Consider the following 72,089-nt stretch of genomic DNA (forward strand, 5'->3'; position numbering starts at 1 on the left):
AAATAGGATTAGGTAGACAGGTCAGGTATCTTCAATGCATCGGTGCAGACTCGATGGGCCGAAGGGCCTCTTCTGCACTGTATTACTCTGTGATTCTGTGATCCTGGATCCTCTGACAATTCTCATCACTATCCGCAACTCCACCAACCTTTGTGTCGTCCGCAAACTTACTCATCAGACCAGCTACATTTTCCTCCAAATCATTTATATATACGACAAACAGCAAAAGTCCCAGCACTGATCCCTGCAGAACACCACTAGTCACAGCCCTCCATTCAGAAAAGCATCCTTCCACTGCTACCCTCTGTCTTCTTTGACCAAGAAGTGCAAAGAAAAAGGGCAGTAATAGTAGGGGATTTTAACTTCCCCAATATGAACTGGAATAGTTTTAGTGTGAAAGGAATTGAGGGAGCAGAATTCTCGAGGTGCATTCAGGAGAACTTTTTTGACCAGTACGTAGCAAGCCCAACAAGAGAGGGTGCAGTTTTAGACTTAGTTTTACGAAATGAAGATGGGCAGGTGGAAGGAGTGGCAGTGGGAGAATATTTTGGTGGTAGTGATCATAAATAGTCAGTTTTAACATAATTATGGAAAAGGACAGAGATAGAACAGTAGTTAGAGTTCTCAATTGGGGCATGGCCAATTTTACTAAACTGAGGAGTGATTTAGCAAAGGTGGACTGGAAACAGCTACTTGAAGGTAAATCAGAGTCAGAATAGTAGGAGCCATTCAAAGGGGAGATTCAAGGGGCTCAGAGTAAACATGTTCCTACAAAGAAAAAGGGTGAGACGGCCAAATTGAGAGCCCCATGGATGTCAAGGAGCCTACAGGGGAAGATAAGGCAGAAAAGGAAAACTTATGTCCGACACCGAGCACTCAATACTGCAGAAAGTCGAGAGGAGTATAGAAAGTGGAGGGGTGAAATCAAAAAGGAAATTAGGAAAGCAAAGAGAGAGCATGAAAGAATATTGGCAAGCAAAATTAAGGTGAACCCAAAGATGTTTTATCAATACTTTAATAATAAGAGGATAACTAAGGAGAGAGTAGGGCCCATAAAAGACCAAATTAGGAGCAGAAGTAGGCCAAAGATAAAGAGATAAACAATCAGAGGTGGGAATAAATCCCAAAACATTAGTGATTAGCTTTATCATTATATTTATTGCAGTGGCTCGGTTGGTAGCACTCTCTGAGTCAGAAGGTTGTGGGTCTAAATGTCATGCTGGGGCTTGAATTTTAAGAGCCTGCCACCACTCTCGGTGGCGGACTCAAAAATTGCGACCCGCACACGGGTGCCGCATGCTACACATGCGCCGCAATTTCCCACATGGAATTTAAATAGCCAGGGTGGCCCGCCGCCCCCCACAATCACGTGGAGGGGTGGGCTATCCGTCGCTGGCAATGGCGTCAGCTGCCTGTGCGCAAGCGCTGGCTCCCTTTTTAATAACCCTGCCGGCATATTTAAATTTTTAAAGATACATCCCTCCCGAATTTTATCAAATAAAATTATAACGCCCCTTTCCCACCCTCAATAACAATTACATTAACTATTTGCCTTCCCCCACCCCCAAAAAACACACCTTTGAATTCTGACCTTCCCCCCCCAGACTGTACAAAGTTGAAAGTTCGCCCTTTCCCACCATCCCATACACTGATGATGCTTCTTTGAACCCGTCCCCATCCCCTGTCCCCCGCCCCGTCCCCTCAGCAGTTAAAATGTTAGCTCCTCCCCACCCCCATCAGTGTCACGCATGCCATCCCCAGACGGGGCATTGAAGGTGCAGGAGTGCCAGCTGCCACGCCGAAGATCACAGTGGGCCAGGAAGATTGTGGGTAAGTTCATTTAAATTTATTCATCTTATGAATTTAAATATTGTAATTGAGGTCCCATCGCCCAGCAGCAGGGGGCGCTCCATGGAGCCTCACTGCATCTGGGAGGATCAGGTCAGGCCCTCCCAGCATCAGCCTCCATGATGGGCCTCTGCTAGAATCATCTTGGGGACCCACCCCCACCCCGCCCTTGAGCCCGACATCGGGGGCTTTGTAAAATCCAGCCCTAGGACTTGAAGACAAACCAGTGCAGTACTTAAGGAGTGCTGCACTGTCAGAGGTGCTGTTTTTTGATAGGATGTCAACCAAGGCCCCATCTGCTCTCTCAGCTGGATGTAAAATATCCCATGGCCTCAAACAACACCACCAAAACAGATTATCTGTTCATGACCACATTGCTGTTTGTGAGACTTTTCCGAGCACATATTGGTTGACGTGTTTTCTACATTACAACAGTGACTACACTTCAAAAGTACTTCATTGACTGTAAGGTGCTTTGGATGTCCTGTGGTTTTGAAAGGCACTAAAAAAATGAAAATCTTTACATATACAATGAAAGCTAAGGCACTTGCTAAGCTCATATTAGGATATTGAAGGGTAAAAGAAAATGACATTTGAACAGCTGGGGACAGGATTTGACACATGTGTGCTTGTATATGCTGTGGCACCTGCAATGCACATCTCCTGTGATGGATTCTCTCTGCAAGAATAAGCTCCTTTCAGGGCTGTGTTTCATGTTCTTCACATGATAGCCCTGAAGGAGAGAAGACAAGGTTAAGTTATAGTTATGGAACTGTAGAAATATTGAAATTATAATGTTTGATCATGTACTGAAATCAACTGAAGATGTCTTTGTCTTGTAGGAGATATAGGTCTGAGAGATTATTGCAGTCAGCCTGCTTCAATGAATCACCAATGTTGTCATCTTCAATGCTGAGGGAGGCAGAGATTCTACTTATTTCAAGAGCCTCTTCCTCCGCTGTGTTACATTTTGTGACCTGGGGCGGTCCACCTTACCCTCTCCCTGGCATTCGTGCTCTTTTCTCCTACAAAGGTGGCACAACAGACTTATGTGTGGCTGTGCAGCATGTGTGCAACAGATGCATGCAGTCCATGTGGTGAGGGTGACAATGAAGCGACTGCATCATGAGTGTCGCTGCCATGCATTTGAGGAGCATGTTGACAGTGTCATTTCAGAACGTGTGCTGAGAATCAGGAGAGCTGAATGAGGTGGCATCAGATTACAGGAGGATTAAGATGATGGGAAGTGGTGGAGAGAGGTAGCCGAAGGTGAGGATGTGAATGAAGTGAGGTTGAAAGTTTGTGCATGTAAACGGAACAATAAATGCTGATGAAAGAGAAGTGGGAGTGAGGAGTTCTGTGAATGAATTGACCAGACAGAGTGAGAGGGGGTGCACTGCAGGATGTTGGTGCCTCCTTATGTTTGCTGTCCTTTCCTGACCTGGTTAGGTCATGGAAGTATTTGAGGCATTGTATCCAGGGCCAGTTGGTGACATTCCTGCTACTAACCTTCTGAGCCACCTCCAGCCATGCCTTCTTTGTGATGGCAGCAGGTTTTTTCTTTTTACTGTTGCTGGGAAAGCAGACCTACCTCCTGTCCCTTACTGCAACTGGTAAAGTATCCCATGAAGTGTCCATGAACCTAGGGCCAGCTTTCACTCTCCTTGCAGCTGCCTCTATTTTCCGCTTGTATTGCAAAATCTTCTCAGCCCTAAACGTCCTAATACATTTTGTCAATGAACTGGGCCTTTAAGTCGTCGAGGGAAAAAGGCATTATGCGGCTCTGTGTTACGCCACTTCACACCAAGTAGAGTCGTGAAGCCCATGACAAAAGTGATGTGATAATGAGGGATGGTTAGCAATATCAATCGAGCCTATTCGTCCCACTATATTGCACATTGATCGCCCGCTATTGTTGAGCCACCCACTCCGTTCTTGTGATGAAAAATATTTGAACAATTGTGTAACTGTTGAGAAAACTTAAAGATTAATTACTGTTCATAACTGTTGGATTAAACCAGAAGCAAACCAAGGCTCCAAAAACAGGAAGCGACCAGATCAAAAACATCAAATCAGTGTGCAAATGCTGTAAAGTAATGCTTTAATAGTGCTCTGTCTGTCTAAGAAAGGACTGTATTGGAAGATTTATGTCAAAATTCCCATTCATTTGGAGCTTCTATTTTATACTTCTGTGTTGAACATTTTTGGATTGATAGACATAAGGGATACGTATAATTTCCTTGAGCATCAACTCAATTATCAACAGAAGCACAGGGTAGATATTTTGTCTTTAGTTCTATTTATTGTAGCAACAGTAAGTATAATACCACTTGAAATGCATTTTTTATCTCTAGTCTTCTAATTTAATCCATTTGTAAACATGGCTTTAAAACGATGTGTGTTTTGCTAAGCTGGCATTTGACTTTCTCCTTGTTCCCTTAATGCAGAGTTGGGCTTCGGATTTCTCACTTCTTGAACATTACCTATTCGTCTGCAGTGTTGTGCCAGGAGGATCATCCCACAACCTTTCTTTGGGAGTTGCTGGGATGGAAGATAAACTGTAATTTTCTCAATTAGCCCTTGAATGCTAGTATTACACAATATTGGAGAATAAGGCTGCAAAACTCAGCTCTGTAGTGCCGCTGGAATAAGCACTATGGAAACCAAAGGCCCTCAAAATGGTGGGCATAGCCTTTCCGGCTACTTCCGGCATGGCCTAGATTGCACCCCATTATTGGAAGGGCGCTAGCACAGGCATACCATGCATGTGCCAGAAGCATTAACAGGGAAGATTGTGGCATCAAACTGCCTCTCAGGCTGATTTAACGCACATTCTACCAAGTTTGGAATCAAAGTTTGGCAGACTAAATGGTAACTGAGCAATGGGCTGCCTTTAAACAAGAGATAGTTTGGGCACAGTCAGAGTATATTCCCACGAAGGGGAAAGGTAGAGCAAACAAATCCAGAGATCTCTGAATGACAAAAGGGATAGAGATTAAGATGAAGAAAAAAAAAGTGTGCTTATGACAGATGTCAGGTGGATAATTTAAACAAGAACGAGGCTGAATATAGAAGGTTCAGAGGGGAAGTGAAAAAGCAAATTATAGAAACAAGGAGAGAGTATGCAAAGAGACTGGCAGCTCATATAAAAGGAAATCTAAAAATCCTCTATAGGAGTATTTATAGTAAAAGGAGGAGTGGGCCAATTAAGGATTAAAAAAAAGGGGATTTACGCATGGAGGCAGACAACTGGCTGAGGTATTAAATGAATACTTAGCATCTGTCTTTACCAAGGAAGAAGATGCTGTGCACTTCATGGTGAAAGAGGAGGTAATTCAGACACTTGAATGGTTTAAAATTGAGAAGGAAGAGGCATTGGATAGGCTAGCTGTACTTAAAATTGATAAGGCATCAGGACCAGATGAGATGCATCCAAGGATACTGAGGGAAGTGAGAGAGGAAATTGTGGAGCACTGGCCATAATTTTCCAGTTTCCTTTGATTCAGGGGTGGTGCCAGAGGACTGGAGAACTGCAATTGTTACACTCTTGTTCAAAAAAGGGTGTAAAGATAAGCCCAGCATATACAGGCCAGTCAGTTGAACTTTGAAGGTGAGGAAGGTTCTAGAAATGACAATTCGGGACAAAGTGAATAATCACTTGAGCAACTGTGGGTTAATTAGGGAAAGCCAGCACGGATTTGTGAAGGGCAAAGCATGTTGAACTAACTTGCTGGAGTTTTTTGATGAGGTAATAGAGAAAGTTGATCAGGGCAATGCTGTTGATGTTGTAGTATATATGGACTTCCAAAAAGCATCTGCTAAAGTGCCACACAACAGACTTGTAAGTAAAGCTATAGTTCATGGAACGAAAGGGACAGCAGCAACATGGATACGAAATTGGCTGAGTGACAGGAAACAGAGGAAAGTGGTTAATGGAAGTTTTTCGGACTGGAGGAAGGTTTGTAGTGGAGTTCCCCAAGGGTCGGTGTTAGGACCCTTGCTAATCCTGATACATATTAATGGCCTAGACCTTGGTGTGGAGGGCACAATTTCAAAATTTGTGGGTGATACGAAACTTGGAAACCTTGTGAACTGTGGGGAGGATAGTGTAGAACTTCAAAAGGACTTTGCCAGGTTGGTGGAATGGATGAACCAGATAAAATTTAATGCAAAGAAGTGTGAAGTGATTCATATGGGTTGGAGGAACATGGAGAGATAATATAAAATAAAGGGTGCAATTCTAAAGGGAGTGCAGGAGCAGAGGGACCTGCATGTATATGTGCAAAACTGAAGGGGGCAGGACAGGTTGAGAGAGCAGTTAATAAAGTATACAGCATCCTAGGCTTCATTAATAGGGGCAAAGAGTACAAAAGCTAGTAAGTTATGCTAAACTTGTATAGAACACTGGTTCGGCCTCAACCGGAGTGCTGGCCGGGATTTTACATTGAGTGGGAGCTCCCGCCCACCGGCCAAAAATTCAGGGTCGAGCCCGCTTCCACCAAGCCTGGGGAGCCACACCAAGGACTTCCACCTCCTTGAGGCAGGAAGTCCCTCCTAATGGAGCTGCTGGCCAATCAGGGGGCCGACAGCTCTTAGTCCCAACAGCACCACGGGGAGTGGTGGCCACTGCTAGGACTACACCCAGTCATCACAAGCAAGGTTGAAGGACAGCCCCAGAACCAAGGTTAGTTTTTGGGGCATCGCCGGGGTCAATCGGCCAGGCCCCAGCATGGCAAGGGGGATCGGTTGGGTAAGGGGGAGTGTTGTGTAGTGGGGATGGTTGGGGCTTCAGGGAAGGCCTTCCATGGAACACAGGGTGCCCGATCAGGAGAGTCCCCCACCAGCCCACAAGAAGGCTGCCAGGTTTTACCCGACGGTGCTCTTGGGTCCTTTGCGCCCAACTGCTGCGGGTAAAATACCAGCGGCAGCGGGAGGAGGCCCTTAAGCGGCAGTAAATTGGCCACTTAAGGGCCTTGATTGGCCTGGTGTGGGCGGGCCGTTTCGCACTGCCACCCCATGTAAAATTGCAGAGGGGGCAGGAAGGCATGGGAAGAGCCCCATTCCCCAACCCCCACCTCCCACTTAATTTTACTCTCCCCCGCCACCAGCCCACTCGTTGGGGGACTGTAAAATTCCAGCCATTGTGTCCAGTTCTGGATACCACACCTTAGGAAAGATGTGAAGGAATTAGAGAGAGTGCAGAAAATGTTCATGAGAATAGTTCCAGGGATTAGGAACTTCAGTTACGTGGATAGATTAGAGATGTTACTGTTTTCTTTGGAGAAGAGAAGGTTGAGAGGAAATTTGATAGAAGTATTCAAAATCATGAGGAGACTAGACAGGGTAGATCGGAAAAATCTGTTCCCATTGGTGGAGGGATCAAGAACAAGAGGGCACAGAATTAAGGTAATTGGCAAAAGAAGCAATGGCGACATGAGGAAAAAAGTTTTCACGCAGCGAGTTGTTAGGATCTGAAATAAACTGTCTGAGAGTGTGCTGGAGGTAGGTTCAATCAAGACATTCAAGATGAAATTGGATTGGGATCGGAAAAGGAAAAATGTGCAGAGCTACAGGGCGACGGCCAGGGAGTAACACTAGGTAAATTGTTCTTTCAGAGAGCCAACACAGACACAACAGGCTGAATGACCTCATTCTGTGCTGTAACAATTCTGTGATTCTGTGATACAGAGATCCGCAGGAACCAAATGTAAAAAGGGAAAAGCACAGAAAGCGCAAAGGGTTCCACTCCATTAATGTGCAGTTTGTGTGCAACCATGCCCAGCCCATTATGTCAGCAAATGCCCGATATCCTGGCAGCAGCCATGACTTATCCTGAGGCAGTCTGCCACTCCCACCATCTTCAGGCCACCACGAAGAATCAGAGGCTAGCTGCTTAGGGATACACATGGCTCATGACTCCCCTCCACTACCCAACCCTATGAGGACAATGTGTCTACAATGTGAGCCACACTGCCCCCAGGAACATCGTGAAGCACACCATCAACATTCTCAAGCACCCGCTGCCTGCATCACTTGGTGGGAGCCCTACAATACTTGCCATAGTATGTCTCCAAATTTGTGGTGGTCTGCAGTGTCCTCCATAACCTTACTATTATGAGGGCACAGCCCTTGCCACCAGGCATGCAGAGGCCACCTCAGGAGGAGGAGGTGCAGAGTAGGAGGAAGAAGAGGAGGAGGAGTAAGGGAAAGACAGGAGAAAGAGGCAGACGAGGAGGCAGGAAGGATACATGTGGAATACCTTTGCTCCAGATGGGCTGTCCGTGAGCATCTACTGAGACTCCAGTTCATTTAGGATGTAATCTCATCACCAACATTGCTCCACAGCTCCCCACCTTTCAATCTATCTGCTGTGTTGCATCAGTGCCCTTTGAAAAAAAATGTTCAGCATTACCTCACCACCACCTCTTTCAACCACAGTCTCTAAATTATCAGAGTGCTTGTCCAACATCTACTACTGGATGAGCAGAAATGTCCTCCAATTAAATATTGGGAAGACTGAAGCCATTGTTTTCAATCCCTGCCACAAACTTCATTCCCGTGTCACCATCTCCATCTCTCTGCCTGGCAAATGTATGAGACTGAACCAGAATACATAACTTTTGTTTTGGCATCGGCTCAATTTTCAACAGAAGCATGAAGTTTTTCTTTTCTTCTTTAGTTCTGTTTATTAATTCCAATACACTGTATGAAATGCATTTTCCTTTTTAATCTCCAGTTTTTAAATTTAATTAACACAGAAACAAACCTTTCAATCGATGTGAACTCTTCTACGCTGGCTTTTGACTTTTTTCCAAAGAGATGTGACAAAACTAGTTCCCTGTTCCCTTAACAAGAACAACCACTGTCATTTATATAAGGTCTTTAACATAGTAAAACAACTCAAGGTGCTTCACAGGAACGTTACCAAACAAAATTAGAACCAAACCGCATAAGGAAATATTAGAAATAATTAAACATTGCCTATTCTTCTGCAGGAGAATCATCCCAATGTCTGGCCGAGATTTTATTTGGGCGATGGGGTCTTGACATCTGGCAAAAGCGCCATCAAGAACTCCTTGTCACCTCTTCTGTGGGAGGCCCACCAAATCAAGTGCCAATTAGGCATTTAACTGGACTGCGGCGGGCCTTCCATGGGATCAAGGACCCCAGCGACGAAAGCCCCGCCCTCTGAGAGCCAATCAGAGGCTGGCAGCTCTTTAACTGAGAAGCTCTGTAACTGAGACTGCTGCTGGTGGAGCACCCACCTGAGGCCCAGGTGTGGCAATGTACCTAGACCACAGGTAGGTCAGGACAGGAGGGGTCTCTTGTGTTAAGAGTCATGAGGGAGGGGTATGTAGCTATGAAGAGAGGTTGAGTAGATTAGGATTATTTTCATTAGAAAGACGGAGGTTGAGGGGGGACCTGATTGAGGTGTACAAAATCATGAGAGGTATAGACAGGGTGGATAGCAATTGGCTTTTTCCCAGAGTGGGGGATTCAATTACTAGAGGACACGAGTTCAAAGTGAAAGGGGAAAAGTTTAGGGGGGATATGTGTGGAAAGTTCTTTACGCAGAGGGTGGTGGGTGCCTGGAATGCGTTGCCAGCGGAGGTGGTAGATGCGGGCATGATGGCGTCTTTTAAGATGTATCTAGACAGATACATGAATGGGCAGGAAAAAAAGAGATACAGACCCTTAGAAAATAGGCGACATGTTTAGATAGAGGATCTGGATCGGCGCAGGCTTGGAGGGCCGAAGGGCCTGTCCCTGTGCTGTAATTTTCTTTGTTCTTTGTTCTTTGTCGGATGGTCATTAGCAAGGGCAGGGTGGTGGCTCTCTTCCCAATACCTGATCCTTTGTTCAGGCACTAAGCTCTTAAATGCTTGAATGTTGAAGAATAAAACTTACAATCACAATTTATCTTGCTAGCAGAAACCTGGAAGATAGTTGAAAATGTAAGCCCAGAAATCTGACTGTGCAAGACTGGTTTGCCCCGTGACAGCCAGTGCTGGGAAATAATTACAACTGAGGAAGGCCATTTAGCCCATCTAATTCATTCAATTAAAATTATCCTAAAGGACCCACAGTATGTAGCTGTTTCTAAAATGAATCTAGGGATTTTGAATTCAGTACTTCTCTCGGAAGAGTTTCCTGATATCAGTCCTAAAATTATATTTTACTAGTTTGCACCTGTGTCCTGTAGTCTACTCCTGCAATTTGATTTCAAGTATTAATCCAGATGTAAGACCACTCCAGGCGCTGCTCCACACACCACTGACCACCTCCAGGCGCTTACCCATTGAATCTCGAGATAAGAAAGCCAAAGAAAAAAAAAGCCAATTTTCATCTAAAAATGCAGTTAGTCTGCATTCCTCAATTTGATAAATACTTTAGGGTAGATTAGTGCTGGTGTGTCAAGAAGATTCTGTAACAGCTAATCCCTTACAGAGGAGAAAGCTAAAGAGAGATATGACAGAGGTGCTCAACGTCCTTAAGGAATTTGGTAAAAGTAACTAAGGAGAAACTTCATCCACGGCAGAAAAGGTCAGTAATCAGAAAACACAGATTTAAGGCCACAGAGCCAGTGGTGAAATGGGAAAGAAATCTTTAAATGTTAAGTTGTTAATATTTTCTGAAAGGGTGCTAGAAGCAAATATTATAATAACTTGCAAAAAGGTATGTGGTAAATACTTAAAATGGAAAAATATTCAAGGCTATGGGGAAAGAGCAGGGCATGCGACAAACTGGAATTCTTGCAAAGAGTAAGCACAATGAGCTGATAAACCACATTTTGTGCTGTATATTTCTCTGATTCTATGAAACCTGTTTTCAAGATTAGTTTTGATTTTTTTTTCTGTTGGCTGTTTATGGAGGGGTGGGGGTGGTGGTGGTGGGGGTGGGGGGGTGGTTGGTGTTTGGACCGTGAAGATAATGTATATTTTTTTGAGCACAGCTGAGTTTAGATACCTTCTCACCAGCACCAGGTTTTCAAGCCTGGCAATAGTACAACATTAGGGTGCTTTAACCTACCCTACTAGCAGAAAAGGTTAAAGGAGATTTTAAACGTGTTCAAAATTATGAAGGCTTTCGATCGAGTAAATAAGGTGAAACTGCTTTCACTGACAGCTTTAGGTTAATTGGCAAAAGAACCAGAGGGGAGATGAAGAAAATAGATTTAATTAGTGAGTGATTATGATCTGGAATGCACCGCCTGAAATGGTGTGGAAGCAGATTCAATAGTAACATTTAAAAAAGGAACTGGATATATGCAGTCCCTACCGCAGATAACATTCAAGTTTGTGCAAAGGCAATTTGCCCACAATGAACGCGAAACCCTATCTGAAATTTGGCTGGAAGATACAGCAAATTGCGGGCTGGTGGCAAACACAGAGATAGTTGAAGTAAAAGTGGCTGGGCTGGGTGAAAAGGTGGGGAAAGAAGGAAGGCTTCAATGCTGACACAGCCCTCCACCCATGGACCCCAGTAATGGACAGCTCCCCCTACTCATTACAATGTGTGTGGCTTTAAAAATTCTTTGTGGCGCTGATAGTCTAGCTGAGCCCAAGGGGAGGAGGCAAACAGTTTTGGTAACTTGAAGCCAATTACCTCCTGCCTCGAGCTGCAGGTTCGGAAGGTGGGCATTGGGACCACTGTGCTGTCCCTTTCCTTCTCCTCTCACTCCTCCCTCTCCTCTCATTGGAATCCCTAGTACCTAAGATTTTGAAGAGTTAAGGATCTAGGATCTGTAAATTAGTTTAAAATTGGTTCAGCGCTGCACCCTCTGCAGGAGATCTGGGACCTGTGTGAGCTGGGCAAATCATAACGTGTCTCCTCAACTAATGAGATTGCAGAATACGTACTGAGGCGCTGAGACTATACCAGAACGTGTAAATAGAATATTTAGATCAGCGTAAAGTCGGGTACAAAAAATGAAATAAAGAGAAGGGAAGAAAGATGGGATGAAGAGAGAGATAAAAGAGAAAAAGAGGAAGTCATAAAATTAAATTTTTAGGTTTTTTTTACGTCTTTAACAATGATGGAAATCTGCTGGAATGAGACTCCACAGTTATAAAGGTAAATTTTCAGTGCTAGATTGATTGTTTGGCAGTAATTAAGACTTATCACACCACTAAAAATTTACCTACACTTGAATGGACAGTCGTTAACTTTAGCTGCAATATTTAGTCAGCACCTAATGTATAAGTGCTGCAACATCATGCCCTTCATGTGTTTTAATGTGTTTTAAAATCTCTGGGAGAGGTACCTGTTCAGCAAAGCTTGTCGAGCAGCAGCGAAACTCAGACTGTAACTTCCTGATTTCTGCATTTAATCATGCATGTGCAGATGCCAGAAGCTTTTTTTTAGAGATATAGCACTGAAACAGGCCCTTCAGCCCACCGAGTCTGTGCCGACCATCAACCACCCATATATACTAATCCTACACTAATCCCATATTCCTACCACATCCCCACCTGTCCCTATATTTCCCTACCACCTACCTATACTAGGGGCAATTTATAATTGCCAATTTACCTACCAACCTGCAAGTCTTTTGGCTTGTGGGAGGAAACCGGAGCACCCGGAGAAAACCCACGCAGACACAGGGAGAACTTGCAAACTCCACACAGGCAGTACCCAGAATTGAACCCGGGTTGCTGGAGCTGTGAGGCTGCGGTGCTAACCACTGCGCCACTGTGCCGCCCACGAGTTGTATATGCCTGCCCAAGATGGAGACCATGGAATATTTGAAATGAACACAACTGTTCTTACTACCAACACAGACATCAAGCAGTTTTTAAATTAATTTTAATTAAAATTCTTTCATGGGTTGTGGGTGTTGCTGGCTTGGCCAGCATTTGTTGCCCATCTCTAATGCCCTTGAAAAGGTGGCAGTGAAATGCCTTCTTGAACCGCTGCTGTCCATGTGGGGTAGGTACACCCACAGTGCTGTTTGGAAGGGAGTTCCAGGATTTTGATCCCGCAACAATGAAGGAACGGCGATATAGTTCCAAGTCAGGATTGTGTGTGGCTTGGAGGGAAACTTGCAGGTGGTGGTGTTCCCATGTGTCTACTGCCCTTGTCCTTCGAGGTGGAGTTTGGAAGGTACTGTCAAAGGAGCTTTGGGGAGTCGTTGCAATGTATCTTGCATATGGTACACGCTGCTGCCACTGTGCGTCAGTGGTGGAGGGAGTGAATGTTTAAGTTGGTGGATGGGGTGCTGATCAAGCGGGCTACTTTGTCCCGTATGGTGTCAAGCTTCTTGAGTGTTGTTGGAGCCGCCCTCATCCAGACAAGTGGAGAGTATTCCATCACACTCCTGACTCGTGCTTTGTAGATGGTGGACAGGCTTTGGGAGTCAGGAGGTGAGTTACTCACCTCAGAATTCCCAGCCTCTGTGCTGCTCTTGTAGTTTTACTTAGGTTATGCTTTGTCTGAACTAATTCATGATTATTATTGCTCCATATTAATGGCGAAGACCTGTAGTGTCACCATTATTCCTATTGCAAAACTCATGCCAATGTATCCACGAAAAATATCTGTTTTACAACGCCAATTAGTCCAGATCAATAACACCCAACTAGCAGTACTCATGCCCAAGGAGGCAGATAATATCCCGAAATCTCGAATTAGTTCCCACAAAGCATAACCTAAGGAAAACTGGTTGGTCCCGGAGCTTGTAGTAACAACAGCGTGTTAGTTCAAACATTCAGTAGTGTCCATCTTGGGCAGGTATGTACAACAGCATACCTGTCCAGATACCAAAATCTTAGACAGTTAATGAGACCAACCCTGTAGAAGCATGAATTATAATCTTCCTTCACAACCTATAATTTGTATTTTTATCATGCATTGTATATGTTTTAAGCTAATATTCCCATTAATTTTGTTAAAAAAACCTATGAAATGTGAAATTCTGTTTAATAATTATCATAACAATAAAGTGCAATTAATTCTAAAGGTTTTGAAATGATTTCACATACATTGCTTAACTCAAATATTTAATTCTTAATTTTGCTTAAATTTTTTTCAGCATGCCTCCCAAAACCTTTTGCCAAATCATAATGATTTTTGTGGTGGCACTTTTTCTCATTATGTTCATTTACATGGGAATTATTACATCATGGAGTTTAATTCCTGTCATGAAAAATAAAAACTACATTGCCAGCGTGTCCTTAAACCTCATACCACCGGAAAAACTAACCTTTCTGTCTCCCTATGGAGGAAGCTGGTAAGCCTTGGTGCATATTTATTATTTTGAAATTAAAACCATTTTAGAAAATGTTTCAATATATTCTTAATTCTGTCCTTGAAATAGCAAATCAACTTTGTTTTGTAAAAGTAAAATGCTGTGGATGCTGGAAATCTGAAATAAAAACAGAAAGTGCTGGAAATACGCAGCAGGTCTGGCATCATTTGTGGAGAGAGAAACAGAGTTAACGGCCGGTTCAAAAGCAGCAGGGCGCACGCACGGGATTTGCCCCATGGAGCCACCGCGATATTTCACACGGCAGTTCATTTACTTATCCAGGGCGGACCATCCGCCCCGCTGACGTGCAGGGGACGGGCGCTCCGTCCCTGGCAACGGCGTCCGGAACCACTGCACAAGGGCTGGCGCCATTTTTAAAGGGCTTCAAGCCGTTACATGGAATTTAAATTTTTAAGGAAACAGGCAATAAAAATGTAATGTGCAAAAATTAATAAATTACTCAAGTCCCTCTCCCACCCACCCACCCCCCCCATGACTAAAGACTTTACTGATTGCCCTACCCCGACCAAAAAACTTACTTTCCGATCCCAAACTTTCCCTCTGACCTTTATTCACTTTGACCTTCAACCCCTTCCCACCATCTCCTCAACCAATAGCAAGAGTTTTCCCTGCTCCCCCCCACCTCCCACCCTGAAACCTTCACTCCTTCCTCCTCCCCACCAGTGTTCTGCCTCAGATCTCCTAACAGAGATCTGAAGGCGTGGGAGTAAAGACCTGCTCGGGTCTGGAAACAAAAACCCAACCCGGACTCAACAGAACCATATCAGACCCGTTCCCGACCCGACCCGAGCCCGACCTGACCATAATGCACTCACTGTACTTACCACTTTTGGATGGATAGCTGCAGCATGAGAGCAATGATGTCATAGAGACGCTCAACCACTCACTGCGCAGACTCAGAGTCTGTGGAATAATGTGGAGTCATGTTTTTGCCCGGCCTGACTCGGACGCGGCCCAACCCGACCAGAGACCAAAAGCCAGACCCAGAAGAGCGAACTGACCCAACCCGAACCCAACACATGTTGTCGGGTTTGGGTCGGGTAGCAGGCCTTCACGCGGGAGTTCCGGTAACCAGCCGGAATATCGGAGCCGGACAGCTATCGCTACAAGGTAGGTCTTTATTCATGTAATTTAAATAAATTAAAGTATTTTAATTGTGTTCCTGTTGCCAAGCAATGGGAGGGGCCAGCATGAGGCCTCGCCGCCGCTGGTAATACAGGGGCGGGACCTTCCCGTCGTCGAGGCCCGTGGTGGGCCTCTCCTGGAGTTATTTTCTGAGTCCCCCCCACCACGACCCCTGACGTCGGGGAGCTGGTAAAATCCAGCCCAACGTTTCAGGTCTGTGACCTCTCATTAGAACTGATGAAAGGTCACAAACTTAAAACGTTAATTTTGTTTTGCGTCCAACTGTTTAGACTTTTCTTTATTTAAAGCAGAAAATTGTCAGCAACAAGTCTATTGCTGAATGGCACTTTTAAAATTGGTGGAGGTGCCCCCAACTCTGCTGACCTTCCTTGTGCCTTTGAGAAATTTGCTTCTGGAAATCCCATTCATTTTCCATGAGTGTTTTATAACTAAGCAGAGTATCCTCCAAGCTGCCAGGGCCAATGGCACTGCCCATCTACTAGCAAGCAATCCATGAACATTATTCAACTGCAGATCAAAGCCTTTCTCAGTACCAGCCCTATCTTTGCCTTCTCAGGGAATACTGTTTATCTGCCTCAAATGGCCATCATGCTAAGTTGCAGAATGGCTAGACTTGTCTTCGGGTAGCAATGCTGTGCAATACCATTCGCGACAATGTTGAAGGTAGGTAGCGTGAGGGATAGCAAGGAAAGTGTGTTAGGAAGAGAGTTCAAGAGTGTAGGTACATTGTGGGCTGTTGGATCCATGGCCAATGGTGAATCAGGGATAGTGGAGGGAACTTGTGCCTGGAGTCGGAGGAGGTAGGGGAGGTCCTAAATGAATACTTTGCTTCAGTATTCACTAGTGAGAGGGACCTGATCGTTTGTGAGGACAGCGTGAAACAGGCTGATATGCTCTAACAGGTTGATGTTAAGAGGGAGGATGTGCTGGAAATTTTGAAAGACATGAGGACAGATAAGTCCCCGGGGCCAGACGGGATATACCCAAGGATATTACGGGAAGCGAGGGAAGAGATTGCCGCACCTTTGGCGATGATCTTTGCGTCCTCACTGTCCACTGGAGTAGTACCAGTGGATTGGAGGGTGGCAAATGTTATTCCCTTGTTCAAGAAAGGGAATAGGGATAACCCTGGGAATTATCGACCAGTCAGTCTTACGTCGGTAGTGGGCAAATTATTGGAGAGGATTCTGAGAGACAGGATTTATGATGATTTGGAAAAGCATTGTTTTATTTGAGACAGTCAGCATGGCTTTGTGAGGGGCAGGTCATGCCTCACAAGCCTTATTGAATTCTTTGAAGATGTGACAAAACACGTTGATGAAGGAAGAGCAGTGGATGTGGTGTATATGGATTTTAGCAAGGCGTTTGATAAGGTTCCCCATGGTAGGCTCATTCAGAAAGCAAGGAGGCATGGGATACAGGGAAAGTTGGCTGTCTGGATACAGAATTGGCTGGCCCATAGAAGACAGAGGGTGGTAGTAGATGGAAAGTATTCAGCATGGAGCTCGGTGACCAGTGGTGTTCCACAGGGATCTGTTCTGGGACCTCTGCTCTTTGTGATTTTTATAAATGACTTGGATGAGGAAGTGGAAGGCTGGGTTAGCAAGTTTGCCGATGACACGAAGGTTGCTGGAGTTGTGGATAGTGTGGAAGGCTGTTGTAGGTTGCAACGGGACATTGACAGGATGCAGAGCTGGGCTGAGAAGTGGCAGATGGAGTTCAACCTGGAAAAGTGTGAAGTGATTCATTTTGGAAGGTCGAATTTGAATGCAGAATACAGGCTTAAAGACAGTATTCTTGGTAGTGTGGAGGAACAGAGGGATCTTGGGGTCCATGTCCATAGATCGCTCAAAGTTGCCACCCAAGTTGATAGGGTTGTTAAGAAAGTGGATGGTGTGTTGGCTTTCATTAACAGGGGGATTGAGTTTAAGAGCCGCGAGGTTATGCTGCAACTCTATAAAACCCTGGTTAGACCACACTTGGAATATTGTGTTCAGTTCTGGTCGCCTCATTATAGGAAGGATGTGGAAGCTTTAGAGAGGGTGCAGAGGAGATTTACCAGGATGCTGCCTGGACTGGAAGGCATGTCTTACGAAGAAAGGTTGAGGGAGCTAGGGCTTTTCTCATTGGAGCGAAGAAGGATGAGAGGTGACTTGATAGAGGTGTCCAAGATGATGAGAGGCATAGATAGAGTGGACAGCCAGAGACTTTTTCCCAGGGCGGAAAGGGCTATCACCAGGGGGCATAATTTTAAGGTGATTGGAGGAAGGTTTCGGGGAGATGTCAGAGGTAGGTTCTTTACACAGAGAGTGGTGGGTGCGTGGAATGCACTGCCAGCGGTGGTAGTAGAAGCAGATACATTAGGGACATTTAAGCGACTCTTGGATAGGTGCATGGATGATAGTAGTATGAAGGGTATGTAGGTAGTTTGATCCTAGAGTAGGTTAAAGGTTCGGCACAACATCGTGGGCCGAAGGGCCTGTACTGTGCTGTACTGTTCTATGTTCTATGTTCTATGAAAGCGCCAGGAGATAAGTATCACTCAGAAATCAAACAAACAATTAATAAGTAGATTGTTTTAGAACAGGATCAAAAGCCTAGAAGGATAAAGATAAACATAAATATCAACACATGATGGAACATGATGGCTCATTGACTGCAGGAGCCACAAGGTCACTGTGAAATTTATTTAATTGAGGCAACTGACCACATTGGGATATGGCTGACAAGATAAGCCCTCTTGATGCAGCTATCAATGTTTCAGCCAATTAGGTACTTAGTGGTTGAGAGAGTTCCCTACAATTGCATAGAATGCAGTTCCCTCTCAATCTGAACTCCATGGGTGCGGTCTTCACCACACAGCGCATTTCTCCAGAACCTCCTCAGCTCTGTTCATGGCAGTCCTGATGGTGTGGATTTACCAGTCTTCCCTTTTTTCAAGTCCTTCATTGATAACCTGTGCACTGGTCTGGTTAGTCGGCTACTTCAAATAACAGAAACAGCTCCTGTATTCAGTCTTCACCTTCTTCTGCTTGCCGGCACGCCACTCCTGCCTGATGTGCCTGGTCTGGGGAGGACTCTGTCTGCTTTTATCTGCTTCTAACCAGTGTCAGTTTCCCCGTAAACCTGAAGTTATTTTTCCAGCTTCTGTTTCAGTTTTGGTTTCCATTTCTGTTTCGGTTCTAGTTTCCCTCTCAGTTAGGGTCTGAAAAAAAACAAGCTTTGTAATCACAGATTCCATCACATATCTGACTTCCTAGTTACTGAGAAAAGCCCTTGGAAACAACTTTTTTGGTTAATCACATGCTATTTTTAAATGAAATGTCCCAGCTCTAAGGAAGAAACTTGATGAAGGTTACTAAACTAAAAATCAGTTCAAGTAAAATGAAAAAATGATTAGGAAAGAAATACTGATAAATTTAATGTAGCACAGACCAAGAAAATTAGAGAAGAAATACAGACAAAATAGAAGTTCTAATCATGAAGTTTTTTATTTTTAGTTTAGGATATCTTAAATAAAGTATGTATTAATAATATGAAAAAAAGCTACTCCTGTCATCTCCTCACCATTTTAATGTATTATTAAGTGATTATTTAGCTTCATGCTACATGAGCTGAAAGAGTTGAAATTTGTCATTTTTATAATAACCATCATCTTCATTAATTCTTTAAAGTATACAACAGTTAACATCTGCACATCAGATATTGATGTGTGTTCATGCCTACATGGAAAGCACAAGTCAGCACAGAGAAATGTGACAGATTCTCTCTCAGCATAATCAGAGTCAAATTTAAAGTGGCCAGTCAGATCTTATGAATAGATTCGTTAAAAGTACAGAGGTTTTCTTAAAGATTTGAGATGTAACAGGAAGCCAGTGTATTACACAGCACACTGTATTGGCCAAGACAAGTCAATGGGCTCGAGATTGGTTAGCCCCATTTTTTGGATGAGGGCATCGCAATTTGTGACCTGTCTGCGCTTGTTCAGGTCAAAGTGGATAATATGCAAAATTCATGTACCCACTTCATCTACATGAATTTGGTGCAAACCGGTACACTTGTAGTGTTGTCGTAGGTTCCTGAATGTTGTTGGTGAGCTCTGCACTCAGCAAGAGGCCTTGGCAGCGTTGCCTGCAGAACACGTGGTACAGACAGCCCCCTCTTCTTCAAGGCAAGCTTTATTTTAAAGGAAAGCTGTCCAAAAAGTTTTCTACAATGTAAATTCTTGCTAAGTGGGGCAGACAGAATGATCCATAATGACGGATGCAATGCTGAAGGCACTAGTGGTAGAGGTGGGCAGGAGGAGAGATGCCGTTGTCCACAAGGAGGGGCCAGGAGACTGTCTAGAACCACCCTTAGAAGTATGGGAGCAGGTGGCAGACGGTCAACTCCCAGTGTCTGGACTCGAGGACCTAGCAGCAGTGCCACAAGTTGTCTAATAACCTCACACAGATGGTCAATATCGAATACTGTGTGCAGTTTTGGTCTCCTTATTTAAGGAAGTGAGTGCCTGGAACTTGCTGCCAGGGGAGGTGGTGGAAGCAGATACGATAGCGATGTTTAAGAGACATCTTGACAAATAAATGAATAGGAAGGAAATAGAGGGATATGGGCCCCGGAAGTGCAGAAGGTGTTAGTTTAGGCAGGCATCAAGATCGGCGCAGGCTTGGAGGGCAGAATGGCCTGTTCCTGTGCTGTACTGTTCTTTGTTCTTTCTTTGAAGGATTGTTGTAGGCGGTTCAGAGGAGGTTTATTAGACTGATACCTGGAATGAGCGGGTTGCCTTATGAGGACTTGGCTTGTTTTCACTGGAGTTTAGATGAGTGAGGGGAGACTTGATTGAAGTATGTAAGATCCTGAACGGTCTTGACAGGGTGAATGTTGAGGGGATGTTTCCTCATGTAGGTGAGTCCAGAACTAGGGTGCACTGTTTGAAAATTAGAGGTTGCCCTTTTAGGATGGAGATGAAGAGATTTTTTTCTCTCAGAGGGTTATGCCATTTTGAAATTCTCTGCCTCAGAAGGTGGTGGATGCAGCATCATTGAATATTTTTAAGGTGGAGGCAGATAAATTCTTGTTAGGCAAGGGAATCAAAGATTATCGGGAATAGATGGAAGTGTGGAATTTGAGACAGAAACAGATCAGCCATGATCTTAATAAATGGCGGAGCAGGCTTGATGGGCTGAATGGCCAACTTCTGCCCCTAATTCGTGTGGTTGTATGGTATGCTCTGCCACATAGCCTCCTATCATTGCCAAGGAGCATGGAGGTGTCTGGTTCCACCTTGACAAAGGTGTCACAAAGCTTACCCTCTCCGCAGCCTCTGCTCGACCTTCTTGTCATGCTGCTGACCCAGAGCCACTGCCAGTGCTGCTCCCATGCCTGTTTCAGATTTTGTGTGGACAGGTCAGCTGCTCCTCTGCCATCCCTGTGAGGATGAGGCAATATGTTCTGGCAATGCAGGAACTCATCAAAACAGCACTCCAGATTACTTCCAGACACACTTTGCAATAGAAATATTTCAAAAAATTACCTTACCTGCAATCAGGGTGCTTGGCCCTTTAAATAATACTACTGCAGGGTCCATCTTTGCATCCTTTCTCATGACTGAACAACGCAGCTAGTGCCTGTGTAATCATTGCCTAAATTTGGGATCCTGGCGCCACATCAGCCGGTTGAGCCATGTGACAACAGGATAGCATCAAATCAATGTCTTCCGATGTACACAGAGAATGCAGCTGCATGGACCCATGTCCACCAACAATGTCACAGAGGCCATGCAGGAAGTAGCCAGTGGTGCATTATGTCCCCAGTGAATGGAGGTAGGCATTCGTGTAGCTGCTACGCAACTGAATTTCAAACCCAATGTGTTTGCCTAAACATTGTTGTTGCTGCTATTTGAATTTATAGTCTATGCTCCAATTACAAAGGTAACCAAAAAAACCTCCGACTTGTATTTGCTTTGTTCAGTATTTGTGTGTCTCAACCTCACACGTGCCAAGGGCCTAGGGACAGAATAGAGTAGCAAAGAAAGCTATGTGAAGGAACCCAGAATTCCAAAGATTCACAACCCTTTGAGTGAAGAAGTTACTTCTCATCCCAGTCCTAAATGGCTGATCCCTTATTTTGAGAATGTGATCCCCTAGTTCCAGACACCCCAGACAAGGGAAACATTCTCCCCACATCTACCCTGTCAAACCCTTTAAGAATTTTATAAGTTCAGTTGGACTTCTCAATAATTATTATTGAACAGTTAAAATATTTCCAGATTGGGTTCGCAAGGGTTGTAGCAATGATTGAGTGGACCTGTCTTTTGAATTAATGTAATGATACATACATTGAATAGAATTATAATGAATAGATAAATGAATGTTCTTTTCTTTCATTTGTCACTTTGGTCAATGTCAATATCAAATCCTCTACAGGTTGAATGGCAAAAATAATTGCAGCTGTAACATCGGCAGACAATTGCCGTTAGCAAATTATTACGATCAGAAAGATATTTTATTCGTCAAGAAAAGGAGAAGACTACAGTATGAACAACACAGAAAGAGGTATTTAATTTTGAAAATGTTGTTGTTTTAACAATTAATAATTCTAACAAGGCTTGTGTGGAGCAAAAAAAAAGCAAACACCAGTTTGACTGATCAGCCTGTTACTGTGCTGTTGATTCTATGGGCTGGACTTTATGGCCACCCCGCCCCGTCCCTGTGGCAGGGTCGAAGGCAAGGGGGCCCATAGAATCACAATTGGTGGTGGGGGGGGCGGGGGTGGCGGAGGACCTGCCACCAACCTGTCGCCTTTTCCCTGGGGTGGGATAGGCTGCTGAAGGCCTTCCCGCCCAGAGGCCAATTGAGACCTATAAGTGGCCTATTAATGGCCACTCAAGGGCATCTTACCTCCATCGCTGGGATATCTCCAGTCCAGAAATTTGAAAGCCAAATTTGAGCAAAGATCCAGTGCTCACTGAGGTAAACAAATGGCAGGCAGGGGATGGCCTGTGGTAATTTTAAACTAGAAGTTAACTCATAGTTAGGATTAAAGTGCACCCACTATTACAGTCAGGGGAATTTAAACAATGGAAGAGAGAAGATAGAGGGCGAAAAGGGAAAGGGTGGCAATGGGTGGCCATGGATAGTGTTGCACAGCAAAAGACCTCCCAAGGGAGCTGCCAGCCCAGAAGCCATCTCAACAGAGGTCTATTTTCCAAGGGATGGGTCTGAAAATAAAACAAACATATCTCTCTAAGAGACAAGGCGAGGATTTAAAAAAAAAATTGAAGATGAGCACAAAGGTCTATTCTTTCAAAAGAGTTTGATGGATGAATGCTTCTCCACCTTGGAAGGAAGCTCAGGATTTATTTTTGATGGGTCTTGCTGTAATGTTTCAGCTGCTGCAATAACATGTTGATGTCAATGCAATTTTAACTGGAGCTTCAGGTTGACCAGCAGACATAGATTCAAGTTTATTGTAGATACAGACAAAAGCAGAGTGCATGTACAAAGTGGTACTGTTATAATTAACTATTTCTACACAGGAATGAATCACCCTTGAAAAATATAATCATAGCCCAACCCAATTCCCCTCTGAGCTATCCTATCCATGGAGTCGAAGTAATGCCACTACAGTCAATTGTCATCCCAGGTTAGAATTTCAATTTAATTTTTCAGTAAACAACAGACGTTATTCATTTTTATTTTTTCATTTCATATAAAACATTATCTCTTTCTTCAGGTTTAGGTGTGTTTGCGTACCAAAGACAGGAATATATGGTATGTAAAATCTTACAATCCCATTTTCCTCCAAGTTATTCCTCTCCTAAAGGCACTGACTCCTGGGTTACAGTCCCACAACTACCTGTAGCCCTCCTGTGCCATGTTCAAAGTGCCAGTCTGTACTTGTGAGTCCAGATGTGATTGCAAACAGGGTTTTGATTTGATTGTCAGCTTGGCTCAATAGCAGTTCTCTTACCTCAATGTCAGAAGGTGTGGGTTCCAGCCCTATTCTGGATCTTGAGCCCATAATCAAGGCTAACAGTGCAGTTCAGTTCAGTGCTGACAGAGTGCTGGTTTGTCAGAGGCACTGCCTTTTGGATGAGATGAGATTCCATTCATGTTAAAGATTAAGTCATTTTTGTACCACAAAATTGAATTAATCATATCAATAAAAATAAAGTGTGGCAATTTAGCATTAAAAATCTTTCTGGTCTATATTCAATAATCTATAGTCACTTCAACAGTATTCACATTTGTATTGCTGTGTGACAAGGTCAAATGATACTTTATATTCCCTTGCCTAAAATTGCTTTTTATTCATTGAAAAATATCAGCAAGGTAACAATGCTCTGTCACATATACATATTGACAATATTAATGTCACGCTTTTGTCTGACATTCCTTTAGCAGATTCTTGAAGCATTCATCTCCCTCCTCTTATCCCATCAGTTACATTGATCACTCTTCTTTCTCTCTCCTTCTTTGTTTCTCTCTTTCTCCCCTCCTTCACTTCTGGCTTTCTCATTTCAAATTGACAGAATTGGCAAAGGAAGATTAAAACCAAATCACCCTATGTGACAGAATCAATATCCAACGCCTGAATCAGGTGACATGACACCCCAATTATACCCTTTTGTTTAATTAGAAGTTGAACTGGGACAAAGGAAAATTAAAAGATCACAATGAAATACAGTTGTCAATCAATGAAGGGATCTGTCTGCCTGAGAGATTTTGCTGGCTGTTAAGACCAGATGAGAAAGAGGTCTAGGGTTCCCTTTAATCCTTCACTTGGTCTTACTGCAACAGGATTTTATTTTTAAACACACTGTTTTAGCTCCCTCTTGGTGAATCCTTATTCACTGCTTTCCAATTATAAGGCAAAGAAATGAGCACAAACAGGCTTTCTTGGGTTTAAAGGTGAAATTTTATTAAACTTAAACTTACACTCTAATTTGGTTGATGCCTCTGGACACACAACACGCCCATGCTCGCATGCATACACGATACACACATGCAAATAGAGACAGAAAAGAGCAGAAGAAAAATAAAGTGGAAACGTTTGAGGTGATATCTGAAGAGTTTTTGTTACGGGCCTTCAAGCTCACTGTAGAGTCCTTGATTGGACATGGATCTTTCTTTCCGTTGGGGCCCAGTATTCTTCTTAAACCTTGTTCGCTGTAGGAGACTTTTCTCTCTTGGGGTTCATGTGTCTTCAGTTGGTTTTTGGAGTTCCGTGAGAAAGAGATAGGAGCAGACAGGCAGACAGGAGGTCTTCTTCAGTCCAGGAGCATTCTGCTTTCTGCTTTCTGCCAGCTCAAATACTGTCTCTACAATTTAAAACTCCCCAGGTTGGCCAGCAGGGTGGTCACGTGACTGGTAGAACCACTTCTGGCTTTGTGCATTGGGTAGGTCAGGGAATGGTCCTTTGTCTACAAATACTGTCTGCAAAAATGTCTTTCCAGGCCTTCTCTTCTTCCCAGCAACAATTTGACATTTAATGTCCATGTGGCGAAATTAATGTGCCTCATTCTTGCCAGATGGGGGCCTGCAAGACACTGGCATATAGATTACACCTGTGAGACAAAGCCTGTCAATCCACAGGTTCCTGGTTCGGAAACCAACCTGATTGACAGGCTGGCTTCCAGTTAGGGGAGCAGTCCAGAGGTGACTGCAACCAGGTAGGTCTGTGTCTTCGGGTGGGGGCAGAAGGAGGTGTTGATCTCAGAGGGGAGGGGGTGTAATTTTAGGCCTGGTGGGGGTTATTGCATGCTGGAGTGGGGGGAAATCACAGGACTAGAGAAGTTTGTATGGTTCTGGAAGTCAGTGGCAGATTGGGTCGGCGGTGTGCAGGGGGAGGTTGTGGTGGGGTCCGATCACTGTGGTTTTCAAAGGAGCTAAGCTAAAGCACTTACCTCTTGGATCAGACAGTCTCTGCCTGGGTTTAGCTGCCATTTTTCCCAAGACTTGGGAAACTCAGCTGTCCACAGTTAAATTCAAAATGTTGAAAAACAATAAGGCTCTCAGCCTCATTAAAATGTTTAAAGTAACAACCCACCTCCTTGGAATAGGTCGTTGCCCAAGGAAGAGTTTTAGAAACCAGCAAAGGGCAGCCAAAAAATTGTTAAAAGGGAAAAAAATAGAATATGACAGTAAACCAGCTAGGAATATAAAAACAGATTGCAAGAGTTTATTTACAAGTACGTAAAAAAGGAGAGTAGCTAAAGTAAACTGTCTCTTAGAGGCAGGGGCAGGAGAAATTGTCATGGGGAATGAAAAAATGGCAGAGATATTGAACAAATATTTTGTATCTGTCTTCACAGTAGAAGTCACAAATTACACACTGGAAATAGAGGGTAACCACGCAGATAATAAGGTTAAGAAACTTAAAGTAATTAATCATCTGAGAAAAAGTATGAGAGAAAATTAAGGAACTAAAAACCAACAAATCCCCAGGACCTGATGGCCTATGTCCTAGGGTTCTAAAAGAGATAGTGGATGCACTAGTTATGATTTTCTAAAATTCACTATATTCTAGTACAGTCCCAGGGGATTAGAAATGTGACATCACTTTTCAAGAAAGGAGGGAGAGAGAAAACAGGGAGGTACAGGCCTGATAACCCATCATCAGTCATTGGGAAAATGCTGGAATCTATTAGTAAGGAAGTCTTAACAATGCACTTAGAAAATTGTAGTATGATTAGACAGAATCAACATGGTTTTATAAAAAAAATTGGGTGTGTTTGAAAATTTATTAGAGTTATTTGAGGATGTAACTAGTAGAAAAGCAGAATATTTTTAAAAGATGTGGAAGTTCTAAATGTTGATGTTCAGAGAGACTTAGGTGTACTTATACAAGAAACTCAGAAAGTTAGCATGCAAGCAGAGCAAGTTTTGCTAACTATTCTCTCAATATGTCTTGCCGCCTTCAAATATCTATGCATATGAACCCCCAGTTCCCTCTGTCTCTGCATACTCTTTAGAACTGCACCATTAAGTATATATTGCTTTTTGCTATCCTTCTGCCAAAATGCATCACCTCACACTTCTCCTTATTAAAGTCCATCTGCCGCTTGTCTGCCCATTCTGCTGGCCTATTTATGTCCTGTTGCAGTCGATTGGTATCCTCACAGTCTGCCACACCTTCAAGTTTGGTATCATTGTCAAATTTTGAAATTTTACTTTTTATTCTAAGATCCAGGTCATTTATATATCATGAAAAGCAATGGTCCTGGCACTGACCCTTGCGGAACACCACTGTCTACCATCCTCCAGTCTGAAAAACAACATTTACCACAACTCGCTGTTTTCTGACCTTAAGCCAATTTTTTTATCCAAATTGACACTGATCCTCTTATTCCATCAGCCTCAGTTTTGTTAACTAGCTTTTCATGTGATACTTTGTTAAACGCTTTGTTAAAATCCATATAGACAACATCCAGTGCATTACCTTCATCGAACTTCTCGGGCACTTCATCAAAAATTCAATTAGATTAGTCAAACATGATATGCCTTTTATATCTGTGCTGGCTCTCCTTAATTAATTCAAACCCCTCCAAGTGCCTGTTAATTTGTTTCCTGATTATGGTTTCTAAATCCTTATCCATTATTGATGTTAAACTGACCAGCCTATAGTTACTAAGAATGTCTTTACTTGAACAAGGGTATCACATTTGCCATTTTCTGATCCTCTGCAACCTCCCCAGTATTTAGGGAACGTTGGAAGATTATGGCAAACCCTTCCACTATCTCCATTCCCACTTCCCTTAGCAGCCTGGGATGCACGCCATCTGGGCCAGGCGACGTATCCATTCTAAGCATCCTGTGTATCAATTTTCACCCCATCCATTACCTCCGCCATCTTTGCACAATCATGGCGATCAGCAGGCAGCAATTCTAAAGGGGGTGCAGGAGAAGAGGGATCTGGATGTACTTGTACATAAATCACTGAAGGTGGCAGGACAGAGAGTGGTTAATAGAACATGCAGCATTCTAGGCTTCTTCAAGAGGGGTGTAGAGTACAAGAGCAAGGAAGTTAAACTTGTATAGAACAATGGTTCGGCCTCAGCTGGAATACTGTGTCTATTGTGGGCACCACACTTTAGGATAAATGTGAAGGCATTAGAGAGAGTAGAAAAGATTCATGAAAATGGTTCCCGGAATGAGAAACTTCAGTTACATGGATAGATTGGAGAAGTTGGGACTGGTTTCCTTGGAGAAGAGAAGGTTGAGAGGAGATTTGATAGAGGTATTCAAAATCATGAGGGCTCTGGACAGAGTAGATAGGGAGAAGCTGTTCCCATTGGTGGAAGGATCGAGAACAAGAGGGCACAGATTTAAAGTAATTGGAAAAAGAAGCAATGGTGACATGATGAAAAGCTTTTACAAGCAGTGAGTGGTTAGGATCAGGAATGCACTGCCTGAGAGTGTAGTGGAGGCAGGTTCAATCGAAGCATTCAAGAGGGAATTGGATTGTTATCTGAAAAGAAAGAATGTGCAGTGCCACAGGGAGAAGGCAAGGGAGTAGCACTAGGTATATTACTGTTTCAGAGATTCAGCACTGACACAACAGATCAAATGGCCTCCTTCTGTGCTGCAACAATTCTGTAATTCTGTGAAATTTGCATGCTGCCTGCCTCACTTCAACTGGGTGTAGATCCTTGCGCATCGCAATCTCTGCACCTTCTAATGCACTAATCGAATTTTTAGCCCATTAACTCATCTTTTATTTAAAATAAAACCACTCTCCAATTATACACTGATTCTATACTTTTTCTGAAATTCACAGTCCAAAGTGGGGGAATCCATTATAAGATTTAAAAAGAAAAAGAAAGACTTGTATTTATAGAGCACTTTTTATGACCACCAGATGTCCACACTTTACAGCCAATGAAGTATTTTTGAAGTGTAGTCACTGTTGTAATGTCGGAAGTGCAGCAACCAATTTGTGCGCGACAAACTCCTACAAACAGCAATGTGATAATAACCAGATAATCTGTTTTGTAATGTTGATTGAGGGTTAAATATTGGCCAGGACACCAGGGCTAACTATTCTGCTCTTCTTTAAAATAATGCCACAGTATCTTTTACGTCCACCTGAGCAGGCAGACACGGGCTTAGGTTAATGTCATATCCAAAATCCAGCATCTCTGACAGTGCAGCACTCCAGTACTGCACTGGAATGTCAGCCTTGATTTTTCTGCTCAAGCCCTGGGCTGAGACTTAAACCCAGAATCTTGTGACTCAGAAGCAAAAATGCTACCAACTGAGACATAACTGACACTCACTTAAGCTACTGTTCAGAGAATAGAAGTTGTGGTTCTTCACTTGTCAGATATTGACTGCCACTATCTTTCCCAGATGCTCAGTTACACAAACATATTATAGAATTCTACACCATATTTGTGTGAGGCTGATTATCTACTTTCCTGTTACTTAGGTGAAACTGAAAGCAACACAAGGAGTATTTAATACAATTGCTGAGGTCCCTGAGGGTGTGTTAAATGGATTAGGTGGCAAAGAACTAACAGTAACAAATGCAAATTTGGAACTCATCAATACTGTCCTTAAATATATTACTTACACAAGCAAAAGATATCACATTAATACAGCTGATACAGGTAAGTACAGTCATTCATGTTTTATTTGTTCATGTAGTTTCGAATTACCTTTCAATACAACCTGAACATGAAATAAACCCCATTCCTTGACAACTTATTCCAAACCTTCCTACATGGTGTAGACATGAAAAACAAAAAGATTTTTAAAATTATTTTTGGCTCACGATGCCAGGAGACATTCAAGCTAACAACATGAGTGCTCTTTGCAGATCAGCAACTTGGCATTCTAGTTAGCCCTGACAGAGCTTCTGAACCCATATCTACTCAATCACCAAGACCATCTACTTCACCCCATGCAAAATTGTCCATCTCTGCCCCTGCCGCAGCTCATCTGCTCCTGAAACCCTCTTCCATGGCTTTGTTACCTCTAGACCAGGCCACTCTAATGCTCTCCTGGCCATACTCCCATCCTCCACCCTTCATAAACTTGAGCTCATTCAAAACTCTGCTGACCATATCCTAACATGTATCATATCCCATTCACCCATCACCCCGTGATCGCTGAACAACATTGCCTCCCAGTCCATCCATGCCTCGATTTTAAAATTCTTATCCTTGTTTTCAAATCCCTCCATGGCCTTACCCTCTCTATTTCTGTAACCTCCTCAAGCCCCACAACGCTCTGAGAACCATGCGCTCCTCCAATTCTGGCCTCTTGCACAACCCTGATTTTAATCACTCTCTCATTGGTGGTCATGTCTTCACCTGCCTGGGCCCTAAACTCTGGAATTCCCTCCCTAAACTTCTCCGACTCTCTAGCTCTCTCTTCTCCTTTAATACTTTCCTTAAAGTCTAATTCGTCGATCAAGTTTTTGGTCACCTGCCCTAATATCTCCTTAGGTGGCTCAGTGCCAAGTTTTATTTGTTACCGCTCTTGTAAAGCACCTTGGGATATTTTGCTACATCAAAGGCTCTATATAAATGTAATAAAAGCAAAATACTGTGGATGCTGGAAATCTGAAACAAAAACAAGAAATGCTGGAATCACTCAGCAGGTCTGGCAGCATCTGTGGAAAGAGAAGCAGAGTTAACGTTTCGGGTCAGTGACCCTTCTTCGGAACTGACAAATATTAGAAAAGTCACAGATTATAAGCAAGTGAGGTGGGGGTGGGGCAAGAGATAACAAAGGAGAAGGTGCAGATTGGACCAGGCCACATAGCTGACCAAAAGGTCACGGAGCAAAGACAAACAATATGTTAATGGTGTGTTGAAAGACAAAGCATTAGTACAGATTAGGTGTAAATACGCTGATTATTGAACAGCAGCAAGTGCAAACCTGAAAAAAACCTGAAAAAAACAGTGGGTAAGCAAACTGAACAAACTAAGATGAAATGAAATAATTGCAAAAAAAAAAGGATTGTAAAAAATGTAAAAAAGGATGTAAAAAAAAGAGAAAGAAAAGAAAAAAGGAAGAAAAACTAACTAAAAATGAAAGTAAAATGGGGGGCTGTCATGCTCTGAAATTATTGAACTCAATGTTCAGTCCGGCAGGCTGAAGTGTGCCTAATCGGTAGATGAGATGCTGTTCCTCGAGCTTGCGTTGATATGTAAGTTGTTGTTGGGATACATTATGACCAACCATTAGAGACTCACGAGAATGCTGTGACATTGCATGTTCCCAGCATTCTTTTTGTTTTCACTCCATCCCCTGAGTGAAATCCCCTTGTCTCAGCTCTGAATATCCCCCTGCTGTAGGGAATCATCGGTGCAATCCCATCACAGCCTTCCACTCTAATCTATGTTGGAAATCCTGATTTAAAAGTCAGTTCACATCAACTTGGACCAGTAAAGTCATTCTTATTAGAGCCTTTTCAATGAACTTCCCTACCAGTGCTATAATGGAGGAGTCACAGGGACATATTTACAAGAATGTTGCCAGGAGCTTGAAAGTTGCAGCTATGAGGAAAGATTGGATCGACTATGGTTGTTTTCCTTAGAACAGAGGAGGCTGAAGGGTGACTTAATTGAGGTGTACAAAAATTATGAGGGGAGTAGACAGGAAGCACCTCTTTCCCATAGCAGAGAGGTCAATTACCAGTGGGCACAGATTTAAGGTCAATGGTAAAAGGATTAGAGGGGACATGAGGAAAGGCTTTTTAACCCAGAGGCTAGTGGGCGTCTGGAATTCACTGTCCGGATCTTTGATGGAGGCAAAACCCCTCAATTCCTTTAAAAAGGTACCTGGACCTGCACCTGAAGTGTTGTAACCTGCAAGGCTACAGATCAGGTGCTGGAAGGTGGGATTAGATTGGGCGGCAGACATGATGGGGCTGAATGGTGTCCTCTTGTGCCATAACCTTTCTATGATTCTATAGGGACATTAGAACATAGGAATAGGAATAGGTCATACAGACTCCCACCATTCAATGAGATCATGGCTAATCTGCAACCTAACTCCACATACCAGCCTCCTGCCCTCGCTTACCCCATGTCCATTAATATATTTGGACCACAATATCAGATTTAAAATTAACAATTGATCTAGCACCAATTGCCATTTGCAGAAGAAAGTTCCAAACTCCTACAATGCTTTGGCCAGGATTTTGTCCTGGCGACGGGGGTCTCGATCACCAGAAAAAGTGCCTGCCAGAGCCCTATATTGCTTTCTCTGGGGAAGGCCTGCCAAATGAAGTGTCAATTAGGCACTTAAGTGGACAGCGGCCAGCATTCTCCAGGATCAAGGACCCCGACAATGGAAGTCCTGCCTACTGAGAGCTGCCAGCCAATCAGACACTGGCAGCTCTTTAACTGAGCAGTGCCACCGTAGAGGCGGTGGCTGCTGCTCGTAGAGCACTCACCTGAGGCCCTGGAACCAGGCCACAGGTAAGTCACAGTGGGAGGAGTTTTGCAGGTCATCGTGGAAGAGGGGGGTGTAGGAGGGTGGACAGCAAGGGCAGGGGGATGGGATTGAGCACGCCGCCCACACCCCCCCCTTCCCAATGCCGGATCCCTCATTCAGGAACTAAGTACCTTTTAACGAGGGATAACCCCACCCTCCCAGCATGCTCCCCATGCCATGACAGGCCCGCCTGTTGCTGGGCTAATTCCGGTGGCGGTAGGCTGAGGCCCTTAATTGGGCATTAATTGCCCACTTAAGGTCCTCAGTTGACGATGGGGTGGGAAGGCCATTCATAGGCCTTCCCTCCCTGGAAACTTGGGTGAAGGCAGGAAGGTGACGGGGTTTCCCCAGGCCACCATCCCACCCGATTATATGCTTTCCCTGTCTCCAAACTTGATGCGGAGGAGAGCATAAAACTCCCCCTTTGGTGTGTAGAAGTTTTTCCTAATTTCACTCCTGAAAGGCTTGGCTCTAATTTTTAGGCTGTGCCCCCAAGTCCTAGACTTCTCAATCAACAGAAATAGTTTCTGTCAACCTCCCCTATCTGTTCCCATTTATGTAACGGAGTGCAGACTGCAAGCTAAATGTGGAGATTCGAGTTTGGTGAGTGGGGATTTTAATTATTGTTATCTTTATAAAAGTCTAGTGGAGGCAGGTTCATTTGAAGTATTCAAAAGGGAATTAGACAGTTATATGAAAAGGAAGAATGTGCAGGGTTATGGGGAGAAGGCAGGGGAATGGAACTGAGGGAGTTGCTCTTTCAGACAGCCAGTGCAGACACGATGGGCCGAATGGCCTCCTTCTGCACTGTAACGGTTCTGTGATTCTGTGGTATCTTGGAAACTTCAATCAAATCATCCCTCAACCTTCTATATTCTAGGGAATATTATAAAGGAAATGGTGTAGCTATTTTTCAGCTGGAAATAGTAGACCTAATGAAAACAAAAATAAAAAAAGATTTCATTTACATGCAACAAGAGACTGAAGTGCATAAAGAAGTACCACAAAACCTGCACTAAGAACTATTCATCACAGGAGAATTCACACAATATCGGCAATGCGTTTTGGAATAGTTTCTCTTCCTGATGTAATCCATAAGCGTAGAATATTACTGGTATTTGCACAAAATAATTCAACAGATTTACTACATCCCTCAATCATCAAGATCAACATAATCAGTAAAGACTGCTGCATAACAAACTTTCGCCTGCATTGCCAGTTAAATGTCCACAGAAATCATGAATTCATGGATCCACAGGGAAAAGGCAGGGGAGTGGGACTAGCTGAGTTGCTCTCACAGAGAACCAGCATGAACATGAGAGTCGAGTGGCCTTTTTCTGTGCTGTAACCATTCTACGATTCTCTGATCAAAATGAAAATGTACTTTTCAACTTGGAAGACTGCAATTCAGTTGCATGGATAAACGCCACTATCCCAGGAATGGGATTCCGTTGGTATTCCAACATTGTGCACCAATGATCGATTGGGTTTGGGGTATTTCCTAAAGTTGTTAAAGTTGTCACTCTTATTGATGCTATCTGACGGAGTCATGAAGCTGGAACTTGACACTTCCTTGTGGGTAAGTAGAGTACCTCTATACTAAAACTGAGATTAAAGTCATCTGCTTCATTGTTCATGTGGAAGGAATTCAAAAGTAGGGTAAACAGAGGCAAACCTGTCTCATAAAACACTAATTTTGGCTGCCAAAAAGGGACCAAGAGGTTAAATGGTCATGACGTACACTACCTATTTTGTAATGGTATGAGCAAAATATTTGGACCTGCAGGATGGTTGCCATAATTGGTTTAAGAGCAAGATTCCTCACTTCTTTTAAGATCCAGAATAAGTGTGTATCCCATAAGTGGCCTATGCTATTTTTGTTACAATCAGTTAGTGAAATTTGCTAAATCCGCTATGCAGAAAATGAGTTGTTTGGTGCCTATTTCACATATTTCTTTTCTTTTTATTAAAGTGTCTTTTCAGTTTGAAGAGCATACAGCTGAATTTCCAATCATTATCAGGCAGCCCCCAATGCTGCGGCTGTTTGATCCTGGACTAGGTAACTTCGGTTAGAATTTGGGTTATAAACATCAGAGATTTGTTCAGTACCTTTTAACAAAATTTGTTTCTTCAACTAACTTGGATTGTTTTTCCTTATTCCAGACAGTAACATCAATTCCTTGGTGACCATTACAACGAAGACGTTCTTAAGATATCACAAGCTTCGAATCTTGATAGATAGCATTCGGAGTTTTTACCCAAACATGACAATAATCATTGCAGACGACAGTGAAATTCCTGAAAAAATTGAAGGACCCCACATCGAACAATACATAATGCCATTCGCAAAAGTACAGTAAAAATTTCTGATTTCAATTGATATATGACACAGCCTTTAAACCAAAATTAGATTTCACAGCACAATTTGGGTGAATTGGTATCATATGATACCATTACTGATTTATAGTCTTTATAACCCACTTACTGCAACCTCAACATTAACAGTTCCAATGTGGACTGCGAATCTTGCACAAAGACCAAATCAATTTATTAGGGGCTATTTTCAAGTAGCGCCCGAAACAAGCATGAAGCCAGCCGAGCGTTTGTTCCACCTGCCCATTCATATTGACATGAGCCTGAGTCATTTTTTTGCCCCAGGTTCAATGGCATGATTCCAGTGAGCTGCAAGCACCAAGCAGGTGCCTCATTGCAGCTCTCCTGCTCTGGAAGCATGAGAATTGCCAGCTCACCTACTGTGCCTGGGGAACCAGGAATGGTATGAGGTGATCCTAGGCCACCTGTTCCTCCTGAGAAGCTCAGGTAAGTAAATGTGAAAAAACCTTCCTACCATATGCGATATCAAGTTCTGATTTTCCAGATGCGGCTGCTTTCAGGACAAACCAACCTTGAAGTGGGGGCCTCAAACAACAACTTGCATTGATATGGGGATATATACTCAGTAAAACTATCATCAAACAAAATATGGCACCAAGCTACATAAGAAGATAGTGGACAAAGTTTAGTAGGCTTTAAGGAGCATTTTAAAGGAGGAAGAGAGCTAGAGATGTGGAAAGGTTTACAGCAAGAATTCCAGCACTTAGGGCCTAGACAGATGAAGGCATGGCTACCAATGGTGGAGCAATTAAAATTGGGGTTGCGCAAGAGACCTGAATTAGCAGAATGCAGAGATCTCAGAGGGTTGTTGGGCTGGCAAATGTTATAGAGACAGGGAGGGGCAAGGCCATTGAGGAATATGAAAACATGGATGACAATTTTAACAGGCATTTGAGAATAAAATAGTACCTAATATAGGAGTTTCTTTTGTATGATGTGTTCCTTTACTATTTCTCAATCTTTATCTTTAACATATATTAATACACAGGGCCCTGTTCTCTGCAGCCAGAAAGAATATGTACAAACATTGCGCCTGTTTCAGCTAAACAAAATAAGTGACAGCCATTCGCTGGTTCATTCCTCAAGACAATGCCTTGACCAATCAGAGTCAAGCTGCCTGGTTTAAATTTCAAACAAAGCTTGACAGTTAATTGTCAGTCACCATTAACTGGTGCATTTTCCATAGCAACGCCTCTACCAATCAGAGTTCACTTGCCAACCAATCAACACTCTCTTCTCATACAGTATAAATTTGTTGCTTTCCCTTACATTGGTATTCTTGTGGATTGTCCTAATGAGAGCAAGACAAAAAGCTTCGCCATTATGTCTCTATTTTCAGTAATATCCATTATTATGGTTGTGACTTGTACATTTTTTGCTCATTAATCTATATATCCCCTATACCATCTAGAGTACAAGACAATTATGATTCCTCAAACATGGTTCATCAGAGCTCTCATCTCTCGTTGTAAAACAAATTCGGAATGAAATAAAATCCCTAAAAGTAGCACAATAAATGTTAATAGTCTCATGCTTCTTGGTAATTAGATTTTTTTTTAGATTTAGAGATACAGCACTGAAACAGGCCCTTCGGCCCACCGAGTCTGTGCCGAACATTAACCACCCATCTATACTAATCTTGCACTAATCCCCTATTCCTACCACATCCCCACCTGTCCCTATATTCCCCTGCCACCTACCTATACTAGGGGCAATTTATAATGGCCAATTTACCTATCAACCTGCAAGTCTTTTGGCTGTGGGAGGAAACCGGAGCACCCGGAGGAAACCCACGCAGACACAGGGAGAACTTGCAAACTTCACACAGGCAGTACCCGGAATTGAACCCGGGTCGCTGGAGCTGTGAGGCTGCGGTGCTAACCACTGCGCCACTGTGTCATATACCTCAAATGATGAGTTTCACTCTATACATTATAAAGCTTTAATTATAAAACTGATGTAGTCAGTAACATCAGTTACTTTATATGCAATTTTAATTTATTTGCCACTACTATGCTGTTACCTGTAATCCACCTACATGATGCTATTGTACTCAACTGTAACCCAGTGCCCTGGCGTACCAGTTGTACATCAAATATGGATCCCACTCATTAGAACTTTAAATACGCTCTAAGTGAGCAGTCCTGCTATCTCTAAATACATGATACCAACCAAAGCTCATTATATCGGACATGAAAGTGCCCTTGGGTCACATCGAGTAAAAGCAACATTTTGCCATTACTGGTTTCATTTTCAACAGTTTTCCTGGTAAACCCCATAAGCAAAAACATCAAATATGGCAACAACTTCAAAATACAGAAGAACTAAAGAAACAATTGATCGGTTTTCCTCCTTCATAGAAATTAAGTGTATAGATGCTATTTTTTAATTTCTATGAATGAAAGCAGATCTATCTTAAAGATATATTAATCAAAAATACAATGGGATAAGTTTACAGCTTTAAGGCAATGCAGAGCCATTTTTATATATTAAATTAGCCAGTTTTAACAAAACCATATTTGAATTTGTTTCATAATGCTGGAAGTCTATAATATAGATTCTGGATTTGACTAGGATGGCTGAGATCAATTTACAAAATTCTATCCCAAAACAGCCACAGATTACAGAACCTGGCATTTAATCCTGCCAATTTCGAGAACTAATTAAACTAAGAACAGAGGCTTCCTTTGAAGTAAACACAGTCACCTGGCTTTTAATTCTTATTTGGAAGAATATTGCTAGTATTTTCTTCACATATAAAATAATACAATGACTTCAGTTTGTGACTCCATATGTCCACCTGGTTTTGATTTAATAAGAGTTAATGGGCACAAGTTTGGTTTCCATAACACCACTGGAGATACGACAGGGAGATGGAGCAGAGGCTGCTAAGAGGGCAAGTTCTGTGCGGTGGCTCTGCCAAGTTGGAGCCTGACTCCTCCATGCTCCTTGACAGTGAACAGGAGACTGTCTGACAGGACAGTCAATGCACCCAGCATCATGGTGTGCATGCCCATGAGCATTCTCCTCCATGCTGCCCCATCAAGGTCTTCATCTACGTCCTCCAGCAGAACGAGGCTATGACCTCACCCTCTGATGAGCTACCACACGAATCATCCTTTTCCCCTGGCCTTGCTGCATCCCACTCATGCCTGCTGACTCACCATGTAGTGATCCCAACTCTGTAATAGCTTCCAGAGTACTTACAGTGGCAGTATCTCAGCTGGTGTCTGCTAGTGTCTGATCAAGCGAAGGAGCCTCTTCATCAATGCTGTGGTGTTGCTCTCTCTCTCTCTTGTCCTTGAGTTGCTGTGGCTCTGCAGATGGCAGTTCTTGGGTGTCTGAAAGCTGAAAATCAGAAGGCGAAGGTTGGTGTCAGGGAAGGGGGATGGGTGTAAAGCAAGAGGTCTTACCATCAGCATCTTGCTCATCATGCCAGATCTCAGGATGACGGTGTGCTGGGAGTTAAGAAGAGGAATAAGGCAGGAACATACCATCAGCCTCAATGTTCTCAGTGATACCAGATGACACGGATTCTGCCTTGGCCAGACTCATGATGTTGAGAGCCAGACCCTCTGTAAGGTTCAGGAGATGCAGGTGTCCTTGTCCCCTGCCTGATCTGCTCTGCTCTGTTCCATTCTATTGTGTGCCACCTTATCCTCCAAGAGAGAGAACAGAATGTCAGTGATTGTGTAGCACCGCATTTGTTTCATGTGCTCGCCGTTGTTGGATAGCTGTAGGTATTTGAAGATAGCCAGTGGTGGGTGCGAGGCTGGCAGCATTGGGTGGGTGTGTGAGGGTGATGTAGAATATCTAGATGTTGGGCATGAGTCCTGAGTGCCAGGGCATGCTGTTGCATGAGTGATGGGTGTATGGTGCATTGAGCAGCATGGGTAGTTGGTGGTGTGGTGGGGAGGAGATGTTATGTGCAGATGCATTCACTGACATTGACCATCCACAGGAACTCATTCGGCTTCTTGTGGCACTGCTGCCAGGTGCTTGAGACTAGATGCCAGACATTGACCTCTCTGGCCACCTGATCCCACTCTCTTCTGAGGATGGTCCTTGACAGCTTCTTGGTCCCCCGCAGCACCATGGCATCTCTTCTTCTGCCCACCTCCACCGCTCATGCCTGCAGCACCAGATCCATTACCCTGAAACCCTTTCTCTGCCTTGGTGCTCCATTTTCCACATTTTAAATTGCAGTAATATTAGTCAATGCATCTTTCCATTAAGAGGGACAGACTACCTTTAGGAACAGAAGACTGGCTGCACACTGTTCTCTTCACACAATGTTGCTTGGCTTCTGCATAGTACACAGGCAACCAGCAGCGCACCAGATGCTTGGCCCTACACTACAATCATGGTAAAGTGGCGGCAGCACCAAGTTTATGTGCCAATCACCCACAATGGAGCCAGCACAGGCAAATTACAAATTGCAACCCCTGCACCCAAAAAGGTGCGCAAGTCAATTTTAGGCCACTATTTCTGCTTGGCATTAAGGTTAATTTTGCCTTTTCTCTATTATTTATCACAATTTGTTTCCTCATTGTGGAAGGTTTAGGTGAGTTACAGATTTGCTGCTATTCTTGTTTGCTGTTAACTTGCATATCATGTTTCCCTTCCGTGCCAAATTTTGGGCAGTGTCCTTCAGAAGTAAAGACTGAGAGATTTACAAGCATCTTAGTTGAATCAGAAGAATGGGAGGGAATAAGGGAGAAGAAAATATTGGAGAACAGAGCAATTGCTCTCATGTGACTTTAAGTAAACAAAATCATTGGTGTAGCATTATTGAGATCAAACCAAATATCAAAGGAAACCAAAATATTCGCATTTACTGATCTTGAACCTCTTGCCATTTTCTTCTTCTCAGGGATGGTTTGCTGGAAGAAACTTGGCAGCTTCTCAGGTCACAACTAAATACCTTCTCTGGGTGGATGAGGATTTTTTATTCTCAAAAGATACAAAACTGGAAAAGCTGGTGGATGTTTTGGAAAACACAAACTTGGATGTGGTAAGTATGGAATGGGTGGGAAGTAAAGATAGGTAGTTCAGGTCATTCAATCTGCTGAACATTTCATTTAATACACTCCAAAAATGAATCTTTGTTTGTATAGAAGATATAGCTATTGATTTTATGTTGAATGTTTATAGCGGCAAAAATGATTTCCACCTATCACCTTGCAGCACAGTCATTCCTAAAATAAGATGTGAAAAGAATTTTATAAGGGTTAATTTTAACCTCCCAAAAACCGATGGGTTTGGTTTGGCCAGGTCCTAGCCACTAGGAGGTTATAAAGCTGAATATCTGAATAAGGAACTTAACCTGCCCCAAATCTACCCACTTCCTGTTTCAACAGCACTGGGACAAGGGACAGGTGACCAATTCTCTCTCAGGAGACGGATTGGTTATTTAAATATTTTAATGAGGCTGCATACCTGCAATTTAACAACTTCCCTGGCCTTGGGAAAACCTGTGGGTAAAATGAGGTGAGAAGGACTGAATCCATTAGGTAAGTGCTTTTATTGCACTGCTTGTGGGCCAGGAGGAACAGGAGTGTTTCTTCCAGGCTCAACAAGCTTACCTACATGCCCTCTCCCTGCAATCTGTCTGCTCGTCCCCAACGCACAATTGAATTACCCTGACTGCCATCGCTCTACCCCGCAACCAGACATCCCCAACAACCATCTCTCCCATGCCCCCACACCTCGCTCCCCACAGCCCCCCACCCCCCCACCCCCCAACAAAACACGAGACCTATCAGGTTTTAGCTCAGCTACACCCTTGTGCTGCAGGCTTTCCTGCCTAACAGCAGGATGCCTGTCAATCAAACTGGCTGTCAGGCGAGAAACCACAGGGAAAATGAAAAGTAACTGCAGGACGTTCAGGAAACCTGTGTGAGCAGGTTCCTAACATATCAGGCTGAATGTTCAGCCCTGCCAAAGTTGGGAAGGAAGCAGGCAGGGTCCGAAAATACCAGCATCAGCTGGTGTGTCGGTTTTGAGATGCCGTTCCTGGCTGTTCACATGGACGGGGGAAGGGTGGGATAGCGATCCCGTCCGCTTCCTGATTAAGGCCAGTTAAAGTTATTATAGAGTTCATTATGAGCTTGTTAAAGGAGAGGTTGAAATTTTCACAGGGACACACTGGTTACAGGCATTGCCTATTGCAGGGCATTACCCGGCCCCATAAGAGGGTCAGCAGGGATGCAGGGACACGGCATTTGGAAAGGAGGTGCCCTTGGTGCTGCCCAGGTGGCGGGGAGAGCGAGCAGTCAGTGCACAGGTATTGAACAGAGTCGTCACCCCCTCCAAATCACAGGGGAAGAAGAGCAGGGGGCAAGGCTGCCAAGGAAATTGAGTGGCCACCTGACTAATAGGAAGGCTGCAGCTGGCAATTGGGGCATGACTATCAGATTTTGGGCCCAATGGCGAAGAGGGACAACATCCTCCGCTGGAAGGGTGGAACCCCGTGCAGCAGGAGGGCATGGGAGAGGAAAGAGGGACAGGAAGAAACAGAAGCTATACCCCTCAACACTGGACCTACCACTGAAAACAGAGCTACCTGGAGATGACCAAGAACAGTGCAAGAGGAGACTGCGACTCTCCAAGCAGATGGTCACAGAGATCTGTAACCTTGTCACCGAAGACCTCACACCTCAAAGCATTGGTTGTCATGCCCTGCCAGTGGTCGTCAAAGACACTGTGGCCTTGAACCTCTTTCTGGCTCCTTCCAAGGATCAGCAACAGCCCTGAGTGGTAGCTTGCAAATGGCAGCACACCATTGCAGGTCACAGATGCCCTCTTTGCCAGAACTGGACAATACATTCATTTCATGACAGACACGGCCTCGGAGACACAGAGGGCACTAGGTTTCAGGGCATCATCGATTGCACCCATGTGTTATCAAGACCGCCCAATCAGATTCATCAACAGGAAGGGCTTTCATTCCCTCAACGTTTAACTGGTCTGTGACCACAACAAGAGCTTCCTCCATGTGTGCCTTTACTTCCTCCATGTGTGCCTTCACTTTCCTGGCAACTGTCATGACTCCTTCATCCTCCAGCAGTCCACATTACCTCAGATCTTCAATCCCACCCCCAAAGTCCGTGGATGGATCCTAGGAGACAAGGGATATCCCTTGATGAGATGGTAATTCACCCCTCTACTGGGACTGGTTGGGTGGTGCCCTGCAATAGCCTCCTGCAAGGGTCTCGGTCATTGTGGTGGTCTGCTGCATGGGATTCGAGAGAACTGTTGACCTTGAGGACAGTGAGGCCTGGGAAGGAGACAACTCATTGGGGGAAGAGCAGGAGCAAGAGGTGGGAGAGGAAGAGGAAGTGGAGGTGGAGGGAGATGACGTTGAACGCTGGAGCGGAAAAATTGACCCTAGTATTTATAGATGAAATAAATAATATAAAAAAGAGGCAATATACCATTTCTCAAGTAAAAAGAAGTATAATTTTCCATAGGTTGGTGCCTCAGTGAATGGTAATCGATTCCAATTTAAGCTGTGGTATGAAAAAGGCAATGATGATGATGGCGACTGCTTGTTTTCCAAGACTGGAGGCTTTCATGCATTGGATGGATTTCCAAACTGTGCGATAACAAGTGGTGTGGTGAACTTCTTTCTGGCCAGGACAGAGAAGATACTGAGTGTTGGATTTGATCCGCGATTGGCAAGGGTAGCTCACTCAGGTAAATAAACCATTTAATCATGCTGCCACTCTGCTGACAGTCGTACTAGATGGTGATAATCAGGTTTTATTCAGATTTGTTTGTCTTCATGCCTCGGTAACAATCTTAGAGAACCAAAATGTACCACAAACATTTATTTAGTCTGACAAAAGATTAGACTTGTTTTGTTTATAGATAATGGGACTAAAAAGCAAAGATTAAAATGAAATCAGATATTTTGAAAACTGTTAATTTGAATATAGCAACTTAATGCTACCTTCTTTTTGTTATCTGAATGGTTAATTCAATTCATTCACGAATCTTTACAACTATTAATGTTTGTCAAATTTTACCATAGCATTAATGTCTGCATCTAACTTATTGTTTAACATTATGGTTGATAGTTTCACATTCAGCCGAAATTTCAGACCATAACCTTTAGTTAATATGTTCCTGGTATGTAAGCGTCACTGGCAAGACCAGTGTTTGTTGCCCATCCCTAAATGCCCTTGAGAAGGTGATGGTGAGCTGGCTTCTTGAACCACTGGTGTCCATGTACTGTAGGTACACCCAAATTGCTGTTAGGAAGGGAGTTCCAGGATTTTGACCCAATGACAGTGAAGGAACGGTGATAGCGTTCAGGATGGTGTGTGGCTTGGAGGGGAATTTACAGGTGGTGGAGTTCCCATGCGTCTGCTGCCCTTGTCCTTCTAGGTGGTAGAGGTCGCGGGTTTGGAAGGTGCTGTTGAAAGAGCCTTGACGAGTTGCTGTAGTGCATCTTGTAGATGGTACATACTGCTGCCACCGTGTGCCGATGGTGCAGGGAGTAAATTTATAAGGTGCTGAATGGGGTGCCGATCAAGCAGCTGCTTTGTCCTGAATGGTGTTCAGCTTCTTGAGTGATGTTGGAGCTGCACTCATCCAGGCAAGTGGAGATTACTCCATCACACTCCTGACTTGTGCCTTATAGACAGTGTAGTTTTGTAGTGTTTTGAAATTGCAATTGCATTGTGCTTTCTGTACACTTGGGGTTGCTGTAGAACACACATGCTAACAAAGAGAAGGTAAAACAGAACAAAGAAGAAGCCTTTATTTTCAACAGCATGCTGTTTCTGTCTCTTTTTTTTATTTGCTTGTGGGATGTGGATGTCGCTGGCGAGGCCAGCATTTGTTGCCCATCCCTAATTGCCCTTGAACTGGCTTGCTAGGCCAGCTCAGAGAGCATTTTAAGAGTCAACCACATTGCTGTGGGTCTGGAGTCACATGTAGGCCAGATCAGGTAAGGACAGCAGATTTCCTTCCCTAAAGGACATTAGTGAACCAGATGGGTTTTTACAACAATCGACAATGGTTTCACAGCCATCATTAGACTACCTTTTAATTCCAGTTTATTAATTGAACTCAAATTTCACCATCTGCCATGGTGGGATTCGAACCCAGGTCCCCAGGGCATTAGGTGGGCTCTGGATTACTAGTCCAGTGATATAACCATGACGCCACCACCTCCCTCATATGATATGACCAGGTAAGGAAGGGGTCTCAGGCCCCCCTCCCGCCCCTTTCCTGATTTGGCCATAACAGGGTTTAACTTTTAAAACACAGTGTTTTTAGCTTCACCTCAGTGAGTCCTTACTCGCTGCTTTCTAATTGTAATTATAAATGAGCCAATCAGACAGGCCTTCTTAGGTTTAAATAGGAAAGATGTAAGTTTATTAACCATAACACTCAAACACAGTTAAAATTACTAAAAATACTTGACGCAACCATGCTGGCATGCATACCCGATAAATGCACACACAAATAGATACAGAGGAGGAGAAAGAAGTAAAGGGGGCAGGGTTAGGAGTAGAAAATAGAATTCAGTTACTGTCTTTGGTTTGAATATAAATACCTTGATTGAAGTGAAATATTGCAGTTCTAGTTGGGGCCCAGTGTACACTTTCACACTTGTTTCGCTGGTACCAGAAGTCTGAAGAAGTTCTCTTAAGCTCCTTCCATGGGTCCCTGGGACTTTGCTGGAGAGACAGAGACAGAGCAGTGCTTTCTTCTTGAAGTTCAATTGCAGTCTGCCCCAAAACTTTCTGTGAGGCACAATTTGATCAGTTCCCAGGTTGGCCAGCAGGTTCAGCATGTGACCAACTCTTTGTTTGAAACAGCATCACCTGCGAGGGTTGTTGAATCTTCAAAGCTTACTGGACACACTCAGTGGGGGGGGGGGGGGGCAGGGGGGGTTCGAGTGCTGGCTCTTACACAGACAATAGCTCTCAATGTCTTTTGATCATCACTATATTGACAAAACCCATCACGCTAATTGAATCAGGGAGCATTTCCATTGTCTCTCTAGGTAACTGTCTCTCAGAATGCAAATGTGCAGCCATGTTTTCAGCCGTTCAGCTCTGTGGTCCTTTTAAACAAGTTATATTCAATTTCCAGTAAAAGTTCAAGTAGTGTTCCATATGACGAAATTAATATGTTTCAATTTGGCCGGTGTGGTTTCCGTCACACCTTCACCTCTCGCTGAATGATATTCGACATTAGGGGTGCAGATCTCACTGCAGGTTGGGGTTTCCCCTCAACCTGGCACATCTGGCAACTCCTACAGTACTCCACCACATCTTTGTGGAGTTTTGGCCAATCAAACTGTTGCCTTATGCAGGCTTTGGTTTATCGTATACCGACATGTACAGCCATTGTAGTCTCATGGGTCATTCTTAATATTTCTCTCCAGTACCTCTGTGGCACCACTAACTGATGAACCACTGTCATCACTTTGTCTTCAGGTCTGCGAGGAGAACTCCACTTCCTCATCTGTACCTCATTCTTTAAATAGTAGCAATCAGGGACTCCTTCTGCTTCAATTTCAGTCTGGGCAGCTTGTGCAACTCTCTCAATACTGGGTCAGCTCACTGACCCTCAGCTAGGGAAGATCCATTTAATCCATTGCCTGGGTCCTCTAACTTTCCAACAAAAGTTTCAGACAGACAGACCATATGGTCATCTGTCTGCAGTGCCAATTCTGTCTCCTCTGGGGGAGTTGGTTCGGTCATGGCCCGAGTCACTACACATTCAGGGGAACTGCAGGGGTCCTTCTCCTGCCACTGCCCTGTCTCTCTGACGTCCTTCCGTCTCTCTTTCACTACTGGAAAAGCCACCACCTTCGCCCCCGCCAGATCATTACCTCGGAGCAGGTTAACCCTGTCCACAGGCAAACTAGGGACAATTCCTATATTCACCCATCCCAAAACTAGGTCGCAGTCCAAATGCACCCAGTATAAAGGTACAGGCGTACACTGCCCTCCAATACCATTCACCACTATTCTTGTATTTACTGCACTCTCTGGAGGAAAGGTCAGGCCTTTTCCCAGCAAAAGGAATCTCGTGGCCCCTATATCCCTTAGGTTTACTATGAGCTTGCGTGCCCCATCCGCGGGGTATGGGGTTACTTTCCCTTTAGACACAAAATCCTGATAACCTTCAGGAATCGTATTAGATTTTCCTGCACCTGCAGCAGTATTTTTTCTGTATTTTAACTGCTGCTGCAGTTAAAGCCACAGCTTGTTGTGCTGTGCTTTCCATCAGGGTCCCTTCTGCTTCACTGAGCAGGTGTGCCCTGATTAACCCTACAAGCTTTCCCTGTAGTTTCCAGCAGTCAGCTCTTAGATGACCTGCCTTATTACAACAGAAGCACACAGGTCTCTGGGCCTCACTCCTACTTTCAGCACCTTCCCTTTTGGCTGGAGGAGGGCCCCCTGTGTGTCCTGTTTTTCTTTCTCTCCCAGGACTGCTTGGGCCCCTATCACCTTCCCACCCTTTGTCCTTTTTGGATTTGTGGGGGTGACTAGGAAAGGTTTTCCCCTGGGGATCCGACTTGTATATTAGAGCAAACTCATCAGCCAGAACTGCGGCTTGCCTCGCCTTATGTACTTTTTGTTCCTCCACATGGGTCTTTATGGAGAGGGGGAGGGAGTTTTTAAATTCCTCTAGCAAAATCACCTCTCTGAGGTTTTCATAGCTGGGCTGCACTTTAAGAGTCCTCAACCACTGGTCAGAAGCCAGCTGCTTACTTCTCTCAAACTCCAAGTAAGTTTGATCAGCTTGCTTTCTGAGGGTTTGGAACTTCTGGCGATAGGCTTCTGGTACTAGCTCATATGCCCCGAGGATAACATTTTTTGTCAGTTCATAATTTGATGAACTCTCATCTGGCAACAGGAAATAAACCTCTTGGGCTTCTCCTGTGAGCTTACTTTGCAACAGAAGAGTCCAACTCTCAGCCGTACATTTTAACTGCCTTGCACGTTTCTCAAAAGATACAAAAAGTGCTTCCATGTCTCCCTCAATGAATTTTGGGATCAATTGAGAAAATTTTAAAAGCTCATTACACAGCCCCGCACCACTTGTATTTTTCATGCTTTCACTGGGGTTACTCTGTCGCCCCCTAGCTAACTCAAGCCACCTCAGCTCTCTTTCTTCCCGTTCCTTTTGGAAATTTTTTTTTCTCTCTCTCCTGACTTTCTCTTTCCCTGTCTTCTAATTCAAGTTTTCTATGTTCCAGTTGTACCTTTGCTAGCAATACCCTGTCGGAGTCTATTTCTAACCCTGTCTCTGATTCAAGGGAAAAATGGTTGGCCACTAGTCTTAGGAGTTCAGACATCCTAGCATTTGGCACAGAAAGTGATTCAACACTGCTCATCTCTTCCATAGATAGTGCCTTTAACTTATCCCAAGTTACTTCACCCTGGCTTGGGAGTGCACTGGCTTTGGTCGCGGACATGTTAGGTATTCTAGCACACACAACCACAAGAAAACCTGTATTGAAATCATTTCTCTTTTTGATTGGGATCAGTTTGATTTCCCACTTCAAATGTCCCATTTGTCTGTGGGTCCAATCCAGATACTAGCCCCAAACTTTCTGTTACAACCAGGTGAGGAAGGGGTCTCAGGCTCCCCTCTCACCCTTTTCCTGGTTTGGCCGTAACAGGGTTTAACCTTTGAAACACAGTGTTTTTAGCTTCACCTCATTGAGTCCTTGCTCACTGCTTTATAATTGTAATTGTAAACGAATCAATCAGACAGGCTTTCTTAGGTTTAAGCAGGAAAGATGTAAGTTTATTAACCTTAACACTCTAACTCAATTAAAATTACTAAAAAATACTTGACGCAACCACGCTAGCATGCATATGTGATAAACACACACACAAATAGATACAAAGGAGGAGAAAGAAGTAAAGGGGGAAGGGTTTGGAGTAGTAAATAGAATTCAGTTACTTTGTTTGGTTTGGATATAAAGACCTTGATTGGAGTTAAGTCTTGCAGTTTTTGTTGGGGCCCAGTGCATACTTTCAAACTTGTTTAGCTGGTACCAGAAGGCTGAAGAAGTCCTCTTAAGCTCCTTCCATAGGTCCCTGGGACTTTCAGAGAGAGAAATAGAGAGAGAGCGGTGCTTTCTTCTTGAAGTTCAATTGCAGTTTGCCCCAAACCTTTCTGTGAGGCAAAATTCAATCAATTCCCAGGTTGGCCAGCAGGTTAGTCATGTCACCAGCTCTTTGTTTGAAACAGCATCACCTGCAAGGGTTGTTGATTCTTCAAAGCTTACTAGACACACTCGGTGGGGGAGTGGAGTGCTGGCTCTTACACAGACAATGGCTCTCAATGTCTTTTGATCATCAATATTGACAAACCCCATCTCGCTAATTGAATCAGGGAGCAATCCAATTGTTTCTCTATGCAACTGTCTCTCCGATTGCAAATGTGCAGCCATGTTTCAGCTGTTCAGCTCTGTGGTCTTTTTAAACAAGTTATTTTCAATGTCCAGTAAAAATTCAAATAATGTTCCATATGACGACATTAATATGTTTCAATTTGGCCGGTCTGGTTTCTGTCACACATACCTTATACAAAACTCGACTGAACCTCACTCCAGTCCTGAGGGCATTACAATGGCAGTGAACATATGAACATACACACGAACATATGAATTAGGAGCAGGAGTAAGCCACTCGGCCCTTTGAGCCTGCTCCGCCATTCAATAAGTTCATGACTGAACTGATTATTCCACATTTCCAGCTATCCCCGATAATCTTCCACACCCTTATCAAGAATCTATCTACCTCTGCCTTAAAAATATTCAAAGACTCTGCTTCTACCACCTTTTGAGGAAGAGAATTCCAAAGACTCACGGCCCTCTGAGAGAAAAAAAATTCTCCTCATCTCTTTCTTAAATGGGCAACCCCTTATTTTTAAACACTGACCCCGAGTTCTAGATTCTCCCACAAGCGGAAACATCATTTCCACATCCACCCTGTCAAGACCCCTCAGGATCTTATATGTTTCAATCAAGTTGCTTCTTATTCTTCTAAATTCCAGCGGATACAAGCCTAGCCTGTACAATCCTTCCTCGTAAGACAGCCCGCCCATACCAGGTATTAGTCTAGTAAACCTTCCTCTGTACTGCCTCCAACGCATTTGCATCCTTCCTTAAATAAGCAGACCAGTACTGTACACAGTACTCCAGATGTGGTCTCAGCAATGCCCTTTATAGCTGAAGCATAACCCCCCTACTTTGTATTCAATTTCCCTCATGATAAACAATAACATTCTGTTAGCTTTCCTAATTATGTGCTGTACCTGTGTACTAACCTTTTGTGATTCATGTACTAGGACACCCAGATCCCTCTGCATCTCTGATATCTGCAAACTCTCACCATTTAAATAATATGCTTCTTTTTTGTTCTGCCTGCCAAAGTGGACAATTTCGCACTTTCCCACATTATACTCCATTTTCCAAGTCTTTGCCCACTCACTTAACCTATCTATATCCCTTTGTAGCCCCCTTATGTCCTCTTCACAAGTTATTTTCCTACCTATCTTTGTGTCATCAACAAATTTAGCAACCATACCTTCGGTCCCTTCATCTAAGTCATTTATATAAATTGTAAAAAGTTGATGCCCCAGCACAGATCCCTGTGGCACACCACTCATTACATCTTGCCAACCAGAAAATGACCCATTTATGCCTACTCTCTGTTTCCTGTTAGCTAGCCAATCTTCTCTCCATGCCAATATGTTATCCCCTACATCATGAGCTTTTATTTTCTGCAATAACCTTTGATGTGGCACCTTATCAAATGCCTTCTGGAAATCTAAGTACAATACATCTACCAGTTCCCCTTTATCCACAGCACATGTAACTCCCTCAAAGAACTCCAATAAATTGGTTAAACATGATTTCCCTTTCACAAACCATGTTGACTCTGCCTGGTTACCTTGAATTTTTCTAAATGCCCTGCTATAATGTCTTTAATAATAGCTTCTAACATTTTCCCTAATACAGATGTTAAGCTATCTGGCCTGTAGTTTCCTGCTTTCTGTCTCCCTCCCTTTTTGAATAAAGGAGTTACATTTGCTATTTGCCAATCTAATGGAACCTTCCCCGAATCTAGGGAATTTTGGAAAATTAAAACTAACGCATCAGTATCTCACTAGCCACTTCTTTTAACACCCTAGGATAAAGTCCATCAGGACCCGGGGACTTGTCAGCCCGCAGCTGTAACAATTTGTTCAGTACCACTTCCCTGGTGATTGTAATTTTCTTGAGTTCCTCCCTCCCTTCCATTTCCTGACTTATAGCTAACACTGGGATGTTACTTGTATCCTCAATAGTGAAGACCGATGCAAAATATCTGTTCAATTCATCTGCCATCTCCTTATTATCCACTAATAATTCACCAGACTCATTTTCTATAGGACCAACGCTCACTTTGTTAACTCTTTCCTTTTTTAAATATCGATAGAAACTCTTACTATCTGTCTTTATATTTCCAGCTAGCTTTCTCTCATACTCTAATTTTACCTTCCTTATCAATCTTTTAATCATTCTTCGCTGTTTTTTATATTCTGTCCAATCTTCTGACCTTTGCACAATTATAGGCTTTTTCTTTAAGTTTGATACTATCTTTAACTGTTTTAGTTAACCACGGATGGCGGGTCCCACCCTTGGAATTTTTCTTTCTCGTTGAAATGTATCTATTCTGTGGATTCTGAAATATCCCCTTACATGCATCTCTATTGACCTATCCCTTAACCTGATTTGCCAGTTCACTTTAGCTAGCTCTGCTTTCATGCCCTCATAATTGCCCTTATTTAAGTTTAAAATACTAGTCTTGGACCCACTCTTCTCTCCCTCAAACTGAATGTAAAATTCAATCATATTATGATCGCTGCTACCTAGGGGTGCCTTAACTATGAGGTCATTAATTAATCCTATCTCGTTGCACAATACCAGATCTAGAATAGCCTGCTCTCTTGTTGGCTCCAGAACATATTGTTCCAAGAAATTATCCCGAAAACATTTTATGTACTCCTCATCTAGGCTACCTGTGCACATCTGATTTTTCCAGTCGATATTTTATTTTTATTTTATTTTTACTTAGAGATACAGCACTGAAACAGGCCCTTCGGCCCACCGAGTCTGTGCCGACCAACAACCACCCATTTATACTAACCCTGCAGTAATCCCATTTTCCCTACCACCTACCTACACTAGGAGCAATTTATAATGGCCAATTTACCTATCAACCCGCAAGTCTTTGGCTGTGGGAGGAAACCGGAGCACCCGATGAAAACCTACACGGTCACAGGGAGAACTTGCAAACTCCGAACAGGCAGTACCCAGAATTGAACCCAGGTTCCTGGAGCTGTGAGGCTGCGGTGCTAACCACTGCGCCACCCCTCCACCTTTTCCTAGCTTCCTGTCCTTCCTAAATGCCATGTACCCTTCAATATTCAGGTCCCAACCTATTTCGCCCTGCAAGCCATGAAGTAAAAAGAATAGGACGGTGAAAAACTGGTGACATTGCTTTCAGATATGAAAATTCTGGAAGGTTTTTGTCTACCTTCACAGACAGCATTTTAAGTTGGAGACTGTGTTACAGTGACACAAAGGAAGCTTGTACACAATGATCTCTCCAAAATAACCATCGAATCAAAAAAAAGTATATAATCTGGGATCATTGCAGAGCAGTTTTCCTCTAAAAAGGAACACGATCCCGGATCCCTGATCACACAATATCACTTCATTGCTGATCAATATGTCAATTTCAATGCCCAACCACCACCTTTTAATGTGCATTCAGAGCCATTATCTGTATTTCTACGTTGACAAAAGTGGGCATGACAGTTCGAAGGTGCAATGGCAGGTTTTGCAATCACAGACAACAGAAGCAAAAAGGCCTTATTGCTACACTATGGAAGTGAATAATTAGAGGATATCTTTAAGACACTTAAGCCCGAGCAAAATGACTACAACTCAGCCAAAACCTACTTTACCCCCAAGGAAAACACCATATATGAAACTATTGTCTTCCGATGCACTCAACAAGAAGCAAATGTAATAATTGACCAATATTGCACATGATCGAGGCAACTAGCAACCAAATGTAACTTCAGTGAAATTGAACACGTCAAATGGGAAATCAAAGCACAAATAATCGAAGGCTGTCTCTCTATGCTGAAAAGCACTCGAGAAATTCAGAAAGCTGTTAGAGTTGCTGGAGTTAGCAAGATCACTGTCGCTCTCAGAGTCCAGAGCTACTGAAGTTGAGGCTGCTAACAATAATTACCACACTCCAAGTTCAACTCCTATGAACACTATTCATTGCTCACGTGCCAGGAAACCATCTGCAAAGTGAAAACAGCTGTCTCACAAACAGAGTTGCGACTTCGGCAAAAAATGTTTCCATTATGGCAGTGTTTACCACACTGAACAGAGTGTCCTGCTACTAGTAAACAGTGTAAACATTGTGGAAAACCCAACCACTTTGCTTGTGTTTGTCGCTCATCAGCAAAATCAACTACTAAGACCAATACTAACAGAAGGGTGCCACGTATGCACACCACAGCAAAAGGACAAGAGAATGTAGCTAACCTAGAGACTCTGAACATACTTTTGAGTTCCTTCTCAGACACAGCAAACAGCCATGTGTGACAATGACAATTGGCTGCTCAGACGTAGAAGTTCTCATCGACACAGGAGTGTCAGTCAATGTCATGGGAGACATAACATTCAACCAACTTCAGGATTGCCCCATTCTCTGCAAACCAGGGAATACAAAAATCTTCCCTTACAACAGGGACAGCCTGCTGAAAATTCTCGCAAATGTTTGAAATGCCAGTCTCATTCAAAAACACTATAACGAATGCACTATTCTATGCCATATCTGGAGAATGTGGCAGGCTCATCAGTTTCCACACAGCAACAGATCTTCACATGATTGCAGTCACATATGCGATTCCTTCATATAACAAAAACATTCTCGAACTATATACTGATCACTTCACTAGTATCAGAAAACTGAAAGATGTTAAACGCAAGCTGCGTGTAGACCCTAATGTGCCCCAGTTGCCCATCAACGGCGACGAATATCATTTCATGTCAGAAAACAGAATGCCTACTTGACCTTGACAGTATTGAGAAAGTTGGGGATGAACCTACCTCTTGGGTCTCACCCATACAAGTCATCAAGAAACCCAAGAGTGAGAACAATATTAGAATCTGCATTGATCTGCGATCACCAAACCAAGCCATACAACAAGAAAGACACTTGACACTGACAATTGATGATATCCTAGAGAAATTGAATGGTGCCAAACACTTTGTTAAACTTGACCTCAGTGCAGGCTACCATCAAATCGAGCTTGCAGAAGAATCAAGACAGCTTACTGTATACTGTATTTCAATACCAGAACGAGGCCAGATGCCCTAAAATCCAGACTGTCTGGTACAAAACTGGACGAATGGCCACCCTATCAATGGTAACTCCCAGGATGTTGATGATGGTGGATTCAGCAATGGTAATGCCATTGAATGTCAAGCAGAAATGGTTAGATTCTCTCTTGTTGGAGAAGGTCATTACCTGGCACTTGCATGGCATGAATGTTACTTGCCCAAGCTTGAAAGCTGTCCAGGTCTTGCTGCATATGGGCACGAACTGCTTCAGTATCTAAGGAGTTGCAAATGGTACTGAACACTGTGCAATCATCAATAAACATCCCCAATTCTAATCTTATAACAGAGAGAAGGACATTGATGATGCAGTTGAAGATGGTTGGGCCTAGGACACTACCCTGAGAAACTCCTGCAGCAATGTCCTGGGGCTGAGACGATTGGCCTCCAACAATGACAACCATCTTCCTTTGTGCTAGGTATGACTCCAACCAGTGGTAAATCACTGGTTAGACTTCAGCTGGAGTATTGTGGCTAATTCTGGGCACTACATAGGAAGGATGTTAAGGTCTTGAAGAGAATCCAGAGGAGATTTACTACAATACTATCAGGGATGAGAATTTTGAGCTATGTGAAGAGACTAGAGAAAATGGGATTATTCTTCTTAGACCAGAAAAGGTTAAAGGGAAATTTAAGAGAAGTGTTCAAAACCATGAAGGGTTTTAATAGAGGGAAATTGTTTCCACTAGCAGGTGTTGTGGACTACCTCAAGAGGTTGTAAGTGAAGGTCACCGTAGAAAGCAGTGTCACGTCACACATGACCAGGGAGTTGTGAGTGTAGCCCAACACAATGAGACGTGTGCAGATGCGCTCTTGTAGTAGCTGTATGTTCCAGTTAAGTTATAATAAAAACCCACGTGTTCTTTGAATATTATTTGTAGTCCAGTGAATCTTACAACAGTTCACATACCAAAGGAACAAGTAAGCAGGAAGGTCGATAACCAGAGGACAGAGATTAAAGATAATTGGCAAAAGAACTGTAGTTCTAGGGAATGAAATAGAGCAAGTGGAGTATATTTCAGTGGGTGAGCATATGCAGAACAGTGATCATAATAGGTTTAGAATTGTTATTGAAAAGGACAAGTTGCAAGCAAGTGTAAAAGTATTTACTGGAGGAGGGCTAACAACAGTTAGTTGAAAATGGACCTGGCACAGGTAGATTGGAATCAAAAATTGATAGGCAAAACAGTAATTGAAAAATGACAAGCCTTCAAAAAGGTTCAGGTACAGAGTAAATGCATTCCTATGAAAGGGAAAGGAAGAGCCTCCAAAGCTAGAGCTCCCTAGATGTCTAAAGACACAGGAGTAGAAATTCTTCTTGGGCGGTGCCACAAAATGGGTGGTATTGGATCGGCTGTGCATTATACGCAGCATCTGATATTCAGTTCGACTGGAGTCAATTAAATTAAATATCAGGTGCTGAGTGCAATCGCCCAATATCGCTCATTTTGCACCATTGCCCAAGACCAATTTCTAACACCTAGAGGATTAAAATGAGAAGAAAAGGAGGCTTTTGGCAATTGTAAGGTTCATAATACAGTAGAGAACTAAGCTGAATATAGAAAGGACAGATGAGAACTAAAAGAGGGGCAAAGAGGGATTATGAGAATTGATTAGTGGCCAACTTAAAAGGGAACCCAAAAGTCTTTTATAAATAAATAGTAAGAGTATAATCAAAGGAAGGGGCAATTAGGAACCAAAAGGGAGTTCTTCTTGTGAAGGCAGAGGATAGGGTTGAATGAATACTTTGCATCTGTCTGCACGAGGGAAGCGGATGTTTCCAATGCCCAATGTGGCAGTAAAGTAGGAGGCAATAACGATAATGAATAGGATAAAAATAAAGAGGATGCACTTCAAAGTTAGCACTCCTCAAAGTAGAAAAGTCAGCTAGTCCAGATGGGATGCATCCTAGGTTACTGAGTGAAGTAAGGGTAGAGATTGCAAAGGTCTTGCCAAAATCCTCCAATCCTGCTTGGATATTCGGGGTGGGGGGGGGATGCGGGGGAGTGGGAGGGGATGCGGTTGCCAAATGTCTGGAAAGTTGCAAATGTTACACCCTTGTTTAAAAAGGAGGAGAGGAATATACCCAGCAACTTTAGGCAGATCAGCCTCACCTCAGTGGTGGAGAAACATTTAAAGATAATAATCTGGGACAAAATTAATTATCATTTGGGAATGTATGAGCCAATAAGTGAAAGTCAGCGCAGATTTGTTACAGGTAAATCGTATTTGACTAACTTGATTGAATTCTTTGTTGAAGTAACAGAGAGGGCTGTTGAGGGTAATGTGGGTGATGTTGTCTGTATGAACTTTCAGAAGGCATTTGACAAAATACCCTACAATAGACTTGCTAGTAAAATTAAAGCCATGGGATTTAAGGGAAGTGGGATTAATTGGATAGCTCTACAATACAGCTACCATAGGCACAATGGGTGGTGTGGTCTCATTCTGCGCTGCATAATTCTATGATTCCACATATTTGAAGTAGAAATATTTTCAAGACAATGGGGAAAGAGTAGGGGAGTGAGAATAATTTGATAGCTCTTTTAAGGAGTTAGCATGGGAATGGTGGACTGAATGGCTTCCTTCTTTGCTGTAAGATTCTACGGGAAATTCATTCGCGTAACACCACTTCTAATAGCGCTATACCAACTTACATCAATTCCCCAGGGACAAACAGTGCCTTGAGCCACTACCTATGCAGCCTGCACAGATTTCCTCATTGATATAATTGAAGAATGGAACCTGATTGAATTTTTTGACCCAAGATTCTATGAGAATCAATCAGCATCTTCAATTACTTTTCCTTTTTTTAAACTTTTCTAGTGGACATTCCCTCATGTAACGTAAGTGTTTGGAAAAGGGACGGATGATGGTCATGTCTCATTTACCAGCACTAATGCCTCACCTTTATCAGCACAAAATTTGCCCACAAAATTTATGTGTTAAATCTACTCTGTAGCAATTCTCTTGAGGTTTGGCTCAAGCTTACAGATGTTACCTGGAAGATTGCTTTCTGAAAGATCCTAGCATTAATTTTTCATTCTCCTTTTGAGATCAAGTCGCCATGTGCATAGCTTACTCTGATTTTATCTATTCAACCTATGGTGATAACCTTTGTAGAGCATCGGAATAATAAGGTTGCAGTGGTTCTTACACATGTGGGCAAAAAAAGCAACAGATACATTTCAGTGTAGATAAATGTTAAGCAAAGTATATTGGAACAGGAAAAATAATGGTACTGTGGGATTAGGTGAAGGCCAACTCCACTATGACACATGGAGTGCCTTCCCTTTAGGGGGCAACACCCTAAAAATAATAGGGAGCTCTCAAACAAATCAAAACTAACAAAAAGTAGCTAAAATAACAAAAATAAATCAAAAATAATCAGGCTAGGAGTTACGGTGCTGGCCATTTGCAAAGGTGGAAAAGGAATTTAGACTGATTAGTTATATTTCTCTGGAAGTTACAATACACGTGAAACTATCACCGATAATGTTCATCAAATGAAAGGATTCATCGCCAGGTTATTTATTTAGAGATACAGCACTGAAACAGGCCCTTCGGCCCACCAGGTCTGTGCCGACCAACAACCACCCATTTATACTAACCCTACAGTAATCCCATATTCCGTACCTACACTAGGGACAATTTACAATAGCCAATTTACCTATCAACCTGCAAGTCTTTGACTGTGGAAGAAAACCAGAGCACCCAGCGAAAACCCACACGGTCACAGGGAGAACTTGCAAACTCTGCACAGGCAGTACCCAGAATTGAACCCAGGTCCCTAGAGCTGTGAGGCTGCGGTGCTAACCACTGCGCCACCCCAATATATACCAAAGCCTGTTATTCTAACCCTGTACTGGTTAGATAATGTTGGGAGTACCTTGTGTGATTTTTTGGGGGGGCATTTTCAAAAGGACATTTATGGATTGGAGAAGGTTAAGAGAAAAATAATAAAGGTGACCTGGGACTTGATTCTCTAAATAATGAGTAGATGTTCACAGGTGTGAATTTGTTTTCATTCCAGGGAAAAGTTTTGAGGACTGACATTCGGGGTTATGAAATGCAGAAAGACATAGATACTGCAGATATAAGCAGATGATGAGCTGGATGTTCTTCAGCTCTGCCACCCAAAATTGGATGATGCAGTGCCAGCAAATTAGAGGAAATTTGGGTGGACAAACATCTCCACCCTACCATTGTCACAATTCATTTGCCTCCATCCTGCGCCATAGCGGTATCTACCTCCCAATCCTTGTCCACCTCACTGCATTTAAATGATGGTGGGGAAGGGCATTGTAACTTGGCTGATTTTCCTGCTTCTACTGCAGTTGAACAAGGCTGATGGTAGCCCTGGGGAAGGGGTGAAAACCCACAATTGCCACTGTTAGAGGGAGATGGCCTAGGAGTGGGACATCTCTCCATTTCTTCAGGACTATTATCTGTTTGTGGAGGCCCTTTTTAAATAAAGAAAAAAATCATCAGGCTGTTTTGTCCCTTTAACCGTGAATCCAACCCCCCAAACCCTATCCCCCCTCTCCTTTAGATGCTGCAGCATTGCCGACTCTTCGTACTTTCGCAGCACCAGGCTCCTACTTGGTGGTGCAGATCATGGCGGGAGACCACCATGTCAAATGAGGCCCAACTCAGAAAATAGGATATGTGTTACAGCAGAATCAGGATGGCAGGTGGAAATCCTGCCCCGACCCTCCTCCATTGGCAAGTCCACAGAGGATGAAAATGCAGCCCTAGTCCCATACCGAGAACAGAACTAAAGGTCATAGGCTCAAAATTTTAAAACCTCAATGAAGAAATTTACATGGGAGACAAGAGTTTTGATTTTAATTCCTTCTATCCAATGAGAATGGTGTGTAGGAGGGGTTAAAATTAGGCTGAGTTGACTTCCCAGACTGAGGTTGCTTCATTCCCACCCGTCTCACCCTGATCGCAGTGGAACCTCAGCCCCTGTCGCCCTCAGCCCCCTCATCTCACTGACTACTGGGGACTGCTTCTACAGGCCTGGCTGAGGCCTCCTGCTGCCAATTTCCCACTCCCAGCCACAGATCAGCTTGTGGACCTGGCTGGGTGTCAGGCGGGACTTTTATGTAAATGTGGTCGTGCCATTAAAATCAGTCGGCTCTCCACATCACTGCCTGCTTAGGGGCTCACACGCACTATTCCCGCTCCAGCCCTTTTTAAATTGCAAACAAAATCTCAGAATACAGAAAGTCTTGTAGATCACAGATAGCTAAAATCAATGAATTTGACTTGATTTATTTTTGGAGAATGGGGTTTATTAAACACAAACTTTCCGACAGGACATTTAATGGATGGAGAAGATTTCATGATAGTGTGGATTGTATACGGTGTATGAAAGAAGTGCGTTTGACAGATAGAATGGCCTTTTTCATTCTGTGATATTTTATTACTAAATTTAATTTTTCTATGCCAATGATTTTACCAACAAAATTGAATTTGATTTATTCCCAGAGTTTTTCATTGATGGTCTCGGCAGACTGCTTGTGGGATCGTGCAAAGATGTCATCGTTGGTCATCAGAAGAAGAATAGTCCAACAGATGTTTCACTGAAAGCAGTTGAACAAAAATATGCAAAATTTAGATGGCCCACTAAACGTGAATCGGATTACAAACTTGGTCTACATTATTTCAAAAACCACTTAAAATGTTATACCAAAATGTAATGGCTATGGTCGAACATAACCCTCAGGCTTCTCATATACACTGGCAATAGAAAGCTATACCATGCCACTAACTCTCGCAACCCCTCCACTGCCTCTATGTTTTCAGTATTCTTATTTGACATCCAGTCTTGGATGAACTGAAATTTCCTGCAATTAAATATTGGGATGACTGTAGCTATTTTCCTTGGCACCTGCAACAAACTGCATCCCCTAGCCACCAATTTCATCCCCTCCCGAGCCACTGTCTCAACTAAACTGTTCACAGACTTGGAGCAATGGAGGCTGGCTGGGCGGCAGAGGCGGGAGACCTGGCAATATGGCAGGGGAAGGTGTCAGTAGGGGAACCCAATGTCTTCCCACCACCATGCCATACTGCCAGCGGTGGGAACCTTGGTGATGCGGCTGCCCGCCGGGTATCCAATTGAGTCCACTTAAGGGCTCAATTAAGTGCCACTTCCCACCCCTGGGGATGTTTTGCCCTTGTTGGGAGGGCCCGCAGCCTTGTGGGGATACTGCCAGGTAAACTATGACGACCTCCCAGCAGATACCCCAGGGGTGGGGAGGGTGGCTTCCTTGATGGGCACTCCATGATCCCCAGAGGGAACCTCCAGCAGCAATGGCCACCCCCGGGCCTACCTGGCCACCGCTACAGTAACCACCCCCTGCCCACCACCCCCCCCCCCCCCCCCCCCCCCCACCGCCCCCACAATCACCGGGGCCTGCTTGTCTGGCTTGGGCTTCATCACAAAGACTTACATGTCTTCAAGGGCACCTGGACGTTGAGGCGCCCTCTCCGTTGAACTGCAGCCTCAGCAGTGGCCATTGCTAGCAGTGGTGCTGCCGAGGCTGCTAATCTACCAGCCCTCTGATTGGGCCGAAAGCTCTGGGGGGCAGGCCACCATTGGCTACTGCTAGCAAGATGCTGTCCCGGAGCCCCACCGCCTGCCAGAGTGGGGTCGGCTCCACTTTCAGCCCCAATAGTGGAACTTCTTCGGGACTGAGAAAGTTCAGCCCTTGGTGTCCTATTTGACCATAAGATGAGCTTCTGATCACATATCTTTTCTATCACCAAGATCGGCTACGTCCACCTCTGCCCTTGCATCAGGTGCTGAAAACCTCCATACTGGACTATCCCAATACTCTCCTGACTGACTCCCCATCTTCCACTTTCCAGGAACTTAAGCTCATCCAAAACTCTGTTGGCCATATTCCATGTTGTGCTATGTCCTGTTTATCCATCATCCCTGTGCCTGCTCCTCCCTACCCCTGTAACCTCCTCCAGCTTAACAATCCTCCAAGAATTCTGCATTCCTCCAACTCTAGCCTTTGTGCATCCCCCCACTTCCTTCACCTCACACTGACAGCTGTGCCTTCAACCTTCTTGGCCATAAGCTCTGATATTTTCTCCATAAATCTCTCTCCTCTTTCAAGATGCTCCTTAAAATCTAACACTTTGACCAAGCTTTTAGTCACCTGCCCTAATATCTTCTTCTTTGGCTTGGTGTCACATTTTGTTTGATAAAATTCCTGTGAAGCACCTTGGGGAACTTTACTATGGGTAATACGCTATATAAGTGAAAGTTGTTGTTGATGTCTGATTAAACTTCTGTGAAGCTCCTTGGGATGTCTCACTATGCTAAAGACACAAGTTGTTGTTATATTTAATTGCATTTTCCCCATTCATGGCACTTGATGTACTTTATGAATGATAAAGCAAAGCAAATATTGCAGCTCAAAAGGAATCCTCACAATTTTTCCAATGTTCACTGTGCCCTCATGATCCACTGCACCTTAGCACAGACCCAGGAAAATCTCCCCAATAATTCCATGGCATTGATGGCTAACTGTGTACCTCACTAAACTGGCAATTAGTCATGGATAAACGCAGGCTGCAAGGGTAAACAACTTATTTTACCATTGTGGGCAACTCAATCAAGCCTAATAATATTTTTAGCTAATGTTCACACAGAAGCATTTTCCAGCAGGGGATCAATAAAAGTGTCCAATCATAAGACCCCTTGCTGATTTTTTTCTTTGTTACAAAGTGATATATGTCAATGGTAACACTCTAACTGCTGCCCAGGTTGAAATTAATCATGCAAGTAAGATTGAGATTTGAACCTTGGACCTACTGGTCTGTATAGTTTAGTATTAAATCACTCAGTGCTTTTCTCACCTAGGCCGCTGTAAAATCACTCATAAGGAATTCCGAAGCACTAAATCATTGAGTGGGAAAAGAGAAAATAATGGGGTAAGAATTTGGCTGATCACCTCATGTGTAGCTATATCATAACTGCAGTTCTGAAGGTTTCCTCCATTTGATACTTCTAGTGAGATCCTAAAGAGAGAACCAGAAAGAGGAAATTCTTAGTCCCTGGTTTGAAGACTTAGCCATAAGGTTTCTTATTAGTCTGTGTGGAAACCAATTTGAATGGACATTGTGCAATTATTTTCAACAGTCAAATAATAATAAAAGAAACCTTTTGTCAATGTTATCATGGGCTATTTGTGGTAGTTATAAATGTTGGTGTTTTGATTAATGTAATGTTTGTCGAATTCTGCTTTCCTAATTTGCTACTTTTTAAAAAATTTTAAATGGCGTGGTTGGTGTGAAATTTAAATTTGCATAATAGAAAATTAAAATGGCAATAATCTATTCTTTCAATTAACGTTTTTTTCATGGACAATGCAAATGCACGTTGTGATTTGAATCAATAGAATTAATTGTATGTCTATATTTCATATTGATTCTTATTTTGAGCCTCAGAAGAATCTAAAGCGATGGATTTTATTAAATTAACAAAAAGTATCTCCGGAATTGACAGAAGTTAGTATTAATGAGAAACAAAGAGCAAATCATTGAACTGGAAGTTGCTGTTCTTCTACAAAGTAGGGGTTTAATGAGCATTGTTTAAGATTTTGAATTGTTACTGCATGCTCATAAACACTCGAATTTACTGATTATCTTCTAAGTGAGATAGCATAAGCTTTAATGCTTACACAATAGGCATTCGATAGAACAAGAACAATAATAACTTCCACCACTTTTAAACAATTCTAAGTTTCCACCTAAAACATTTAACTAGAAATCTGGAAAGAAGAAAGACTTCCAATTATATAGAGTCCTTCACAAGCTCAGGATGTCTCAAAGGGCTTTACAGCCAATTCAATAATTTTGAAGTGAAGTCACTGTTGTAATGCAAGAAATGTGGTAGCTGATTATTGCCTTGGAAGGAACATCTACATTGCAGCCTGCCAGACTGGTAATTTGACTACAAATCCTTCCACTACTTCACTCTATCCAAGGGAAGGGAGTGAAGGTATGAAAACAACAACCTACCTTTTATATTATGTGATCTCAGCTCCAGCCAGAAACTGGTCCAGTTCTCCTTTGAATATATCCACCTCACAAACTGGAATCTTGTTCCATAGATCTACTATCCTCTGAGAAAAGAAGAACTGCCAAACATCTAATCTAGTCTTACCCTTACTTATCTGCATGACACCTAGTCTTGCCAAATCTTTCAAGTTGAAATAATTTATCTTTAGGAATGTTTAGAGTCTATTGTTTCCCTTTGTTAAATGCCTTGAGGAATCATTTTACATGCTGGGCACTATGACACTCTATTTATGTATAAAGTGCAAATTGCTGTTCTGTCTACAGTTTTATGCAAGTCTGGATGGTGCTCAAGGGCCATTGAACCATGTCTATATTTTCACTGGTTCATTTTGAACCAATCATAAAATCCAGGACTCCAGACTGAAGAACAGCAGCAGTAAACTGCGCCTACATGTCATTCCAATTGTATTTGGTTTGGCTAAGGATTGTGCCAAATGATCTGTATAGTAAGTTCCTATTTTTTTCTCCTGTGTACCTCCTTCTTGAATTGATAAGCCTGAAGGGATACTTTTTCAGCAGCCACACACCACTCTCGATATAAATTCAAGGTAAGATTGTTTGTTTTCGGTTATATAGGGAATTTCATTGTAATAAAGTTGGTTGTAACTCACCATTTAAAAACAAGATAAATTGGTGTTCAATCAAAGCAAGTATTAAAGAAGCAAAAATGTCTCAGTTCCGAAGAAAGGTCACCGACCTGAAACATTAACTCTGCTTCTCTTTCCACAGATGCTGCCTGACTTGCTGAGTATTTCCAACACTTTCTGTTTTTATTTCAGATTTCCAGCATCTGCAGTATTTTGCTTTTATAAAAACATCTCATTTGTTAGGTTGACTCACCATCTGCTTTGTCTTAATACTGGACAATGCCCTTCTTTCACTTTCTGATTTATGGATATTCTAATAGGGTTTGTGGGGTAAATGGGACCAAATTAAGCCATGAATTCCTCTGGAGTGAAGTTACCAACCTGATTCCAATCATGAAGGAACCACTGAGATTATATGGATTTTATTTACATTAGCATTGAAGCTGCCATTGAAACATTCAGTGTGGTGTCCATTTTCACCCATTAGTCTTTTATTAGAATAATTCTCTTTATAAAAAGCTTGTAACTGAAAATTCAATTCAGCTTCAGATCTTTGGGTTGCATCTGCCACCTTAAGATTGATTGACTCCTCTTTTGGTGCTGCAGCAGGCGCCTTCCTCTTCAGCAGTCTGGATCCTTCTTGGTGTCAGGGATCCTGTTGAATCACCCTGTAGAGATAATGATGCTCAATGCAGGAAATTGGAGTGGGGCTGGGGCAGTAGATAGAAAGAAATCCAGGCTATTAATATCCTGTTTGGGGATGAGTCTAACTACAACCTCACTTTTTTGAGGAGGGGTGGAAAAGGGAAAATTGTGCTGAGTATTCAGTCAGTTCATAAAAGGTTGGATTATTCAGTGTTGAGGATCAGGGTTAAAATTTGTCTTAAGTATGGTAAAACAATAAGATAGAAGGAAAAGAACACCTCCCTTACTTCTCCTAAATGTGCACACCATCATTAGCTCCACTAGCTGCAACCTGATAATTTCTCTGTCCTAAAATGAATTTTCCAAATAAAATTCCATCTTTCTTTGACTCTGACTATTCCTTTCCAATCATTTCAACAGAGTTTACTTTCTTGTTCACTAGCATGTAACTAAAAATTTCTCACATTTGTGGACTCTATACTGAGTTAACTCTATTTGGCATTTTTAAGTTACCATTACTTATTTAATTACCATCACCATAAGGAGTGCAGGTTCGAGAAGTATCATCTGACTAATTATGATCTAATTCTAAAGTAATCCATTTTTATTTTCTGTTCAGACCCTGACAAAGCAGATTTCCGTTCTTGTGGGTTGTATTCAGTTTTCTGCCTAATGTATGATGATCCTTTAGGTTCATAATTTACCTCCAGTTGAGTTAATCATTTAACCAGCTTCTTTCTTCTTTGCCTTAAATGAATTCTGTCTGGTTGTAAGTGATTTATATTAGATTCGGTCTTTGTTACTCATGAGACTCAAGGGAGCCTTGTTCCAAAGTATATATGTTTATTATACTTATAATAGGAACAACAATACAAGCAGTAAAAAAGTTAAAATCCAATGGATATACTTACTAAACCGTGAATAAGATGTTGGTTCTACAATTTGACGAACATCACAAGGTTCCAAGATGATTAGGCACGGATTGCCTTGCCTTTATTTCAACATGCTCAATTCTAATCAGAAGACGTTCTAATAATCTTGGCTTTACACCTTATAGGAAGCAGTGGAGGCTGGGTCGTTGAACATATTCAAGATTAAGTTAGATTTTTGGTCTACAAGGGAGTCAAGGGTTATGGGGGGCAGGCAGGAAAGTGAAGTTAAGGCCACAATCAGATCAGCCATGATCTTATTGAATGGCAGAGCAGGCTCAAGGGGCTGAATGGCCTACTGCTGCTCCTGTTTCTTACGTTTCTTCTTATGACCTTATGATGAGGGATTTTAGCTACAAGGTTAGGTTGGAGAAGCTGGAGCAAAGGAGTTTGAGGGGAGATTTGATGGCAGTGTACAAGATTCTGACGGGTTTGGATAGGGTAGACAAAGAAAAGCAGTTCCCATTAGCTGATAGTACAAGGACTAGGGGCACTGATTTAAAGGTTCTTGGCAAGAGATGCAGGAGGATGTGAGGAAGAACTTTTTTATGCAGTGAGTGATAATGACTTGGAACTTGTTGCCTACAAGGGTGGTGGAAGCAGAGACAATGAATGATTTCAAAAGGAAATTGGATGGGCTCATGAGGGAAATAAACAGACAGGGCTACGGGGTTATAGCCGGAGAATAGGACTGATTGTATTGCTCTGCAGATAGCCAGCACAGACTCAATGGACTAAATAGCCTCCTTCTGTGTCATAATGACTGTAAAAAGGCTGAGGTCAGAAGTGCCCTTTGGTGTGGAGACTAATGGAAACATAAGTAAGGGCTGGAGGTTGCAATAATGTCCAGGATATTTATTAAACTGCAAGTTCACTGTGGCTAGGTGAAGAAATGCCAATGCAAACTAGAATGCTTGCCATTAAAAAATCATTATGAGGAAAAAGTTGTGAATGCCCATCAGCAATGTTGATAGTGTAAATGGACTTTGGATTCATTGTCATTGATAACCTTTGCAATGTAAATCAAAACTAGTATCATTAGAACTACATGGAGCAACACTTTCCAAACTGACCTGCTTCACTAAATCTGAGCAGTGCTTTTACTACCCTAACCTTTCTAGATTAGGGTCCCAGGGAGCTGGTGTCATCCTGGTTGAGCATGGAAGCTATTTCCAGTCAGGTGGCAGTGGCACACATCCTCTCCTGATACCAAGATACTCTTTTGATAATTCTAGCCTTCTGGCAACAGCATCTTGCATTTTCCTAGGCTAATGCAGTCTATTCCCTGTCAGGCTCCAGAGGTGCATTCAGATCCTACTCAAACTTGTGGCTAGCGATCAACTAACACAAATCTGGATCCAACTGATCAATATGCTTAGCCCCACACACGGTACATTAACATATGAGTTATCACTTGGGCTCATATTGCACATAACGCATTTAAGATGATTTGATTTCAATTCGATTAATTCAATACTTAATCTTGTATTACTTGCATCTTTTCCAGCATGCAGCACAAGACATTTTGTCTGATTTTCGTGTTAGCGTCCTTGGAAACATTTTTGATCAGTGTTATCATCAACAGGAACTTTATCATATCGAGGAATTTACGTCCTGTTCGGACAGTTAACAACCCCACCACTAACCTGCGCTTAAACTTCACACCATGGGAAAAATTAACATTTCTGTCTCCATACGGAGGAAATTGGTAAGCTATTATATATAATATTTATAGCTCCTAGTAATCCTGTTTTAGAATTTTGAGATTATGGCCCTGATTTTCTTCTTCCCACCCTTGACCTAGGTGCAGGTCAGATAGAAATCTGTCTTTGCAGCATCCTGCAGCCAGATATTGGCAGCAGAAACCCAGCCGTTGATGCCATGCTGACAGCCCTGCAACAGAAGGAATAGCCACCAGCTTTGGAACCTTGTGGTTTCTGTCTAAAAGGGATCCATTGCAGCACCTGGGGAATAAAAGGCTACTTACCTTTTTTAAGCCTGCCTGGTCTTACTGCCATCTTCCAATCTAAGAAGGGGAAGGCACAAGGTCAACTTCTCCTGGCAATCCTGCATTTAGGTGGCCACCAGGTTTGCAGCAAGTCGAGGCTGAAAGCTCCCATTGTGTCCTCCCACCTCATTTTCGTAGTTGTCTCTCCCCACAGTCAATCCCAGGAAATCTCTGGACAGCATAAAAGGGAGAGGAGATTGAATGTCACTTGTCTCTGCCTCTTTTCCTTTCCTTGTGCTCAGGAACGGAGTAATTTCCCAAGAACATAGGAAGAATTTTCAGAGACCACAGCCACAGAATTCGATAACGCCTGAAAACGGGCACGAGGGCGGCGATGAGTGATTAACCGATGCCCATTGCTTCCGACGCAGGCAGCACACAAACATCATTTAAATTAGCATGCAACCAGTGCTGAGCTGTTGAGAGACAGCATGCCTGTGCAGGGGTTGCAAAATTGTGAGAGGGTGGCACTGCTTAAAGTAGCCTGCAATACTTAAAGCCAGCCTGCATCTCTTAAAGGGGACATGCATTTTGGCTGGAGCAGGTACTGCAAGTCATTGTAGAAGTGAGTTTGACCTGGGATAGACACAAGAATGGTACAACATGGCATGGAAAGTATGCTCCAAGATTTTCTAATGCTGCAATGAAAGCCTTGGTCGAGGAGGTGCAGTGGAGAGATGTCATCTATCTACAGGGGGCTAGGAGGGCCTCCAGACAAATTGTCAGAAAGCAGTGGGACCAGATAACCGTGGCAGTCAATGCTATGAGTCTAGCCCCAGAGACCTGGGTGCTGTACCACAAGAAGTTCAATGACCTCACTGAGTGGTCAAGGTCAGTGAATGTATCTTCAAATGCCATATCCCACCAACTGCACCACTAGCCTTACACATAGCTTAATGCACCACACACCCATCAATCACCTATCAAAAATCTCTAACATTTATAGCCTCACTCTCACACACTTAGCACTGCTGCAAGCCTCACACCCACATTTCACAGCTTGCACACATTGCCAGATATTCAACTTTGACAGTCACATCACCCAAACACATTGCAGCACACTCACAGGCAAACTTCCTTCTCTCTTGCAGGACAAAGTGGCACATAGCCGGAGGCAGCAGCACCTAACTGGCAGACAACAGGCACAGCTGCATGTCCTTACCCCCGTGGAAAAGATGGTGCTCACCATCATTGGAGTGGCCAGGACTGAGGACATGGCCCGTGGCGGAGCTGAAACCGTTGAAGATAACAATATGATCATACCTAATCTTCCCTCTCACATCCCATTTGCCCCTCATCCCACAAACCCTTCTAATTTACAAGCTGCAGATGGCACCCGCTCTGCCAAGTACTGTAGGCTCCTGCAGGCAGCAGGAGTGTCACTTAAGCACCCCAATGGTCTGTCCTATCACATTTAGTGTGGCAGCTTGGCTTTCGTTATATGCATGCTGCCCACCTATGCATGGTGGACCAAAATCGTGAGCCATGTCACCAGTGGATAGCCCATTGACCTGCATGATACACTGAGTGTGATCACACACCAGCTAGATGTTGAGGAAGAGGAACTCTTCTGATTGTGACACCTGCAAATTGATATGCATGCAGTCAATGACTCCCTGCACCATTGGGAAGCCTGGAATCCTCATGAAGCTGCATACTCCCTCCACCTGCTTTTCTCTGGCAAGACAGAAAGAAATGTATTCAGCTGTCTTGGAATACGGAACTTCAGTGACTTCCCTAATGTAGCAGTGGGTGATGATCTGGGAGAGATTACATATATCGCCTGCTCCAGCCTGGAAGGAGCCACACACATAAAAGTTCATGGCCATGAACCTTCACAGTAACTGGCAATGCCATTCTTGCCCTGCTCTGAGGTTGCAATAGGTGACAGATTTCTAAGGACATCCTTAGTTGAAATGGAGACATCTGACACTGTTCCTCACTGAGGTTCAGTTAGGAGAGTTGCTCCCTGAAGATTCTGTATAGATATAGTCTCCAGCTGAGAGCCCTTATCCTCCTTTGCCTCCCTCTTTCAGCAGTTTGTCCTGCTCTCTGTCATCTCTGCTTATTCTCCCTGTCATTCTGTAGGCCAAAGCGGATACAAACTATGGCATCCATATCTGGGAGCAAGTGGTCTGTGCAGAAAAGTCCCTCAGTACAAGTCCCTAGCAATTTTAACCAACTTTGGAAACTACCAAATGCTTCTACAATTGCAGCAAGAGCTAGCAGAAATTACTCTGCAATTAACCTGAAAGTAGTTGATGATCCCTTTAGATAGCATTGGTGGGAGGGGGCTGGAGGTCTTTCCTGCTGCTGAACGCGTGTTCAGCTGTGCAAGGTTAAGGGAGGGTGCTGGATTTTTGAGCTCCAGAATTGCAGAGCTAGCATCAAATCAGTGTTATACATTGACTGACGTCACCATCTGCATACTCTGCATTTTCCAGCAGATGCTTTCTGTGCATGCGCACTAATGCCCTCACCAAAATGGCATCTGTTGTGGCCAGCACCAAATGTGTGCACAGGACACCATTTTGGGACCAGACATTGGTAGCACCAAGAGAAGGGTGCAACACAGCTGAATTTTGCGGCCTATATATTTTGAATTGTCCATTCTCTCTCTCTATGATGTCCACGAGTTGCATATCATGGCTTTTTCCTGATATCACTATGGGGCAAGATGAGGAGGCTGGCCCCAAGAACTATCTTAGCTGGTAGGGAGATTGAACCCATGCTGGGTTGGTATTTATTCCACACTACAGTCTAGCCATCTGAGCTAAACAACCCCTAGAATTTCTTATTAGGATCATTTAAAGAATATTTTAGGCATTTCCTGTTACAAATACCCTTTGTTGAACTTCAGTCATGAAATTTGCAGACTGGAAAATACTGGTAGGTTTCAGGTTCAGAACCTTTTTTAAAATTCATTCATGGGATGTGAGCATTGCTGGCTAGGCCAGGATTTATTGCCCATCCCTAATTGCCCTTGAGAAGTTGCTGGTGAGCTGCCTTCCTGAACTGCTGCAGTCCATGTGAGGTAGGTACACCCACAGTGCAGTTACGAATGGAGGTCCAGGATTTTGCACAGCGACAGTGAAGGAACGGCAATATAGTTCCAGGTCAGGATGGTGTGTGGCTTGGAGGGAAACCTGCAGGTGGTGGTGGTCCTATGCATCTGCCGCCCTTGTCCTTCTCGGTGGTAGAGGTCGTGGATTTGGAAGGTGCTATCTAAGGGGCCTTGGTGCGTTGCTGCAGTGTATCTTGCAGATGGTTCACACTGCTGCCACTGTGCATCGATGGTGCAGGAAGTGAATGTTTGTGGATGGAGTGTCAATCAAATGGGCTGCTTTGTCCTGGATGGTGTTGAGCTTCTTGAGTGTTGTTAAAGCTGCACCAATCCAGGCAAGTGGAGAGCATTCCATCACACTCCTGACTTGTGCTTTGTAGATGGTGGACAGGCTTTGGAGAGTCAGCAGGTGAGTTACACATAGCAGAATTTCTAGCCTCTGACCTGCTCTTGTAGCTATGGTATTTAAATGGCTACTCCAGTTCAGTTTCTGGTAAATGGTAAGCTCCCAGGATGTTGATAACGGGCGATTCAGCAATCATAATGCCATTGAATGTCAAGGGGAGATGGCTAGATTCTCTTTTGTTTGAGATAGTCATTGCCTGGCATTTGTGTGGCGCGAATGTTATTTGCCACTTATCAGCTCAAGCCTGGATATTGTCCAGATCTTGCTGCATTTCTACATGGACTGCTTCAGTATCTGAGGAGTCACAAATGGTGCTGAATATTGTGCAATCATCAGCGAACATCCCCACTTCTGACCTTATGATTGAAGGAAAGTCATTGATGAAGCAGCTGAAGATGGTTGCGCCTAGGGCACAACCCTAAGGAACTCCTGCAATGATGTTCTGGAGCTGAGATGATTGACCTCCAACAACCACAATGAGTGAATTGCTCAAAAACTTCCACTTCATGACTTGTACGTGCAATATGTTTAGGCTGCAGATTCTACATTGCACTTGTGTGTTTATGAAGGACATGAATGTTCTTCTCAGGGTCTGTTGCACCAGCTAATTTCAATTTTAAATGTTTCTGAGTTCTACAGGACAGATGGCAAAAATGAATGCAGCTGTCGAGTATTGGAACCGGAAATGGTTTTGCATGATTTTGAAAAAGTTTACATTCAGAAAGATATTCTGTCAGTCAAAAAACGAAGAAGACTACAATATGAACAATATAAAAAAAGGTAATTTATAAATGACACCCTTGCAGCATTTGACCACCTTTGTATGTATTTGGCATTTCATTCTGGGAAAGAAACAGGCTTTTTGCAGTGTTGGTGAAAAGGTTCACTACCACAGGTAGTGCAGTTGAGAGTATCTGTCTCGGAATCTGAGAAGGTCATTGCCCCTCCAATTCCTATATACTGTTACGACCAGGTGAGAAAGGTGTCTAGGGCTCCCTCTCATCCTTCACCTGGTCTTACTGTAACAGGGTTTAATTTTAAACACACAGTGTTTTCAGCTCCCCCTTGGTGAATCCTTTTCACCGCTTTCCAATTATAAGGCATAGAAACCAGCATAACAGGTTTTCATCTGGTTTAAAGAAGAAAAGTGAAATTTTCTTAAACTTAAACTCTAATTCGGTTAATGCCTACGGCTACACGACGCGTACATGCAATACACACATGCAGATAGAGACAGAAAGAAAACAGAAGAAATAAAGTGGAAAAGTTTGAGGCAATATCTGAGGAGGTTCTGTGTGTTACAGTTCTTCAAGCTCACTGTAGAGTCCTTGATTGTAGGTAGATCTTGCTTTTCGTTGGGGCCCAGTATTCTTCTTAAACCTTGTTCGCTGTAGGAGACTTTTCTCTCTTGGGGTTCATGTGTCTTCAGTGGATTCAGAGGCTTGTGAGAAGGAGATGGGAGCAGGCAGACAGGAGAGGCTGTGGCGAGCCAGCCAGGAGAGATCTTCTCATTCCAGGAGCATTCTGCTTTCTGCCCAAAATGTTTGTACAAATTCAAAAACTCAGGTTGCCCAGCAGGTTGGTCATGTGACTAACTGGTTTGACCGTGTCCATTTGTGTATTCAGCCGTCTTAGCAGTCAACCTGGAATGCGCGGTCCCCCACCTTCAACCTCTGGTGATCAAAAGTCCTTTGTGGGTTGAATGTGTCAGGGAATGGTCCTTTGTCCTTTCCAATCATTGTCTGTTAATATGCAAATATCTTTCCAGCCAAAGGTCCATTGTGGGTTAAATGTGTCAGGGAATGGCTGCTTTGTCCTTCCAAACACTGTCTGTTAATATGCAAATGTATTTCCAGCCAAGATCTGGCAATTTTTTAAAGCGAGCCCTTTCTTCACTTCAACAACAGTTTGTGATTTAATGTACATGTGGCGAAATTAATATGCCTCATGCTTGGCATAACAATACATTACCTTTAAAAAGGGATCTTCTGAACGTTAATGTTAACTGGGGAAATGACCTGAATTACAATAAACTTATTCATTCAGAGAACTCTCCAAATAAACTTTCTAACAACAGTCTAAACTGACGCTTCAGTGCAGTGCTAAATATTGCATGTTGGAGGTATCCTCTTTCAGATGAGATGCTAAACCAAGGCCCCATCTGACCTCAGGTGGTCTATGGCACTATTCAAAGAAGAGAAGGGGAATTGTCCTGGTGTCCTGGCCAACATTTATCCTTCAGCCAACATCACTAAAAAAGATTATTTAGTTATTTATCTCATTGTTATTTGTGGAATCTTGCTATGCACAAATTGGCTGTTATGGTTCCCTTTGTTACAAAAGTGAATACACTTCAAAAATATTTCATTGACTAAAGAGCGATGCGGGGTCCTGAAGCCATGAAAGGTGCGACATATATGCAAGTTCTTTCTTTACTATTGGGATGGTAAGCAGTTAAATCCTGGTGCAGAGAGCTTACTGTAGCACTGGAACCATTAACGGACAAAACTTTCCTTTTTATATATATATATATATATATACAAATAGCTGCCAACCCTAGTTGGACATGTTCACTTAATACAGGTTGCAATAAGTTGTGGCCTGATTTAGGTAGGTTAAGGGAATTTACCCATCCATAGTAGATGTCTTTCAATGTGGACAAGCAGTGCAATGCATTTGGGGATATTAAACTCCAGGCATGTTTATAATACGGCCATCGAGTATTTTTTAAAAAACACAAAAATTAGGCTAGATAAACCTTTGGTATGTCTACATTTT

General features: G+C 43.2%; 1 protein-coding gene across 1 annotated transcript; it reads left to right on the forward strand.

Annotated features, from left to right (window-relative positions):
• The first annotated feature begins 3,300 nt into the window (after positions 1-3,300).
• Positions 3,301-58,272, forward strand: LOC137347990 (beta-1,4 N-acetylgalactosaminyltransferase 2-like). The gene is made up of 11 exons (XM_068013063.1): positions 3,301-3,461; positions 13,880-14,077; positions 21,688-21,816; positions 22,800-22,906; positions 22,997-23,034; positions 28,694-28,874; positions 33,686-33,772; positions 33,877-34,064; positions 38,981-39,121; positions 41,580-41,805; positions 58,061-58,272. The coding sequence occupies exons 1-11, from the start codon at positions 3,301-3,303 to the stop codon at positions 58,270-58,272; spliced, it is 1,668 nt and encodes a 555-aa protein (XP_067869164.1).
• The last annotated feature ends 13,817 nt before the right edge of the window (positions 58,273-72,089 follow it).

The sequence above is a fragment of the Heterodontus francisci genome, chromosome 33 (assembly GCF_036365525.1).
Source record: "Heterodontus francisci isolate sHetFra1 chromosome 33, sHetFra1.hap1, whole genome shotgun sequence".
Classification (NCBI taxonomy): domain Eukaryota; kingdom Metazoa; phylum Chordata; class Chondrichthyes; order Heterodontiformes; family Heterodontidae; genus Heterodontus; species Heterodontus francisci.

What these genes read in the sequence shown, in the direction of transcription:
- LOC137347990 (XM_068013063.1), top strand. Translation starts at nt 3,301, where the DNA reads ATGGAAGTATTTGAGGCATTGTATCCAGGGCCAGTTGGTGACATTCCT. An exon ending in ACCAAAGACAGGAATATATG is followed by an intron (nt 23,035 to 28,693) that starts GTATGTAAAATC and finishes CCTGTTACTTAG; the next exon opens with GTGAAACTGAAAGCAACACA. An exon ending in AAAACACAAACTTGGATGTG is followed by an intron (nt 39,122 to 41,579) that starts GTAAGTATGGAA and finishes AATTTTCCATAG; the next exon opens with GTTGGTGCCTCAGTGAATGG.